Genomic DNA, 69,263 nt, shown 5'->3' on the forward strand with positions numbered 1-69,263 from the left:
GGAAGATATACATGAGAGTATGTGAACTAGCGAATCATCCTAATATCATTGGATTCTTACAAAGTTTTTGTAAGATATGGATGCGGCCAGAGGTGTATGAGATGCACATTAAGGTAACTCTCATTCAGTTCTAATCCCGTCCGCCATTTGGAACCAATATTTATGAAACAGTAACATTGTTGTTTAATTATATGCTAGGATTACCCCGAGGACACGGAGTTGATTAACAAATCGATACCAAATTTTTGTAAATTTGTATGTATCTTCGGTGGACTTATGCCGCAAACTAGACGAAGGAGGTGGATAAGATCTTCGGGTGATAGTACTTGGCCTGCGCAAGAACAGATGACCGGAGTTTCGTCGAGTCATGCTGCAGCACATCAAGCACCAACTTGTGTTAACTGGGATGACGACATGGATAACTTCATACCCCCCAAACCATGGCCTCCAACACATGATGTTCCTCCCCCTTTACATGAACCTAGAACCAGAAAAGAGACAAAGGGAAAGGCAAGAGGTTCGTCAAATCATGTTGCACCACCTGCAGTACAAACTTGTGTTAACTGTGATGACGACATGGATGACTTCATGCCCCCAAAGCATGGCCTCCAACATATGATGTTCCTCCCCCTGTACATGAACGTAGATCCAGAAAAGAGAGAAAGGGAAAGGTAAGAGGTTCGTTGAGCCATACTACATCACCTGCAGCACCACCATCTGTCAACCGGGATGACGACCTAGATGATTTCATGCCATGATCTATAACATATTATGTTCATCGGTTTAAGATGTATTCGCATTTAGTATTGTTAATGTTGTATTATGCTTGTATGTATGTCTCGTACCTAACTTGCATTCACTGAACATGTACATAATGTCGAGATTGAATCGTACTTAGTCGTAATGGAGCATCCAAGCATAAATATACCATCTATCGTATGTAATGGAAAATACGAGAGTGATCAGAGGCGAACGTTGATGTGTACAAATAAGCGGTCCACAGCTATCTCATTACAAATAAACATCAGAGATACAAACATCGGATATATCTAACCACCCCTAGGGTGTCGGACCCTCTTAGCCCTTTGCTGGGCACGGACATGGCCCTCGGAGTAGGTGTGATGATCCGGAGACCTCACCTGTCGCTCAGTACGCAAAGAGGGCTGCGGTGTCTGCTGCTGAGAGATCCCAAGTGGTGCTCCACCTAGCTGTGAATACCCCAAGACATCGGGGTCACCGTGCGCGCCAGGTGAGTCTGGAGTCAAGCTGCCGCGTTCGTCTAAGGTGACGCCCTCGTTATCTGGAACGAAGATACTCGAAACAAACCCTGCGTAACATATAAACGTAAACCAACATATATTGCGTGGTAAATTAGTGAGTGTATTGAGAGAGTGTTTTGTACCAGGTCAAAAGGAGGAAGAAGGTCCGTCGCCTGCATCGGGGTAGAATCCTACGCATAAAATACGAATCTTAGCGTACGCTCGTGTCTTTCGTCATGACATGTAGAAACCGAAATATGAAACATAAACTAACCTGTGTAGGCCGGTATCTGTGGCCCCGGTACCATCCCTGGATACAGTCCGCCAACTGGTGATGCCCCTCTAAACATTCCAGTATGGCCGAATGTAGTAGCTGTATCGTATCCTGTTTGTGATATTAGTAAATATGTAGCAACACTTGATCTAATTTTAAAGAGATATGTACATTACCTGCAGTTGTGTAGTACTGAGACGTCGGCCAGTGCACGGTCGCCGGACACGGGAACGACGACGAGGCCTGGGACGACCCGTGGCTGTCTTCATACTGCACACGGCTTTCCAAGTTGTGCAGTACTGAACGCAACTGGTCACGCTGCCTCGACCATGCCTCTGTCTGCTCAAACTAGGTCATTGGGGATCCGGCACGTACCCTCGTCAGGTAAGTCGAGCAGTCCGTCTCCATCATGTTGCAAAGGCGAAACTGCATCCATTGAGTAAAGGAACAGTTAGTAACACATGAATTATCTTATGAATATTAATATATATATATAGATATATGCAAATATGATCAAGAGACTCACCGCGCCAGCTAGTGCCTCCACGTGGTGCCGGGCATAGCCATCCTGAGGTCTCGCATGGTGTGGCTGCATCTGTGTGTGGTAAGTACCAGGTGAGGTAAGCCCTAAAGGAGCTGTCTGTGTGTGGCCCTGTTGGATGGACCAAGTGCTCGTCTGCCTGTTCCCATTAGTCCACCCACGGCTGCATCTTGGTGAGCCAATCATCAGAGCACGGCAAGCCACTCCTTGACAACCTACAAAAGTGGACCACGAAGAATCGTTAGATTCGACACGAATGTATGAGCCAAGTTCATTCATAATTACCTGTGGTCCTGGCGATTGACACGCTCCAACGCGGTGGGCACCGGAAACTCCTGGCGCTGCCCAAACTGTCTCCTGACTCTCCAGGGGCAATATGTCTCAACCGCAATGTCGTAAACCGGGACAGCTGTAGTAAGCCACAGGCTCGCATTCGCGGAGCAGTGCGAAGACAGGCCTGCTGGTGCACGGGTAGCCACAGCCTCTGGGCTGTAAGGCTCCCAAACAACGTCCTCGGGCGTCAGCATGTCGAGCTCCGAAACAAACTAAGGATATGCGCGTCTAACCTGCGCATGCGCCCTGGACCTCTGCAGTCTGAATAAGTAAAATTAAAAGTGCGCTAATACATCGTGTAACAATGAATAACAAAATTAGATTTGTTGCGAATGTACCTGACGCCAGATCCAGAGAGTTCCCATAGTGGGTCTGTCGTCCTCCTCGTCGTCGTACATGGCCTCGTGGAAAGGCTCGTGGCTAACGATGGGCCAACCAACGGCTAGCCTGTCGTACGACCAAAGTTGCAGCAGTAGTGGGCACCCCGCCAGGATAGCGTTCCCATGTGTCTTCCTGCAGCCGTCGCAGAGTCCACGGTAAGTGGCTGCAAGTATCGCCTCACCCCAGCTGTAGGGCGGTACGTCCTCATCCCCATCCGCAATCTCCTGTGCATACGAAAGGAGAATCCTATCGACCGAGTTGCCATGAGTGTTGTTGAACATGATGTAACCAAACAACCAAAGCAGGTACGCCTCCAGCAATCTGGTCACACTGTACTCGTCGTCATCCGCAGGCAACAGGGTAGGCTACATAAACAATTAAGATTAATGGTTTCAACTGACAATGCAATATATGAATTGTAACAATTAAACTTAAATATGCAATGAATACGTACTGTAAATTGTAGGAACCAGGTCTTCGAAGGACTTGCTGCTCGCGGGTGCGGGTTGATCAGACCTGCTTCTTCCACGCAGTCAACCAGGGCAAAACGGGCCTCCAGATCATCCTTCCACGAGGCCGCCACCACACGCGGACCTACAGCCTCCCCGACGATAGGGAGGCCGAGGAGGTAGGCCACGTCCTGCAGCGTAGGAGTCATCTCCCCACACGGGAGGTGGAACGTGTGTGTCTCCGGCCTCCATCTGTCAACGAGCGCCGTCAGGAGGGATCGATCGAGATGAACAAGCCCACCCTCGACAAGACAACCCAGAGTCAGTAGACCGGACTCACGTAACCTGCAATAAACAAAATTGTCGAAACAAAGGAACACCGACAAATACATAAGTGATAAACAATAATATTTCATTACATATCTGTCAACCCAATCGTGGTGTATAGAGATCGCCTCCCCAGGTGGACGATGACGTAGCACCTCTAGGGCTCGGTGCTCAACTGCTGCAAAGAAAGACCTGTGGCTCGAGTCGATAACTGGGTCTAGCAAGGAGTCCATCTCCATAACACATAGGTACATATATGTTCCATACAAACTGGACGCATGATATTTATACATTATAGATAGGTTCGATACAAACTGGACACACGATTACTACATATTACAGATAGGTTAGATACAAACTGGACGCACGATATTTATACATTACAAATATGTTCCATACAAACTGGACGCACGATTACTACATATTACAGATAGATTCGATACAAACTCCACGCACGATTAGTATATAGGTACAAACTGCACACTGGTGGATCATGACACCGAGTGCCTTCCACGAGCAATTCTCACCGATGGTCGTTTGAACGTAGGAGGTGCTCCATCTCTGGGATTTCCGGAAGGACCGACGTCAGCAGTGTCGTGAAGTGCATTCTGAGGACACTTCTTGTAGTTGTGACCCAATGCTCCACATTGGCTGCAAGGCTTTTGTGTCTTGCTTGCTTCGGACTCGTCCATACCATTCCGAATACGACGTGTCTGACGGCGGCCTTTGCCTTTCTTAGTGGCTGGATCAGGAATAAACATCTTATCCTCATTATCCTGAATGAAAGGTCCTACTATTCCAATCCAGTATATCTCATGTCCCCATGTGGATACAACTGCTTCCTTGCTGAAGTAAGATGAAACAAATACTCCTGGCTGTAACCCAGACTCTGCACATACCGCAATGAGATGCGAGCTTGGCAAATGCAATAACTTAGGCTTCATGCAGGAGCAGAAGGCTTTGCCATCTACTGTAATCAAACTCTCCTGTACCACCCTATCTCTACGGATACCACGATCAGTTCTATCCTTGCATAGAACCTCGAATCTATGCTCCATTGTACCTGTCGATATGACACGGTGCAGTTTGGCCTTTTCAATCTTCTGTTGCATATATTGTGTCACTCTTGTGCAAAACTGAATTTGGGGGTTGCTGACGTTTATGCTTGCAGCTATGTAACGCTCTCTGAAATACTTCATGCACCCATACATGATGAAATCAACAATTCCCACAAGAGGAAAGGCACGACAAGAACGCATAACCATATTGAAACACTCTGCATGGTTCGTTGTTTGAATACCATACCGTATTCCGTTGGTATCATAAAGTAATGACTATTTCTCCTTAGGTGCACCTCGAATCCAGTGTGAAAATGGCTTCTCAATTGAATTTCTAGCCTCTGCAGCCTGACTCGTGCTTGTTCCTGATGCCCTTACCTTCACTAAATCTGCAGTCAACTGATCAAGCATCTAAAATAATGCATTGAATTTTCTCTGTTGATTTTGGGTGCACAACCTCTTAAACATGTTCTTAAGATCCTTGTTCTTGAAGTGGTCATAGAAGTTTGCACCCATATGCCTAATGCACCACCTGTTTTGGACATCGGGCCACAATGGAGGCGTTGTCGCAGTTCCACATTGCAATTTCAGTATTAATTGTAGCAGACCTACATGCCTATCACTAATAAGGCACACATCTGGACGTGCAGCAACAACATGAACCTTCACTCGTTCAAGGAACCAATACCAATTATCTAAGTTCTCATTCTCAACAAATGCAAATGCGAGCGGAACTGCACCTAAGCAAAAGAAGGCTCGTTCCAGAATGCTTTGCCCCCTAGTCATGGCTGGTACGAGGTATGCGTCATAAAAGCTTCCAGGATTTCTAGCAGCAACCTGGGATAACATTTGAGGTAGGTTATTATATGATGCCTCGTATGTGCCGAACCGCATCTCGAACACCCTTTGTTTAGCCCGCCATGCCTTCAAATAACTAATGGTGTACAGGTAAGTCTGCTCAATGTGTCGAACAATCATTTTTGACTCATAATTTAGGTTGTCCATAATCAACCCATATATTTGCTTTGCAACAAAGCCACATGATATATTGCGATGCGAGGAAAGAACTTCTGACAGCAAACAAGTGTGCTATGTCACAATGGAACATTTCCAGTTCGTCTTCCATCATTCACACACTTCACCTCATATTCTTTACTGCCAGACTTTACGACTCTAAATTCTCGTTTCAATGATATTGCCCATAGTCTCACAGCATCTTTTACGGCTTCAATGTTTGGATATGTTGCATCTTGCACTACCTCATTCCCTCTGTACTCTCACTCCTGATTTCGTACGTCTTCTACGACATGATTGCCAAAATCATGCTCCTTCCACTCTTTTGGCAATGAGTACTGCTCGTCATCAGATGAGCCCTCATATTCTTCCATCTCCATTGCGGATTGGTCTTCTGCCTCCATCTCGTCCACAATGCTATGTATCCTCTCTCCCTCATCAGTAAGGCCCTGTGGTCCGATGTTTTGGTTCTCTATCTCTTCTGACTCATCTTTCTCAACATAGTTGGTCTCTCTTCGAATACTCGGAGTTGCTTGATCTGCACCATGTTGGATTTTATTTTGTGTCTTCTCCCGGGTTTGAACAAGAATGGTCAGAGGCCACCCACGCTCTAGAGCTAATTGCATGTACTTCTGCCAGTCATCAGCGCTGTGTATCATCATCAATTCCCATAAATCACTTTCTACCTCCCAATTAACAAGAGACTGGACGATCATCACATATGTCTCCGGATCAAATGAGTATGAAATGGGGGGTCAAGGGCTTATATAGGGGGACAGAGCCAGTCGCCCGAGGGGGGCGACAGGCCCCCAGTGTCGCTCGTGGGTGGGGCCCCCAGTCGCCCGAGGGAGGGGGCGACAGGCCCCCCTGTCGCCCGGGGCCCCCTTGCCCCACGTGCCCCCGGCCAGGGACCTCTTTGCAAATTAGAAGAAAAAAAATTACATTAAGGTCCTATCGCCTCTGGGGCGGGCGACCGGGGTATATTTTCGAAATTTTTTGAAACGAACATATATTTTTGAAATTTTGATTTTTTTTAAATATGAAAAAGAAAAAACCGCCGAGCAGGAGAGGTGTGGCTGTGCAGAAGTGGCGGCGGCGCAGGGATCGGGAGAGGGGTACCGGGGAGGAAAATCGCTCGCTTCTCCCGTGCGCGAGTTTTCCGATGCGTTGGCCATAATCGAGTTTCATGTTGTATTCGGGATTCCCAGGTAAGCGGCGGCACACATAATCAAAAAATAAACAAATCATTTGGATGGGATTCTTTCTTATTTCCATTAAGAATCAGTTTATAATCGGAAACAAAGCGACCTACCCACCGCCGGCGGCCGGAGTCGAGTGGCGTTGCATGCAGTGGTGGGCTGTGGGAGGTGGGAGGCCGCCGAGGTGGACCGGGCTGAAAGCTGGAGACAGCTAACGGTCCTGCTTCCTCGTTTCGGCCGGCCCATACAGAAAGAGCCTAGCGCGAGTTTGCGAAGTGGTGTCAGCACCTGCTTCATTTTTTTTCAGTTGTTCTTCCTGCTTTCGGGTGGTGTTGTGGTTTTGCTTGCTTCAGTCCTACTCCGTACCGTACTTACCTGATTAGCCAGACTGTATGCTAACTTGAACTATCATTTGTTCGTATTAACTCATTTCTTGCTGGACGTTCATGCATCTGACTGGCATGACACCATATAGATATATAGAGTTCATCCTTCGGTCCCTCGCAAAAAAAAAAAGTTCATCCTTCGGTGAAACTCAGTGGCGCTCGTGTGTATGTAGAGAACGAATATGCAACCGTACCGGTGGCGTTTAATCTCGCGCGAAATTTCACAGATTTACTTTGTTAAATCTCATGCATGGCACGGTGGGGAGGAAGGCCAATAAGAAGGGTATTTCAAATTTCTACATTTCATCCTAATGGTTGCAGAACATTTTTATGTTGGAAGAAAAAGATGAGAACGTTTTGGTTTCGCAAAATCTCAAAATTGCCTCGTCGGGCGTGCCCCAAGCCCCCAACGGCTCCTTCCGCTCTCTCTTCTCCCCAACCTGACATCCCAGCGAGCACCAAGCAAAGCAAACCGAGGCCAGGCCGCGGCCACACCCAAGCGAAGCCGCGGAGTGACAGCAGCGTCGCCCTCCCACCCTCCGAGTCTCCGACGGAAACCGCCCCCGGCTCCCGACCCGCGACTCCGCGAGGCAATGCCCCGCGCCGGCGCCACCCATGACGCACGGTCGCAGCCGGGCCCGACGGGTCCCCCGCCGCCCTCCCACCAGCACCAGGCGCTCTTCGCCGTCCGATCCGGCGACGTGGACACCGCCCGCGCGCTCCTAGCCCACGCCGAGGCGTCAGCCGCTTTTTTTTCGCGAACGTGACTGAGCACGTATTTCATTAAGAGGAAAACAATACGACCAATACAAACCTTAATAGACATATGTTATTAAGGTGGGTAACCCGTACAACAAGTAAACCAAGAAAAATGGGGAAGACACAGGCGACCCACAAACCTAGACACAATCACAGCTGAACCTGCTAAAAGATACTACAACGCCAAGGATGCAAAGGTCGATAACACGACAAAGGTGGCAAAGCATCCACCCGACCGAACAAGGCGGCAAAGCATCCGCCCAAAGCGATCAACAGCACGACGACGGCGGCAAAGCATCCGTCAGAGCAGAACGGCGGCAAAGCATCCGCCCGCGAACATAAACCGACGACCAAGGCAATCCGGATGATGCAGTCGAAACAAGCGAAGGCAGGCGCAGAAGCGGAAGCTCTCTGAAGAGAGCAGACGACCACCACCAGAAGAGTTTCCAAGACGACGCCTCCAACAAGAGAGCGACGCCACAGGCGCCGCCGTCGTCCGACCAAGAAGGTCAAGGTTTTCACCCGAAAAGCTCACCGAAGAGGAGGGAAGAGGGGCAAAAAATAACGCCTTCAAGAAGGTAAACGGCGCCCGTAAGCGTCGCCGTCATTGGTCCGCAAGCAGACCAAGACTTTCGCCTATGCCCCGTTCCCTCACCGGATCCAAAGGCCAAGGGACGCCACGGCGAGCCCGCCTGCCGGCACCCACCAAAGGACGGCCGCACGCAGCGCCCAAGCCCACGGGCGAGCCCACCACCGGAACCACCGCAGGACGAGCGCATCAGCCACGACCACACACCCACCACCGGCAAGCGCGGCAACACAGTCACGCACCCGAGGGCGCGACCGCCGGCCCGAACGCGCCCCCACCGCTGGCGAGCGCAGCAGCACGGCCAAGCACGCGCGGCCACCCGGCACAATCGCGCCCCCACCGCCGTAGAGCACAGCAGCCCCGCCGCGCCCCACGGCCACCCGCAGCCGCCAACAACGAGAAGCAGGGCAGGCCAGACGGGAGGACGGCGACCCCGGCCGGGAACGGCCAGATATGGCCACAAGGACCCCGGATCCGGCGAGGAGGAGGCCGGATCCGACCCCGGCGGCCGGCGGTGGGCAACCACATCAAGGTTTGGAGGTCGGGGGAAGGAAGGTGGGGGGAAGAAAGAAGGAGACGGGGTGGCGAGCAGAACCGGCTTCGGCTCAGCCGCAGGCCGCCGCCGCCGCCCGGACGGTCGCCGGCGGCGGCGGCCTAGAGGGGTGCAAGCGGCGGCGCGATGGGTGGCCCCCCCCCGAGTCGCCAGGAGAGCGGCGCGTGGGGGGGGGTGAAAATGTGTGTCGGGCACTTCCCTGGCCGCGCTTGCCGGGGAGGCCGCGACGTACGTGGCCGCGGAGGCCGAGCGCGAGGAGGTCGTGCACCTCGTCCTCTCCCTCTACGAGTTCAAGGCCGCTGACATCAGCGCGCGACTGGACCTCGACACCTTCCGCATCGTCTCCATGCGGGGCTGGGTAGGTGAGTACCCCCTCCGCGCCTCCGGGAGCTGCTCGAATCTTGTGAGTTAGTAGGAATCATATATGAGCACCATCCCACTGCTGCATTATCTGGCTGGGATGGAGCCTGGAGGGAGGTCCTGGCTCCTTAGGATCCACCCCTTAGGCTGGCCCTTTTGCTCGATTAAACTAACCTGACGCTCCATTTAGGCATTTTTTTTTGGTCCGGGGATTCGGCTGCCTGTATGGAGAAAATTCTTGTCCGAATCGAAATAGTCGGAACATTCGATCAGCTTCCGTGTGCCTGATTTAATTTTGTGGAAAACGTCTATTGGGCCCGCATCTATCTCGATCTTTGGGTCCAAATTTTCCAAACTAGGCTTAACTGCTTTGAGGATTTGAGATGTCACGTGAGTATGCAAACATGAATGCTTCATCTTGATATACATCTGTTTGCTTCAGGTACACCACCTTCCTTTGATGGAACAGATTATGCCACATGGAAGCAAATGATGAAGATTTACTTGAAAGCTATCCACCCCACCGTTTGGTGGATTGTTGAAACAGGTTATACCGTGAAGGATACTAGCAGCCTAACTACCAAAGAAGAACAAAATGAACACAAGAATGCTCTAGCTGCAAGTGCCATTCATAGTGCGTTGAGTCCAAATGAGCGCAACAAGATATATGGGCTTGATAGTGCCAAGCAGACGTGGGATACACTCCAATTGGCTCATGAGGGCACCCCACGTCTTCGAAAGTTAAAAATTGAGCTATTGATGGGAAAATTGGAGAGGTTCGTCATGGAGGAAGGTGAGACACCAAAGGAAATGTATAACCGGCTAATCCTCATCGTGAATGAGATCAAGGGGCTTGGAAGCAAGGAAACGACGGACAACTTTGTTGTTAGAAGAATGCTACGAGCCATCACTCCAATAAATCCCATATTGGCTACCAGTATTCGTCGGCAAGATGACTTTGCAAAGCTCACACCTTATGATGTGCTTGAAAGAATTCAGGACCTCAACAACCAAAGCTCAAGCTCAAAGAAGAAATGTGTCACTCCAAAAGGCAAGAAAAGAAGCTAAAGAAAGCTCTAGTGAGGAAGAAAGTGAAGATCAGCAAGAAGATGATGACATGGAACTCTTTAGCAAGAGATTAAACGAGATTTGCAAGAGGCTAGGGAAATCAAAGGAAAGGGACTCCAAAAGAACATGCTATGAGTGCGGTGAGATCGGCCATTTCATGTTCAATTGGCTCTGTTTGGTTCGGCGCCTGCATTCTAGAGTTCCTAGCACGCACGTTTCCTGAGAGAAGAATCTCGCATGCATGGAGTACTAAATGAAGTCTATTTGCAAAACCTCTTCAGGAATGGGTGTAACTTTTCGCGACGAATCTAACGATGGTAATTAATTGATGGTTAGCTACGTTGATGCTACAGTAACCATCCTCAAATCACACGATCAAAAGGCCTCATTAGAATCTTTAGGGTTCCTAGCGCGGGGTTCTGAAGTTGGTTTTGTAAACTGACTTTGTTTGACACCGTAATTAGCAGTCAAAGTGCGTTCTAGCCCATTCTAGGAAAAACCAAACAAGGCCATTGTCCAAACAAGAAGAACAAGGACAGTGATGAGAAAAAGAAGGAGAATCATAACAAGAAGAAGAACAAGAGCAAGAGTCATGAGAAGAGTCAAAAAGGTCCAAAGTCATATTGAATGGGGCTCAAATGACTCTAGCACCGACTCCGACGATGAAGATGTTCTCGCTCATCCTATGGCAAAAGGGCGCAAGGTATTATCCACTTCCGAATCTCGTAATGTAGATTAACATGGTAAGAGCGATAGCGATAGAGACGATGACATGCTAGATGATGTTAATGAAATAACCTCACCTAGCATGTGTGACTTGCTTGAGACGAAAGGAAAGAGGAGAGTCTCAAGAAGCAAGAAGACTTGCTCATCTTTGAAGAAAGAGAAATCTTGAACTTGATAAGATCCTAGGTAAAGAGAATGAAAAAATAATGAAACGTTGGTTAACAATCTTTGTTAGCCAAAACTTCAATTACTTTTTCTCATGGCAAATGGTCTCTAATAAGGTAGATAATGCTGTCATGATAAAATGTTAACTAAGATGCATAGGGCAGTACAGATAATTTTAGGATGAAATGTATACTGTTCAAAAATACATAGTATACCATCCAAGATTACAAAATGTCAATGATGCACTGATTTTTTTTATATATGATGAAATGTAGCTCATCTATTTTTTCTGTCTACCCTTAACCAAAGCATAACTTACAGATGCCTTGTTAACAGGTAGTAGGTTTCAGTCTGGGACACTTCGCACTCAGGTTTCAGGCTGGGACACTTCGAACTCAGGCACATGGGTCAGAGATAGTTGACCCAAACACTGGTCCATTGTAGCCAACCAGCTTCATTTGGGTTTTGGGTCGACCCAGTCCAGTATGGTCTTTGGTTTCAGTGTTTTGGGTCGCCCAGAGAAAACCAGCAAGCGTTGTTTCGTCAGTGACTGCCACGACGCCGCCTTCTGGCTCTTCGATTCTGGGCTGCTTGTCGCTGCACATCATCGCGCTCAACCTCATCACACCAGGGTGGCTGCAACGCGACGCGCTCAATGTCTTCAGGGCAAAGTCCAGACAGAATAATGGAAGAGTTACTTTTGGCTGATGTTTGGATCCTCAATGTGCGCATTATTTAGAGATGTTGCTATTTTATTTTTTTAGCTGCCTGTATGAGTATGATGCATCAAGACAGGGGCGGATCTAAGGGGGATGAGGGGGCTCCAGCCCCCCTACTGCCCAAAACTCCATGGAGTCCCCCACAGCCCCCGCTAAAATTTTGGAGACCATTGATGAAGGAAGGGAGGGAGTAAAGAAGAAGAAGGGTCACCAGCCCTCTGTCTTCCATTCCTGACTTCGCCACTACATCAAGAGCAGTAGGGTCGTTATTTCTGTTAGGCCCTCCTTTCAACTATGCAACCAATTTATGTATTCTCTCACACCTTTGAACAGTTTGCCCCCTTGTGAGGTGCTGCTGCTTCACCACAAAAAAAAACAGCCTTCAACGAACACATGTGCACATGAGGGCTCGCTAGCGTTATCTTTTGCAAAGCTGGGTGGAGCTCGAAGCGCGTCGGGCGTCCGTCCAAAAGGGCTCCTCTCGCCGAGTGGTCCTCTCGCTTTCCCTTCCCACACGGAGAAAAAGGATTAGGAAGCAAGCAGGGCAGGAAGGATTAGTAAGCAAGGATTAGGAGAAAAAGGATTAGGAAGCAAGTGGGGCACCCAGCAAAGCAAAGCGAACCCGAGTCCACACCACCACCTCCAGTCCACCGCACCAATCAATCAAGCAGTGGAGCCACAGCGAGCGGCGGCGACGCCCGTGCCGGAGCCCGGAGCCCAGGCCCGATGGATCTCCCGCCGCTCTCCCACCAGGCGCTCTTCGCGGCGGTCCGATCCGGCGCCGCGGCCGCCGTCCGCGCCCTCCTGGCCGACGCCGAGGCCTCGGGCACCTCCCTGGCGGCGCTCGCCGCGGCGCAGACGGACGCCGGGGAGACCGCGCTGTACGTGGCCGCGGAGGCCGGGAGCGAGGAGCTCGTCCGCATCCTCCTCCCGCTCTACGACCTCGAGGACGCCTCCGTCCGCTCCCGCCTCGACCTCGACGCCTTCCACGTCGCCGCCAAGCAGGGGCACACGGGTGAGATAGCCCCCCTGTCCCCGTCCGGTCCTTATGGGTAGTTCCAGGAGCCGATCGATGTTTCGGGTCTAGTTAATTGAGTGAGAATTACTATAGGTCTGCGCGATCCATCTGCCTTATATGGACTGGACTGTTAAGGCCTTCTTTTAGTGCCTTCAGGGAAAGGCTTAACACTTGGCTTCATTAAGTTGATCCAGGCTCGTATTTGAGCGACCTGCTGCTTAGAAGTTCAAGCTATGGTAGTGATTGGTCGGCCTGTATGTGGAATTTTTCAGGTTTCGTAGTTGTAGCAGGTAAAAAAGGGAAATTAGATACTAATGCGGACGATCCCTAATCCCTATTCTTCTGATGGTTCTATCAATTCTGGGTGTTTCAAGTTGATTGATTGTCAGCTACTACTTCAAATTCAATCCTGCTAAGCTGCTAGTCTTTAGCACTTAAACGTGAAACTATATGATCTTTGCTCATAGCAAAAGGACTGATAATGGAGTTGGAGTACAATATTGTTGTCATGATTAAATGTTAAGTAAGCTGCATATGGTGGTACAGATGATTTTAAGATGAAATATATACTTTCCAAATCTTCCTAGTATATTTTATCCATCCAGAATTATAGAAGTCAATGACAAATTGGAACTTTCGTATATGATGGCCATATTCATATTAAATGTAGCCACTCTATTTCTTCCCTATCCTTAACCAAAGCATAACTTATAGATGACTTGAAAAATGGAAACAGGGGTTGTGAAAGAGTTCTTGGGGCGGTGGCCGGAGCTTTGTTCTGTGTGCAACTCTTCCAACACCAGCCCCCTTTACTCGGCTGCTGTCAAGGACCACCTGGATGTTGTAAATGCTATACTGGACACCGATGATAGCTGCATAAGGATTGTTCGGAAAAACGGGAAGACGGCACTGCATACTGCTGCAAGAATTGGATACCATCGCATTGTCAAAGCACTTATAGAGAGAGATCCAGGTATTGTTCCAATAAGGGATAGGAAGGGACAAACTGCACTTCACATGGCTGTGAAAGGTAAAAATACAGTTGTCGTGGAAGAGTTACTCATGGCTGATGCTTCAATCCTCAATGTGCGTGACAAGAAGGGAAATACAGCTTTGCACATAGCTACACGAAAATGGAGGCCTCAGGTATGGTTCTTCTCTAGGGTCATATAGAAATAGTTTATTATTTTATTTTAAGTTGACTACAGCATGCATCGAGAGCTATAACACTGTTATTTCTGTTAGTTGTCTTTTTTCAGTATGTATCCCAAGCAGCAAAATTTTCTCAACGTAAAAAACATGTCACATGTTAGCCATTTGTGGTTTCTTAGTGGAAGAGAGCATCTAAGGGAAGTTTGAAACATAATTCTAAGAACACAAAATCATCTTATATTGAGAACTTTAAAGACATTAGTTGCTGCTGGCTTGTCTGCCAGTAGTATTACTAAGTCATTGCAAAGGTGCAAGAATATATCTGGATGTTAATATCATGATATCACTATAGTGGAAGTGTGGTCGACTTCTCAGTGCAATATTCTTGCAGTCCAGCTGCACTCCAGATAGGCCTAAATGAAGCACAACTGATGAAGGAAGACTGAAATATGATAAAAAAAAACTTGCAGAATGATGGGCTGCTTTTCATTTTATGGAGTATTTAAGTTTTAATTATGTATGGCATCTAGACTAGATAAGCTAATATTCAGCACGACAAACAGAAGTCGATGCGAAGTTGAGGATCACGTTGTACGGATATAAGTTCTCGCTAGACTAGTGTTACTGATGGGAATGGTTCATACTTGTTTCCAAGCATGCCTTACGTTGATTTTACAAGGTCATCTTGCCTTACTCGCCACTATTATTTCCAGATGGTACAACTTCTGCTTAGCTATGAGTCACTTGAAGTCAATGCTATCAATTGCCAAAATGAAACAGCTATGGATTTGGCTGACAAAGTTCCATATGGCGAGTCTAAAACAGAAATAATAGAGTGGCTGACAGAGGCTGGTGCAAAGAATGCCAGAAATGTGGGAAAATTTGATGAGGCATCAGAACTAAGGAGAACTGTGAGTGATATCAAGCACAATGTTCAGGCGCAGCTTAGCGAGAACGCAAAGACCAACAAACGAGTGACAGGGATTCGCAAAGAATTGCAGAAACTACACCGAGAAGCTATTCAGAACACCATCAACTCAGTTACCATGGTAGCAACCCTGATTGCCTCCATTGCATTCGTTGCAATATTCAATCTGCCAGGTCAATACTTCCAGGATGTGAATAATGGGGGAGACATCGGTGAGGCGCATATAGCCAAACTCAATGGTTTCCGTGTCTTCTGTCTTCTGAATGCCACCGCTCTTTTCATTTCCCTTGCGGTGGTCGTCGTGCAGATCACCTTGGTCGCCTGGGAAACTGGTGCCCAAAAGCAAGTCATCAAGATTGTAAATAAGCTCATGTGGGCCGCATGCCTTAGCACCGGCGCGGCTTTCATCTCACTCGCCTATGTTGTAGTTGGCCCGCAACATGCCTGGATGGCCTTCACTGCATCAGCCATCGGAGGGCCAATCATGATCGGAACCCTCCTGTTCCTAGCCTATCTGCTGTTGCGCCCACGATTCAAGTTTGGCGAAGACAGACAGCGGCGCATCAAGAGGGCTAGCGGCAGCAAATCCTTCTCCTGGTCACTCCATGATGGTTTTTCAGATCTCGAAGCCTTCTCTGATCATGAGAAGAAAATCTATGCCCTGTAGGGAGGATTAACAGTAACTACTCTTGTTGTAGCTGCGTGTAACATTAAGAAGAGGCAATTGTGAGAATACAGATGCTCCATGTATATATATTTGCTGTAGCTGTTTTAGGTTTGTGGTCAGGCGCCACAGTTAGACCTTTCTCCCGAGAGACATGGCCTGTCTACTCGGGGACTTCTTGCTGATGTACAGTACCTGAGAATGTACTGAGCATGCCTGAGAATCTGAGATGAATTCTGAAATTGTTGCCCCTTTGTTACATGCCCATAAAATGTGCTCAACTTTTTTTTTGTTTTCAATCAAAAATAGAATATAGGTGCATTCTGTATTGACTGTCTTCAAAATCGGACTTTATCCATCATTTTTTGCGCAAAATATGTAACTTATAGCTACAAACCCAGTGTCAAATGAAAGCAAATTGAAACATAAAATCTAGTGTGATTTTTACAAATTAAAATTACTGGAACAATTATTACTCAAAATGGACGAAGCTTGACTTCCCTGATGCTACTGCTTAGATGCCTCTAAAAACAATAATAAAGGGGGAATAGAGAGAAAAGAGTCTGCTGCTCTAGAGACTAGAGAGTATTGATGATAACTCGGGACCCGTGGGTTCACTGGTGCTCTCTTGAGCCAAACAGCAACCAGATATGGCCGCTAACCTCCTGCACCCTTATCCTCCGGGGCTGCCTCCCTCTCGCGCCGATTCCAATCCCGCCTCCCACCAACCCACTCGCCTCAGATGGGGCCTCGGCCGCCGGCGGCGGCGACGCCACATACTCCGGTGCGTCACCGCCGCCGCCTCTACGGCCACCTTGCAGCGAGAACTCCTCGTGCTGCCCAGTCCAAGAACGGAGCAGAGCCCTTTCCCGGCGAACCCGCGTAACCTGTTCGACAGAATGTCGGATAGGAGCGTCGCGACGGTTCCGGGCGCGGCTAACCTGCTTGACGAAAGGACCAGGAGGAAGGGCAAGGGCCCAGAAGAGCGGAATCGCAGCGGAGCGCCCAAGGGCGGCGAGAAGAGCAGAAGCGGGGCGGTCGTGGCTCTGACTCATGCCGGCAGGCACGAGGAGGTCGTCGAGCACTTCCGCAGGATGCGGAGGGAGGGGGTTCCCGGGAGCAGGTTCGTGCTCCCGAGCGTGTTCAGAGCTTGCGCCAGCTTATGGGACAGCAGGATGCTCCGAGCCGTGCACGGCCTGGTCATCAAGTGCTCGTTGTGCCAGCATGTCGTCGTGGGTACGGCATTGGTCGACGCGTACATTGATTTTGGACTCCTGGATGACGCGAAGAAGGTGTTCGATGAGATAAGGGAGCCCAATGTGGTCTCTTGGAGTGTGATCATTGGTGGATATTCCCGTTCTTCTCAGTGGTACGAAGCCTGGGTTGCATTCTCGGCCATGCAGCATTCTGGCGTCCTTCCCAATGTTTCTGCTCTTGTAATGGCAATTCAGGCATCCGGTGCATTGCGCTGTCTGGTCCGCGGAAAGCAGATGCACGCTATGGCAGTTGTACTTGGGTTTGGAATGAATGCCACCGTATGGAACTGCCTCATTGACATGTATGGAAAGTGTGGCAGCATGGAGAGCTGCAGGATGGTATTTGACACAATGATCAGCAGGGATCAAGTGAGTTGGAATACAATCATCTCAAGCTATGTTCATCTTGGACTTTGTGAAGAGGCGCTAGACATGATTGTTAAAATGCAAGAGTCTGGTTTCACTATTGATCGTTTCACCCTTGGCAGTGGAGTTGCAGCATGTGCCCACTTGGGTGACACATATAGTGGCCGTTCATTCCATGGTTATTTGATTAGAAGAGCATTGGATACTGATGTCATCCGTGGCACTGCACTTGTTGACATGTATGGTAAAAGCAGCAATATGGAACATGCTCGCTTGGTATTTGACAGGATGGATGAGAGGAATTATGTATCATGGGATGCGCTCTTGTCTGGATATGTCGAAAATGGGCTGGTTGATTCAGCACTTGATACTTTCAGAAAAATGGAGTCCGCAAATATAAAGCCTAACCAACATACTTTTGCGAACCTTCTGAGGCTCTGTGGTGATAGAAGGTATAAAGAATATGGAAGGCAAATCCATGGCCATGCCATTAAGGTCATAAAACAGATGAATGTTGTACTGGAAACTGAACTTATCGACATGTATGCAAAATGTGGCTGCATTGAAGTCTCCCAGTTACTGTTTCTCAGGATGAATGAGAGGAACTTGATATCATGGAACACATTGCTTTCAGGTTATGTGGGTGATAGGCAATCAGTGGCAACAATAAACATTTACCGTCAAATGGAGCTTGCCTGTGTTAGGCCTGACCATTACACTTTGGCGGGGCTTTTAAACCTGTGCCGGTTCCAAGGGCTTCTGCACTATGGAAGGCAAATACATGCTCGTCTAATCAAGACAGGCTCTGAAATGAATGTTGTATTGCAAACTTTGCTTGTTCATATGTATTTCAAGTGCAGACGATGGCGGGATGCTCACAATGTTTGCACTTTGATCAGAGAGAGGAATTCCCATGTGCATGAAGCATTTTTCAAGGTCTATGGAGACGACTACTTGATCTAAGAACAATAGAATCGCTCAGTTTGCATCAAAGTTACAATAAGCGAGAATGCTGTTGTCACTGTGGATACACATCTTAGATGCAGATATTGTTGACTAAACAGGATTGGTAGTAGTGTTCTTTCTCACTAACTTCAGTGACTTGTATGTTGTATTGTAATTGTTCTAACTTCTAACTTCAGAAAAGAGAAGTACATTTTCCATGAATATTGCTTGTAAAGTTCTGTGATCATACTGGTTTGCTGACATTCTGTAAGCACCTGTATCTATATCCTTTTAGACGTGAGCATCTGTGTTCCTTTTAGATGAGTAGATCATTGCTTAATAGTACTTCAACTTTAAATTTTTATCTCAAACCAAATGTTCTGGTGCCATCTGGCGCTGCTATCTCATTTGTATATCCCTGAATGATATCCAAGCAAGATTTACATGTGATTCCGCAGTCAGAATTTTCATGTTGTAGCAGATTCAAGGAATTTCGTAATTGGGATGATATCCGTGCTGAAGTTCAAGAAATGGAATTTAATTGAAGAAAGTGCTCTTTTGGTCGACGTTGCTCGATGGAGATGAATGACTCCAAGATTTTGTGTTTGTATATTCAGCTTGTTCTCCGAATTCATCACGTAGGGCAGAATCAGGGGCGGAGCCAGCAGGGGGGCTCAAGCCCCCTACCCCCAAGAACTCCATTGGAGGAAGGCAAAGAGGAAGGAGGAGAGAAGGGAAAGTAAGAAGAGGGAAGGTGTTGGGGCTGGCTCCGGCACTGGGTGCAGCCCAGCGTGGAGCTGCACCCCCATGAGGTGCGACAGCAGCACCGCGTTTCAGGCCAGCAGGAGGGCCCTCCACCTACCGTCGTCCGTCAATGCCCGGTGCTTGATCTTTCGGTGGATCTCCAGCAGCACCAGGCTAGCGAGCACAACAGCGCCAAGGAAGGCTACGGCTGCCAAGTCAGCAGGCTCATCCGCGAACTTTCCTACCATCTGCGCGCGCGTGTGTGCGCGCTGTGCCGAGTGGTGTGTGCGCATGTGCGTGCACCGGTGCCGAGTGGTGTGTCGCTATAAATACTACACCATGGGAGGGAGAAAATTTCTTTGCGACGGTGCCGCACCACGCCCGTGTGCAACACCACCCGAGACCTAAGCTAAAATACCAACACAGTAGTGGAGCACCACTCCCAGGGTTGCCGTGAAGAAAAATGCTCCCACCATAGCTATCATACACTGCCAGAATGGCTGCGAGAAGGCGATCCCCAGGAGGTGCAGCCCAGCGTGGAGCTGCACCCCCAGGAGGTGCGACAGTAGCACCGCGTTACAGGCCAACAGGAGGGCCCTCCGCCTATCGTCGTCCGTCGATGCCCGGCGCTTGGTCCTCCGGCGGATCTCCAGCAGCACCAGGCTAGCAAGCGCAGCAACGCCAAGGAAGACTTCGGCTGCCAAGTCGGCAGGCTCATCCCCGCACTTTCCTACCATCTGTGCACGCGTGTGTGTGCACTGTGCCGAGTGGTGTGTGCACACTGGTGCCGAGTGGTGTGTCGCTATAAATACTACTCCATGGGAGATGTAGGCAGAATCTCTAGCTAGAATTGTTTCCTCATTTGGGGTTGATAGGTGGTATTTATTTCCCTCGCAAGCAAACTAAGCAAACTGTCACTTGTGCACGAACGCCTCATCTCTTGGCCTCTCGAACACTTCCGTGTTAGAGGCACTGACCCCCGCTTCTTTGAGATGGTGCATGCAGGGGCGGAGCCAGCGTGGGGGTAGGGGGGCTCAAGCCCCCCTACCCCCAAGAACTCAATTAGAAGCAAAGAGGAAGGAGGAGGTGAGGGAAAAGAGAAAAGGGAGGAAGAAAGGAGCCCCCTAAGTGCTGGGGCTGGCTCCGCCACTGGGCAGAATAGAAATATAGAATCATGCGAAGGACCTTTTAGATGGACCGTGAGTTCCAGCCAAAACACAATATCGGCGGAGCAAGAAAATCAGGCAACTTCAACCAAATAAATTTGTAAATATTGAATATATTACCAAAACATATGAAAAAAGCATCACAACTCGAAAGATATTTACAGGTGATATTAGCAAAGCCCACTGTAAGTTAGGTTTCATTCATTTACACTTTACCGCCACATCCTAAAAGGAAAGCACACATCATTGTCACTTAAAATAACAGCTCTTAAATCAGCATACAACCAGATCAGAAACACTAAGACGTCGAGAAGCTTGGCTTGCTTGCTTTATGAGTTGGATGTTGATGCACACAGGCTCTGTGGTGCGGAAGTTATGTCAGCATAATTCCGTTATGTGCTGTCACTGCCTTTGAGAATATTGTACTTGCAAAGTGGACAGGTAGCATGCATTCGAAGCCATTTGGTAATACATGTCCAATGGAAGTGATGGTTGCAGGGGAGAGCAGATAACTCTGCTCCATCTTCGTAAGATGAGAGGCAGATACAACATTCCTGAAAGAACAAAGAGCCTGTCAGAAATGCTGTGGCAAACGTTGGAAGGAAGAAAGATACTATTATTGAAATGGAAGCATTATTTGATCTCTTTCTATTCCATCAACCAAAGAACTGGTGAGAAAAAGACAAAGTACTGTGGAAATTTCGAATTGACATGTCAGTGCATATATATGGACACAGCGGAAGCAACTGGAAATTTGCAGTGCAATTGATGCCCGAAGTGCCAACATAAACATTATGCACTTTTTTGTAGAAATTTTAGTGTGTGCCTTAATAGACATAGGAAAATCATAACATAGTGTAGAAGAACATCATATGAAAAAAAGGTAGGTCATTAAAAGAACTTAGATATAGCATGGAACAAAATCCTTACAGCATCCTCACGAAGAAGTATACGCTCACTTGTTGATGTACTGCTATTATTCAGGATAGGGATCATCAATCCCTCATCTGCCCCTTTTTCTGCGTTCTCACTTGGATCAGAATATCTATACCTGGGAAGAACAGCAATATCTGCATCTGATGCACCTTCCTACAAATTCAGGAGGAAACGAAGTAAGCACTGTGTGGTAACAAATGGACGTGGTACAGAAGCAACTTCTTTTTCTTGAGCTCATGATTCATTGTTTTACCTGGCCAGCCAGAGCATAGAGAATAGCAATAACACAAGGCAAGCAGCAACATAATGCAATCCCAATGAAGCAGGCCACGACAACGCAGAACACAGCAAAAAACACATCAAAGGCTAGAAACACAACAGTTAACCTGCAAGATCAATAGCAAAGCAGTTAATTCTGTCAGGATATAGGAATGACAAGCAGAATAGCTCAGACCTTAATTATGGACTATATAGATGCAAGCATCAAGTAGGAAAAACATTTAAATGGAAAAATAACAGCTTAAGTGTACGTCAAACAGCTTCGAGCCCTTCCATAAGATATACCATGCGTATTCCAAATTGACTAAATTCCAGAATGGCATTCTCATTCAAACCTTGAAAAGTATATATATCTTGTAATTCCATAATGCAGTACAGTAAATAAGATGCTGGCATACCAATACAGCCGTGGAGCGCCGAGCTCGAGCACCTCCCCGCCTGACACTATCCAGTAGAACCCAATGACCCACCACAGAAACGATATCATCGTGTTCATAGATTCGCAACGACTTGTATAGCTGCAGAAGTAAGCCAAATAATGAAGGGGAGTTAGAAAGTCAACACATACACTTAAGCAAGCACGATTTAGAGCTAAAGTGGATTGCACAAACCCTAATCCCAATACCAGCACATCACGAACATGATAGAAGCTGAGGTTTAAATCGTGCCTCACCTGCTCCTCTCTTCCGTCCCTTCGTCATCTTCGCCGTCGGCGTCCGAGCTGTCCGACCCCGCGCCCGCGGACTCGATGTCGGAGGCTGAGCCACGCGCGGTGGGGTGCCCGCGGCGGGTGTCAGAGCAGACGAGCGCGACGTGCACCAGGCACTGCGCGGCGTACCCGACGAGCCACAGGCGGAGCGGCCTGACGGGGCTCTCCTGGGCGGAGGACGCGAGCACGGCTGCCGCGGCGGCGGCGAAGGCGACGTTCCAGGCGATGTCGAGCGCGACGACGGGGCGGGAGTGCGCCCAGTCCGCGCGCCTCTGCTGCAGCTGCAGCACCGCCGTCTCGCGCACCAGCATCGAGGGCCCGCGGCGCCCCGCCGCGCGCCCGATGAGCGCCGCGAGGCGGCTCGGCCTCGCGGCGGGGGGCGAAGGGGAGGCCGGGCTGCCGGAGCTGGCTCCAGCGCGGGGATTGGTCGGCGGGGACGGGGCACGGAGCAGCGGCTGCTCCGGCGACGGCGACGGCGACGAGGCGGGCGCCTCCATTTTGGTGGGTAGCCACTCCTCTCTCGGTCTCTCTCTCGGCCGCTCTTAGCGCTGTCGGCTCCACTCCGCACCACGAGTCTCTCTCTCGCTTCTGTACGCTTCCAAGCGGTTCGCTTATGCTTGTTTTGGGCCGGGTTCAATCATCCGAACGGTGGGCTGGGCCCTTTCGCAGCTCGGGCTGTAGGCAGTCAGCCCAAAATCACTGTCCATGTCTCGAGACGCGTCGCGTTTGTCCATTCAGATCAATCTGTCCTCGTTAACATGATCTGATGATCAGAATTCAGAGCGACATATTAACTGCAGCATTCAATTGCTCTTCTGGGAAACTTGCCAGCCATCAGTTTTGCAGCCTCGTCGAAAAGATTATAGGGTGTGTTTAGTTGGTGAAAAAATTTAGGTTTAGGCACTGTAGTATATTTTGTTGTTATTTAATAAATAATGTTCAATTATGAATTAATTAAACTTAAAAGAGTCTGTTCGTGCTAATCAGTTAGATTGTGTAATTAGTTATTTTTTTAACTACATTTAATGTTCCATACATGTGTTCAAAGATTCGATGTGACAGGTAATGTGATAAAATTTTGTAACTAAACAGGGTCTTGGTTGTGCAAAGACTTTGAACGACGCAACGCAACTTTGAATTTGATGTGACACGTACGTTTACATTGATCTCTGCTGATGCTGTTGTTCATCATCGAACCTTAGAACTATACTCCATATATGAGTAGTATATACTAGATTATCTGTAAGCACTATCATTCAGGCATTACAAACGAACTCCACTAACAACGCGGCAACACGGGGCAATTTACCGAAGGACGAGTTCATCGGTCGAGAGAATGGATCACGGATGAGCGAGACTTGCGCTAATGACGATCTATACCTTCTCCACCTCCCGGAAGCTCCGCCGGCCGCCTCGCCAGCGCCCTGCTCCTCCGCTAGCCCCGGCTGCGGCGGCGGAGCCGTCTGCGGTGCCGTCCCCGCCGCATATGGAGACGGCGTGCCTCCCCAGGAGGTCGGCCAGGAACCCTCCCCTCTTGGGCGCGGGGCTCAGCTTGGCCCGCTTCCGGCGGTGCCGCCCGCCCGCGCCGGTGTCGGCGCCGCTCTGCTCCCGCGCCAGCAGCCGCTCCACCTCCCGCGTGACCCACTCCACCTCCTGCACGTCCAGCAGCGTCGTCCCGCTCCCCGCCTTGGCGCCCTTCTCCGCCTTCCCCGGCCGCGGCGGAGTAGGCGCGGTCACGGAACACGGCGCCGCCGCCGCCGCCGCCGCCGCCGCCTCTGCCTTCGCGGGAGGAGGATCCATGGACGCTTGCATTGATGAGGGGTAGAGAGAGAGAGAGAGTCAGTGAGAGGAGATGAGAGATTTTACGGGAAGGGAGGAAGTCAGGCCGGCGGAAGCGAGTCGGGCCTGCGTGCTTAAAATAGAGGGCCGGGACGCCGAGGCTGACAGCGTGGGGCCGGAGGCATTGATGCTTCAGGAGTGGAACGCCACGCGTGGTCAACTCCCCTCCGAGTACTATGTGTTGTGGCCCCGGGAATGGCAGGGCTCCTTCGTGGCAAAACACCAGCAGACCGTGCGACAAGGAATGAAGGAAGGCTACATCCATGTTGTGAGTTCAAATTCGAAGTGCAAGTGGTACACAAGTTTTTTTTTTTGAGGGATCAACGGAGGGGGAGAGAGTCCCCCACCTGGTATTTATATTTTTTCATGGTGGCCCTGGAATGACCAGATGTAGTACAATGTTTTGTTTAAGTTACATTGCCAAAGAAAAAAGATTACACCAATGGTCACCAAGACTTTGATCAGTACATGGAAGGCGACAGCTCCATGCTTTCGCTTCACGCTTGCACTCCTGCAGTGTTTGGCGCAAAGACATCGTCTCCTGGCGGAACGTAATGCCGTTTCTGCGTTTCCACAAGCTCCAACAGCAAACTAGGATAAAGGTGTCGTAGTGCATTTTACCAATGTGTATCGGCCGGGGGAGATCACGGATGTTCTTGGCCTCCATATCAGCAGGTATGTCGAATCCCAGAGCACGCCAGAAGGAGGCTGCGAAGTCGCAGAAGAAGAGCAGGTGAACAACCGTTTCTGGGCATCGACCACACAGCTCACAGGTGTCATCCGGCAGGATCTTCCGACGAGCCAGGTTGGCTTTGCACTGAATCCGTTCATGGACCAAGAGCCAGGCAAAGAATTGCACCCGGGGTGGGGCACAGCTGCCCCAGAAATGATTCACAGGTGAGCCTGAAGATGCGCCCACTCCTTTGAGCAATGCATAAAGATCGGCAGTGTGTAGTTTCCCATCCGCATCAGCAAACGGAGAGTGCCTTGTGTCCCTAGCATCAGAGAGAGCAACCTCTGACAATATATTTTCAAGGACCGCGAGCTCCTCAGCGGCTTCAGCAGTTAACCGAGAGACGAGCTGGTTTCGCAGACCATCGCTGAGAGTTGCAGCAACCGACTTATCCCCCCGTTTGCAGTGGCTGTGTAGAGCCGGGAATCGGTCAGATAAACACTCATCATTCAGCCAGACATCTTGCCAAAACGAGGTGGCCTGTCCATCTCCCACCGTCACAGTTGTGATGGCTTGGTATAGGGGCAGGAGGCTACGACGGGATTCCCAGTGAGGGCCTTGCAGATCACCGGAGAGGGTGGCCAAACAGGTGTGCTGCCGAACCCAGGCCGCCCATGACGACTGTTCCCCAACGTGCATCCTGTGCAGAAGCTTCAGAAGCAAGCAAATATTTTGAACTGCAAGGTCTCTGATCCCAAGTCCACCGTTTGAACGGCACTGTCGCACACGATCCCAGGCAATCAGGCAGTTGGCACCAGTTGATTCTCCATCCCCCGTCCAGAGGAAGCCTCGCCGGCGCTTGTCAATCTTGGCAATCACCCCAGGTGGTAGCGCAACTGACATCATAATATATGACAGATGCCCATCAAGCACAGCATTGATCAACACAGTCCTGCCCATCGGATTGAGGAAGGAAGCCTGCCAGCTCGCCAGGTAACGATCAGTCTTGCAGATGTACGGGGTCAAAAGCAGTGAGTTTGAGCTTCTCACACGAGAGAGGCAGCCCGAGGTATGTTTGTGGGAAACCTTCCTGCCGGCACCCAAGAGTAGCAATACACAGTGGTAATGCTCGCGCATCCATATGCAGGGGCACCGCAGTGCTCTTGTGATAATTGATCAGGAGCCCGGTTGCAGCAGAGAACTGATCCAAAAGGCGCTTCAGGTGTTGCACGTCCTCGACTTCCCCACGCAACAGAAGAAGGGTGTCGTCGGCATACTGGAGGACGGAGCACGTCGCCGAATGGTCAAGCGGGTGGCGGACGGAGGCGTCCTGCTTGATGAGAGCTTGCAGAACATCGGCCACAAGCAAGAACAGGTACGACGACATCGGGTCCCCCTGACGCAGCCCACGTTTGCAAGTGATCCATGCCCAGGACAACCATTGACAAGCACAGCAGTGCGTGAGGTCTCAAGGAGCATACAGACCCAGGAACACCATTGGACAGGAAAACCTCGTGCCGTCAGAACCTTCATTAGACAGTCCCAGTTGACGGTATCAAACGCTTTGGCAAAGTCCAGCTTGACGACCAGAGTAGGAACCTTTCTCTTGTGACATTGTTGAAGCATTTCAGCTGCATATACGAAATTCTCAGCAATTGTCCTGCCTTTGAGGAAACCGGTTTGGTCCTTGTCAATGAGCCTTGGGATTTCTTTCTGCAGACGAGTGGTGAGCAACTTGGCCGCGATCTTCACACTACAATTTTGGAGGCATATCGGCCTGAAGGCATCAACAGAGACAGCACCAGGCTTCTTGGGGAGGAGAACCATGTATGATCGATTAATCCTGTCGAGCTGAACAGACCCAGTGTGGAACGAGTGCAGGAAACGCATGACATCAGCTTTGATGGAGTCCCAGGTCGCAGCATAGAAACTTGGTCCAAAACCATCCGGACCCGGAGCGCTGCATTTGTTCATGGACCGAACCGCCGCATGTGCCTCATCAGCAGAGAAATCGGCCGACTGGGCAGCACTAGCGAGCCTCCGCCCACTGTAGAGGGCCCCAAGATCGAAGGCGAAGGAGCTCGAGCCGGGCTCGCCCAGGATCGCCTTATAGTGTGAGGTGAGTGCAGCCACCTTGCCGTCGTGAGAGTTGACGCGCACACCGTCCACCTCGACAACCTTGATCATGTTCCGGCGCAAACGCAGTGTGGCGTGCGCGTGAAAGAATTGGGTGTTGGAGTCACCTTCTTTGATCGCCCGCTGCTTGCCTCGCTGCTTCCAGTATGCCGCGCGTTCTTTGACAGCCTGAGCAAGGCTGTCACGACAGCGCGCTCGGACCTCCAGCTCCTGAGGAGACAAAACACGAGATTCCTCCAGGTAGTCGAACAGCATAATAATGAACTTGCAATTTGGGATGAGTGTAGGGGGCGCCCTTGTACGCCGAGCCCAAACCTTAGCCGCTGCTCGAGTCGCCTTGAGGCAACCAGACAGGCGTCCGGTGGCGTCCGCGTGGGGAGGAGCATCATGCCATGCGGGGAGCACCGAGGGTAGGAAGGATGGGTTGTGTAACCAAGCATTTTCAAAGCGAAAGGTTTGTGTTTTGGGGATGTCTGTGGCGATAGTGACGAGGAGCGGAGTGTGGTCGGAGGTGGAGCGGGTCAGTGAGGTCAGCGTGGAGTTTGGGAAAGAGGAACATTGTTCAGGGTTGACAAAAACACGGTCTAGGCGGGCTAGGGTTGGGTTCTGGCGTTTGTTACTCCAAGTGTACAACCGATCGAGCAGAGGGAGCTCCACAACTCCTAGCTTTTCAAGGGTGTCATTAAACAGTGTGCACAGAAGGTGGTTTACATTGCCAGAGTTCTTATCCGAGGCGCTACGGATTAAGTTAAAATCACCGGCAAGGATCCACGGCCCATGGATTTGTGGCCGCAGCTCGTCCAGGTCTTCCAGGAAGACTTTGGAGTCACGATGATCGGAGGGGGCATAAACATTTGTGTTTGTGAACTGGTGCTCAGTGACAGTGGAGGCAAGCGTGGTGGTAAGGGTGTGCCGCCTACTGATATAGCTAACCAGTGAAAAGGTACTAGAGTTCCAAGCAGTTAGGATCCCGCCGCGAGTACCAGCAGCGCTAACAAAATGAATCGTGTTTGCAAAGTGTGGTGGTAGGAAGTTGTGGGCTTGGAACTGACTGATGTGGTGAAGTTTGGTTTCTTGTAAACAAATTACGGATGGGTTAGCTGAAACGAGAGCATCCTTAACCACAGCACATTTTTCCGGGTCGCCCAACCCACGCACATTCCACGACACGATACAAAAGTTTTTAGATGAACTACTCATTAGCAACAACACAAACACCAATACTCACCAAGATCACTAGGGGATCAGGGGGAGCAACCAGCAAGTTCAACAAAAGCGTAGAACAGACCGCCCCACCACGGGGAGCAAAAACAAGTTCGACACAAAAACACCACAGCGAAACAAACTTAGGAAATCGAAAGCGACTCGTCTGCCAAGGAACCGGCGGCCACAATCCAGCAGACGGACAGAGCACAGGCGCGCCGGGAGATAGCTGGAGAACACTGATCATGCGGTCTGTTCAGGCACCGCGGGCTTCTTCCCAATCCCTGCAGCAGCAACCATGCGGCGAAGGTCTGCAGGCGCAATGGGCAGCTTGGAGCGGGTGAGCAGACTCTTCTTGCCTACAGCCTTCTTCAGTTGGGAGGAGCAGGGCAGCAGTGCATTTGGCTGGAACTCGGCACGACGTTGTTTAAGGGATCGACCAAACCGTGGGCTGTTCATGGGCGTTGAACGTGCAGACAGGTAAACCACGGGGGGTGATTAGGTTACTCGCCAAGTGATTTGACTTGGGCGCATGTTGCGAGTAGTATAAGCACCACTACTGTCACTGAAGCTTTCCATCTTCGTCGGTAACAAGTGGGGTGGTGATTATTAAAACCGAACCTGGCGAGCAAAGACATTGCGCTTCTCATTTTGGACCAACAGAAACCGTACTTACGCCCTGTTTAGTTCCCAAAAAAATTTGCACAGTACTCGTCACATATATGGAGCATTAAATGCAGATAAAAAATAACTAATTACATAGTCTAACTAATTAACACAAGCTGAATCTTTTAAGTCTAATTAGTCTATAATTAGATATTAATTGTCAAGTAACAACGAAATATATTTAAGTACCAAAATCCAAATATTTTCACCAACTAAACACACCATGATAGATGATGATGCACGGGTACACTGTCCTCCAACAAGTGTGAAGCTGATAATAATATAAGTTACCATAATATAATTAAAAAAAATGGGGGAGCAATGAAACGTGTACGCGAGAGGCATTGTCCGCGTACACGGCGTGCAGGTTAGTTTACAGCAGGCCGCGGCACGGACGGTGACAAAACGTCGTAGAGAGGCAGAGAGCACAGCTGCAACGCTAACCTGCGATATTTAACAAATTTCGCGCGGCCGGCCGTGTGGTCCACGAATAACCAATAGAATATCAATCCGTATCATCCCTATATGATGAGAGTAACTCTAGTGGAGTGACTAAATTTAAATGACTAAATCTCATTTTAGTCACCTATTTTCCAAATTTAGTCACTCAAAATGTAGACTCTATTCCAGCAGCACCGACTAAATAGACTAAATAGAAAAAAATAGTGAGCACTAATTTTGGTAGTCTAAGTAGAGAGTGACCAAATTGAGAGGGTGAGAGAGGAAATTTAGTCACCCCCTCATTTTAGTCACCAAAGTAGAGGCCCTGCTGGAGATTGAAATTTGAGCAAAATAACTAAAATGTGAATTTAGTCATTCAAATAGAGACTCTGCTGAAGTTGCAATTATTATCGCGATTATCTACGCCATCTCCTAAGTCGGACCTAGAAGCGGTAGATGATCTTAAAATTTATTTTAGATAATCTAAGAACCGAATTTTAGGAAGATCAGATTCTAATTTTATAGAATTTTAAGCTAAAAATATATGGGATCAAATTAAATTGTGAAGAGACCTCTAAAAACATGATCAATTACCCAACCCTAGTCCCAGCAAATAAATTAAAATTAGCCCACCACCAACCCCAGCTCTTTTTCACACTAATACTTGTTCGACGACATGGCAACAGTACCAGCATGTATACAGAATGAAGAATTGAGCCATTCAGGACCCAGAAACTCTCGCGATGGAGAGCCTACACAGAGTAGGAGATGCTACTCGGAGCGAGGTCTAGCCTAGACCTGCAAGGCTGTAGGCCCGCAGCCGCGTTTAGATCTCGTTTGATTTTTTAAGTAATTTTTACATCGAATATTTGGACGTCAATTCTAATATTTGAATATCAATTTAATATAAAAATAAACACATAAGTTGTAATTAGGATTCTAAACGAATCTATTAAGTATAATAATACACGATTAGCAGATGTTTATTGTAGCAATTAGTGGTCAAATTATGAACTACTTAGACCATATTTGGGACCGCTCGCACCAGACGCACGATGCTTAAACGCCAACACGCCAGACGCGCGATGCTTAAACGCCAACACGGCTCCGACGTCGCTTACCGCGATTTTCTCCTGCGCAGTTGAAACCTCCGCTTTTTGCACCGGGGGCGTTCAGCAAACGCGCGTTTGTCGCGTGGCGTTTGGTGGGTTTAATTCGCTTTTTCGCGAATAAGCTGCGCCAACGCGGTTCCAAACACGTCCTTAGGTTTAATAGATTAATCTCATGATTAAGTCATGACTTATGAAATCAGATTTGTAATAAATTTATATTTAGTATTTCTAATTGTGTTTAAACATACGATGTGACGGAATTTATCACTAAAACTTAAAAAACCAAACCTGACCCTTTACTCCTATTTAAACATAGGATGTGACGGAACTTTATGACTGAAACTTAAGAAATCAAACCTATCCGCCAAAGACCCGCGAATAGGTCAGGTAGAGTATCATCAGATAGCATCATGAGAAACTGAAAGTCTGAAAATGGTCGTTTGTTGCAGCGCAGGCCGCAGGTTATCAAAAGCAGCACATCATACACGCCTACAGCTGGCCGTGGACGTACTGATCGATTTTGCAGTTCGCAATTCGTCGCAATATTCGTTGAATACTTTTGTTTAACAAAAAAAATTATGCTGTTGCGATCACAGATGGTCAACAGAAGAATCGACGACTGCCCACTTGCCGAGGGTGCTGCTGGATTCCGGGCTGTCTGCCTGTGGGGGCATCAATTTCACCCGTGCAAAATTCAAAATTGCAAAACAATCACGTTGAATAAAAATCTTATATGCATGGAATATTAAATCTAGATAAAATAGAAAACCAATTGTATAGTTTGTTTGTAAATTACGAGACGAATCTAATGAACATAATTAGACCATGATTAGACATTAAATTGCTACAATAACATGCACTAATGTCAGATTAATTAGCTTCATTAGATTTGTCTCGCGATTTACGGACGGAATCTACAATTAATTTTGTGTTTAGTCTATATTTAGTATTTTAAATGTGAAAAGATTTTTTTGAAAAAGTTTACGGAATGCATCTAAACGAGGACAGAGTACCCGTACAAGCTGAGAGCTGGGAGCCGACGAGTGCGGCGTCGGTCGGCGTGTAACCTCGGGCTTTATTTTTCTCCACAGACCACAGGGCTACTATCAGTTGCATCAAGGTATTTGTTTGGTTGTGGCTGGTAGCTGGTGCTGATTTGTTATGATAGAAAAATAATGTTAGTTGACTGGTGGCTGATGCTAATTTGGTATGAGAGAAAAATACTGCTGGTTGATTGACTGACAAGCCAAACGAACGAAGTGAAGTTTCAGGTTTTATCGTCACCTTTGCTGCAAATTCTATCATAGTCTAATTTGGTATGAAAGAAAAACACAGTTGGTTGATTGGCTGACAAGCCAAACGAACACACTGAAGTTTCAGATTTTATCGTCACCTCTGCTGCAAATTCTATCACAGTCTCGTTCGCGTCTAACTTGGTACAGTTGTATTTGCTTCTTTTTTTGTCCTTCAAAATTTTCATAATAGGTCAAGATTGTTTCACAAGCATCTCGCTGAAAAAAAATGCTCGCGTGCGGCCCAATGGGAGCCCAAAGATCCAAGGCAGCTCATCGGAAAGTTCATCTTGAACTAGTGTGAACAAGGCCCAGCTCATTCTGGTGAGGGAAAAGAAAAAGCTACGCACATCGGCACATGTGGCCCAAACACCGTCTCCCAATATTTTCTCGTGACCAGGTCAAAAGGGGAGAAATGTTCAAGATGAACTTGTTTTGCCAGACCTGAACCTGAGAGCGATTCAGACTCCAGACTCAGACTCAGACTCAGACTGTCACTAGTAAGCGCGCGGTAACTGCAAATGGATCGGAGGGCGCTGGGCGCAGTTCTACTTGTACATACCGGGTAATGGTAATGGTTGAGGCTTCCAACTTTAAGAACAGCTCGAGGTGTTGTTCTTGTCAAAGGAGTCAGGCTTCAAGCGTGCCAGACAAGGGACCCATTTAATAGGTCAAAACAGCACTAATATTTAAACACTGGACGACGCTCCAACTCAATGGGCAACCCCACACCCCCGAAAGCAACGTCCCATCGATCCGATCGATGGCGATAGCTGACGCCACTCTAGCAGCGGCGAAGGCTATAGCAGCTGACAGCCTGAGAGGGCACCGCTTTCCCGTTACGTGCCCCGTACTGGCCAGCCGGACTGCCGAGATGCCATTACGGCAGGTCTCCATCCTAATAAACCCCGGCCCCGATCGAGATGACATCGATTCGTGACTGATTAGCGGCGACCTCCACAGGTTGCGTGCAGCCGCGTACGCGCGCATGGCCCCGCCTCCGGCCGTCGGCAGCGCGGCCGGGGTCGGTAGCCTTGATCGCGAAGCTTTGGGGAGAGTTGGCGCCTTGGCGCGCGGTTGGGGTTCAGCTAGCCCCGCGATGGTGACTTGGCCTGTAATGCTCCGGCAAGCTCCGGAGGCCGGCACGCTTGCTTGCTTGAGGACAGGCGGGCGCGGCACGCTTCGGCCGTCGGCCACGGTGCACCGCCACGGGATCGGTCACCGGCCGGAGGCATCACCGCATCAGCCAGCTATCTTGGCCCTTGGCCGGACGCCGCAGCAGAACGGTGTCCGGGCCTTGAAGCTACGTCTTGGCCTTGGATCGATCATCGATCTCATGCGCGCATGCCCATCTGCTGCGCTGTGCCGACGGTGCCGCGTGCGCCATTGGCCGGCCGGTCGCGCCTGGCGGTTGGGCGGTTGGCGCCGATGCATCCACCCGCCCCGTCGCACCTTCGCTGTCCTTCTGGTGTCCGCCTCTCTCGGTGCGTGGTGCGCCTCACCAACCCGGCGAACCCTACCGGCGGGCGGCGTCCACACTGTCCATTGGCCAGACCAGCTGCTCGCTCGCAGCAGCAGCAGCTAGCATCGGATTCCTTGGCGACGGCCCGGGCTCAGGGGCTCTGGGGCTCGTCAGCTCATCCCATGCGCGGACGGCTGTTGCCAAGGGCCACCTTTCCCGGAAAGCGATGGCGGTGGCCTGCGCTGCGCCTGGAGTCTGAAGCCTCAAAACTCCCAGCCTCCCAGGCCCAGCGCGCGCATGCATGGCTGTCCCTGTAAACCACCCCTGTTGCTGCATGAACAAGCTTGGAATCCTAAACGGGAAAGCAGCGAGGCGGAGGCAAGCTGGAGGCGCGTGCAGCTGGGGTGAAAGTTAAAGGTCGTCAGGCCTGTATGTGTGACCTGCTGGCTCAGCCCATTCATTTCACTGACAGGACTTGACTCTTGACCGCCGACATTTACATTCCGACAGGCCGTGCGTGCTCTGCTGCATTACGGCCGTAATTACCGTGGTGAACTGGTGATCCTAGCTAGTACTGGTATTGGTGCTCGCGGGAACAACCGTACAGTACTTGCGCAACTGCATGCATGTGATGTTGAGAGAGAGAGAGAGAGAGAGTCAGAAAACTCTCCGGTTACGTTTTTTTCCAGGCTCTCTTGGTAATTTTTGTTGGTTTTTAGTACTGTGCTGTTGCTGCTGTGTGTTTGTGTTTAGACTGTTAACAGAAGGTCACGGTGCAAGCATAAGTTCACATGATTTTTAGCTGCTAATGGCCTGAGCGAAGTGGGGCGGTGGGGCTCCTTTTCCACCACATATGGCGGTTGCCCCCGTGATCCCGGTGCTTTTTGCTTGCTTTGCCCCCGTTTGGAGGCATGCATCTTTCACAATCTCACAGACGCAATCCAACCCTCACGAAACACTTCATGCATGCTATGATGGTCGAAGCACATGCCCAACTGCATACATCCACCTCCAAATGGCCTTGAATCACAAGCATGCCACGTGTGATGCGTCCATCATCTTGCTTTCCTCCGTTTTTTTTGGTACATTATCCTGTGTCGTCATTGATCTCTTTTCAGTCTGTGGTCCCCCCACGTACAGGTATTGAATTAGAGTTGGAAGAATGTGATTTGTGCTGTCACTGCTACTCCCTGATGACTGATTTGTGATGCTAACGACTGTCTCTCTTTGGCTTGGAACTTTTATTTGGTGCATCTGTGTGTAGGTACTCCAACACTGATGGGACCGCGCAATCTAAGCAGGCGATCTAATGACGATGGGGAAAAGCTAGCTTGTACACCAACCACCGAATTCATTATTCCGTCGATTATGTTGCGTTGCACGGTGGACGGCGATTTAATTGGCAAATGCTGTCCCATTATTCTATCTTCCCCATCTAATCATTGACCAGTACGACACGTGCCAACGATATAATTTGTGTGCTAGGATACCTACGGACCATATATCCTTCAGTGAAGTAAAAAAAAACAGACAGACATGCATGGGGTTTCAAATAGGCTAATCTCGCTTGCATTCCATCAGTACAGACACTCGTCACTGGCACTACTACAGAATAGGCTTTTATTCCAGGCCATTTGTCCCGGCTGTGGGCCGGTGGTCCTAGCCTGCCGGGCGAGCGACAGGCAACACCTGCTGGCCGCAGCCAGCCGCCGGCACGTTGCGTGCGGAAGCAAGGAACGCAATCACGCATGCGAGCCTGCACTGCACCAGTGCACCGGCGCATGCATGTGGCCGCACCGGCCGCGACAGCGAGGCGGCGGCGACCCGCCGAGGGGGGGCGCGGCGGGGCGCGCCGCGCCGTCCTCCCCCCGCTCCTCGCTGGAAGGTCGCGGCCGGCAGAGGGAGACAGCAAGTCAAGATCGCATCACGCGGGGCCAGTTCGGCACAGCGCGGCGGGCGCGGGCTGTACCACCTCTCCCGTACAGGGCTAGCGTGCGCGCCACATGCGTCCGCGGAGCGGCGGCGACGCGTGAAGAGCCCCGGGCGCGGAGGGCCACGGGCTGCGTACTTGGGTGACCACCGGAGACCGGAGCGCGCGCTGCGTGCGGCCCCGGCCCCCGGCCAGGCGGGCGGCGGCCACGGCGACGGGGGTGGTCCGGCCGTGCGCGAATACCGCGATCCGCGAGGGAGCCGACGGCTGGGAGCGCTCCGTGAGAGCACGGCTTATGGCGGCGACGGCCGGCTGGGATGCATGCCATAATTGTCGTGGGTCCCGCTGGCTCACCAATTAAAGCGTATGGAGACCCAATCATAGCGCACGGAGGAGCTCTCAGCCAGTTTGAGCGGGCATGTAGCAAGACGCCCACTTCATTTTCTTTTTGTCCACATAGACTCTTCACCACCCATAATACTGCTAGGAGAGTCCGAGGACCGTCATGCGCCGCGGATCCACCACTTGCAATGCTGCTGGATCGGAACCGAACTGGAGATACTGACGGACTGACACTGATCGATGGAACGCCACTTTTGCTCACGTGCTCGTGATGGCCATGGCCTACCTTTTCGTTCTCGGGCAGCGGATGCTGCCAGATCGCTCTGCTCGACACCCAGCAGAGTCCCCGGCCGGCTCTGAAGACCGCACTCGAGTCATGGGCGCACGCCGACGCCGCTGGTCAGCCTGTGAGCCTGCCTGCTGCTGCTGCCGAGCATCCAATGATCATGATCCATCGGTGTCCTGTACCTCGCAGCTTCACGCGGCTGGATCATGCGTCATGTTAATAAACTAGGCCTAAAGCCCGCACGAATAGTATTAAAAATTTAAAAATTTACATATTGTTATATTCTTACTTAAATATTATACTATTTTTTACTATATATCATCCTGTTCATTATCGTAAATTATGTGTTATTGTTGGTTAAAACAATTCAAATATGATCTACCTATAATAACAATTTGATTTGTTGAGCTTTAATAATATTAAGCATAAAATTATTCTTATTTTCGTTTTAATTTGATTGATGGTTGTTAGCTTTAGTTTTCATTAAAAGGATATGTTTGTAACTGAACATAGCTAAATGATATTTTACATTTAATTTTTCATAATGGCATTGTCGGGTAATTTTTAATTAAGTATAGGGGTATTTTAGGCTAATTTTATTGTAATGACAGTGGTGGGTAATTTTTATTTTTCTGTTTTTCTCCGATTAACGTGAGAATTTCTAGATTTTGAGAGCGAATGTGGAGGCTCCGTTTGTTGGCCAAATAATAAGATAATAGAAGATAATAATCATGTAAAAAGGAGATCAAGTGCAGGAGCTCATCATCGTACACGCATTACTCCCCCTGATTATGCGCATCATTCTCGCATCGACACATCACACGGCACATTGAATTTCTTCCGCAAGCAGCCACCCTGGGGTGCCATCATTGCGAGCGCGAGCGTACATCTCCTACTCTACTTGGATCGCTGCCACTCCAAGTTTGACCTAGCCACTACCATGTCCCGTCTCGTACGTGTCTTCCGGAGCACGCACGCACACAGGCTGAGCGCGCGCGGACAGCGACACGGGCATGGAAGCGTGCATCGCGGTGCACACCAGGACGACCACGCTTCCGCTGCACACAAGCCCCAGCGCCATGCTCCGCTCCTCTGGATGATGGAACCAAACGCTCCCCCCCGGCGACAGCAACCACATGCGTTGCTCCCCCGCGCCGGCGCAGCACTCGATCGGCGTCTCCAAGAGGACGGCACCCAACTCCACGGCAAGCCGGCAAGAGGACAAGGTCCGGTATCGTTGGAAATGGCGTCTCCTTTCCGTATAAGAAAGATGCTGCTCCGTTTCTGGAAAAAAAAAGGGGTTGCGAGTCCGATATCATGCAGCGCTGGTGAAGTGAGTGCAAAGATTTTAGCCCGACGTGATGTGCGAGAGGAACCACACGGGGGGACGCCATTGACGCCGGTAGCACGAGCATCGCATCGATGGAGTGCCACCACGGCAGCATCGTGTCGATGGATGTGATGATCCGAGAGAGTGCGACGACCGCCAAATAGTGCAGCCACTCAATATAGAGGTTAGCCATCAAAACGAAGTGACTTCTATAAAAACCGGGCGAACCCTTTTTCTTTCGAGAAAAAACGAAGTGACTCGAGAAGCTCATCCGTCCGTACGGAGGCTCTGGGAGTACGGCACAAAATATAGCCAAGAATGAACCAAAAGATTTTAGATTTGAGGATTAGACGTCATGAATTAGGGTCATGTTTTCTTATTGCATATAATTTTTCTAACTGCAGCTCCAGTTAGGGAGAGTTCAGATCCGATTTTTTCAGATTTGGTTCAAATCCGAAGTGAATCAAAAGATCTAGCGAAATGGGCACACCGCTACGTGTACGAGGAATTTACTGCCCATCAATCACCTCCATGATTACCTTACCTGGCCGTACGTAATTCCGACGTAAACTAATCACTCCCGGAGCCCGGCGCTTTAAATAATCCGGAGACGCCTCCCTCCCCTTTCTCTCTTCCCGGTTTTTAAACACACTGTTGTGGGAGCAAGACAAAGGGAGAGCTAGTGGATGTGGAGCAGCGCGCTCACCGCCCAGGAAGCAAGCGAAGCAAAGCACCCGCCCCGACACCGCGGCTAGGGTTTCCGCGGTCGGGCATTGCGGAGGCCGCAAGCCACGCCCTCCCCCCGCGCGGCGGACGGCGGGGGTGACCCCCACGAGCGGCGTCGGCTGCCGATTTGGATGGTGGGTTGCGGGGCCGGGGCTCAGATCTGAGATGGCCGACGGCGGGGGCGAGGAGGGGAATGCTTCGGCCCACAAGGGCTCCGCGCGCCGCCGGGGGGCGGTGCAGGCGGGCCTCGACGCGGACGAGCTCCTCACGCTCATGCACGGCTCGGATCCCGTCAAGGTCGAGCTCACCCGGCTGGAGAATGAAGTGAGGGGTGAGCTGATTCGCGACCCTTGCTGCGTAGATTCGACTTCCGGTGATCTTTTCGCGGCGTTTTGAGTGTCCTATTGCGCAATGTTTGGTGTTTTATGCGGTTGCAGATAAGGATAGAGAGCTGGGTGAGGCGCACGCGGAGATAAAGGCGCTGCGGCTGTCGGAGAGGGCGCGAGAGAAGGCCGTCGAGGAGGTAACTTCTCAATGTTCTTCATGCTTGTGTAAAACCGTTGTCTGTAGGCTCATCTCACTGTTTTTGGGGTTTGGAGTTGTGTCGGCGCGCGAAATATTTAGTGCTAAATTTGGTGGAAGCCCTTCGAGGGACCAGAGGCCTTAGACTAGTGATTTTAGCCGGAATTTGAGGGCTAGCTATGTGAACTTGTTTTTTTGTTTCTGTTAGTATTTTTTCAGCTGGATCGATGGATTCTAATGAATATTTAAAATTATTTTCTGGATGGCATGATTTTCTTAGTTGAGAATATGTGTTTTCTGTTTGTTCAAAATTAGTAGGCTTTGCTTTTTTTTGTGGGCACCTAACAAATTCGTATCTCTTTCGCCCGGGCGAAACCTGAGTAACTCCACACCAGCATGTTTCTTCTCTTATGGTTTTATTTTATTTTTTTCCTGCAACGATCTAGAATGTCTACAGTTGCTGATTAAAGAAGAATATGACTAAGTATACATAGAGTGAATATATTCAGGCTCCTTAATTCTGAAACTTATTTGTAGCTTTTGTGTTTTGATTCTCATCTCTTCCATGCATGGAGTACCTTTTTTCGTTTGGCTAAAGACAGAGCCTTAAATCACCTTTAAAGCAGTGTGCCTATAGTGTTCTCAATTCAGACCCTGTCTGTGATGTGTGATCTGTTTGTTTCTTAAACATATGGTTACAGTTTAAATATTTCATTATTTTCTTGAGCCTGCCCAATTCAAATCAGAGTTTGAATCACGAGGAACCATCTGCAGAATGATCATAGTTTTGCATTTGACATGATGTCGCTATTTTGTCCTTTGAACCTTTGGGCTGTTGTCCTTGTACAGTTTTCTCTATTTTCAATATATCTTACCACAGTGGGGGTCTCCCCTGTTGTATAGATTTCAAAAAAAAGTTTTGCATTTGAAATGATGTCGCTATTTTTTCGCCTGGAAATACTAAGCTTACTCATCCATTTACTTTTAGCTTTTCCTTCATGTTGCCGTAAGATGAGATATCTTGTTTGCGGTCATCTACGATTCATCTTAATATAAGTTACTCGCGTTTTCTTCTCCCATTCGAACTCAAGATGCCATTTGTTTTCTGAGAAAGTGAGTATTATATCTGGCTTTAGACTTTTAGAGCATGCTTTGCTTATTGGCAAGTCCAAGTAGCTCCTGAAATGCAAGTGACTGAAGCTCTTATTTAGGATCAGTTAATAAAATCAATCTATCAATTAATGTTTTGTCCCATTTGGGTGCTAAGGTAAAGGTCTTCATATCTTTAGTATTTATTCTGGCTCATTTTCTTTTTGTATTTGAATATGTCTCAAAGTAAGAATTTCACCGGCAGAGGCAATTTTTGTCAGATGAAAGCTATCTTTATCCATGTTGAACTGGTGTGATGCAATGCGCTGGCCATGGAAAGTTCAATTTAGTTTGTATCTTTGCATGGCATTAGTGAAAATCAGGACCAGCATGATGTCAACGAAGTTACCTCGCACTTATTTTCATGATGGGAACTGGACCTGTGCTCTTTGATATATTAAACATATGAGAAATCAAGGGAAAGAAGGAAATGTTTCTTTTTATTTTGTTAATAATGCTTCTTTGTCTGTTGATATGGCTAATAATATGTTTGTATTGTGATGACAGCTCACTGCTGAACTAGAGAAAGTGGATGAAAAACTCAAGTTGACAGAGTCTCTCCTTGAAGCCAAAGTATATATCCTATGAATCCCTTTTGTTGTTTGTGCCCCCTCTATTGAGTATTAACTGTGCTCTGATAAACTTTCATGTTCCAGAACTTAGAACTTAAGAAAACAAATGATGATAAAAAAGCTGCGCTGGCAGCTCAGTTTGCAGCTGAAGCAACGCTACGAAGAGTACATGCAGCCCAGAAAGATGATGATATGCCACCTATTGAAGCCATTCTTGCACCACTTGAAGCAGAGCTAAAGCTTTCTAGGCAAGAGGTAATGTGTAAACCTACCTCTTACCTGTCTTTGTATCTGTGGTGAAGTTGTCATGCTTTTCTCATACTTCTTTATCAATTGATTTCCTCTCTTGGTTGGATAGATCCAATGTATCTCCTTTTAATATAGATGGTATGTGTATTTGCTATAGTTGACAAAAGAATACCTGGTTTCTTTCAGATTGCAAAGCTCCAGGATGACAATAGAGCTTTAGACCGTTTGACGAAGCAAAAGGAGGCAGCATTGCTAGAAGCAGAAAGGACTGTACAAATTGCAATGGCCAAAGCTGCTTTGGTTGATGACATGCAAAACAAGAACCAAGAGTTGATGAAGCAAATTGAAATTTGCCAGGTACACGGTATACTGTATCGTAAAAGGTCCTTACACTAAAATAAATGGGTCAATTAAACTATTTTGTTGGTTATCTTACTGTATTGCAGGAAGAAAATAAGATCTTGGACAGGTTGCTCCGCCAAAAAGTTGCAGAAGTAGAAAAGCTTAGTCAAACTGTGAGGGAGCTGGAAGAGGCTGTTCTACAAGGTGGTGCAGCTGCCAATGCTGTTAGAGAATACCAACGGAAAGTTCAAGAAATGAATGTAATCTACTATCCTTCATATTTTCTAATTTCTGCAATTTATCATTAATTCTTTACACAAACGTGACCTTTAGTATTTTCTGATTATGAAAAACTTAGGAAGAGAAGAAAATTCTGGGCCGGGAGCTTGCTCGGGCTAAAGTTACCGCAAACAGGGTCGCTGTTGTAGTTGCAAATGAGTGGAAAGATGCTAATGACAAAGTAATGCCTGTTAAACAGTGGCTCGAAGAGCGAAGGTTCATGCAGGTAGGATGCTTAAGCTGTCTCATAAGTTATATAGCATATTTCTTGTTATCGATGCAAAGTAAAATTTATGACCTTAAATATCTTACAGCAAAAATTCTGCAGGGTGAGATGCAGCAGCTTCGTGACAAACTTGCTATTTCAGAGAGAACAGCCCGATCTGAAGCTCAGCTAAAGGTGAATTGTTGCAATGTTCATTTTGAGCTAAACTTCTAAGCACAGGTCTCATTAATTTTTAACTAATCATTAATATTCATCTGAATTCAGGAAAAGTATCAGTTGCGCCTAAAGGTTTTAGAAGATGGATTGAGGGGTCCACCAAGTAGTTCTAGTCGGCCTCCTACAGAAGGAAAGACTATAAGTAATGGACCTCCCCGGCGGCTTTCTCTAGGTGGTGCTGATAGTATGTCCAAAGCTTCTCCAAACGGTGTGTTAATGAGGAGGTCTCCATCTTTCAATTCAAGATCCTCTCTCACAACCAGCAGTAGTTTGGTCCTGAAGCATGCAAAAGGAAGTTCAAGGTCATTCGATGGTGGTACCAGGTCGTTAGACCGGGGGAAGGTTCTTGGGAACGGACCTCATTCACTTAATAGATCTACAGATGCTGTTAAAGATTGTGAAACGACTGATAATTGGAAGGCTGATGCGGAAGAAAAAAGCAACGAAACCACAAATAGTGATTCAAGTGATATGGTCTCTGGCGTACTCTATGACATGCTGCAAAAAGAGGTAGTTTCTTTGAGAAAGGCATGCCATGAGAAAGACCAAAGTCTAAAGGACAAGGATGATGCAATAGAGGTATGATGCTCTACTACTATCTTGAAAGATGCTGCTTTCTAGTACTACTTCCATTCTCTTGTAATTGTTGTCCTAGGATGTATGCATTCAACATTTTACAACTTTGATAACTGATACATGAAAACGTTTCTAGATGCCCAATGTGCAAGTCAGAATGGGCATAGTACTTGTTATTATATTTGAGGGAACAACATTTGTTGTATTATGGCTTATCTTATCGCCTATTGTTTGCAGATGTTAGCAAAGAAAGTAGATACATTAAATAAAGCAATGGAAGTGGAGGCTAAAAAGATGAGGCGGGAGATAGCTGCTATGGAGAAGGAATTTGCTGCGGTGCGCCTTGAGAAGGAACAAGAAAGCAAAGCTAAACGACTTGGTAATTTGAAAGGACCTGGAAGTTCTTCTCAGACAATTTCTGGAAGGTATGCCCTTTAAATTTATATGTGAACTTGATCTGTTGGAATGCTCAAACATGTATGCATTGGAAGATTTGTTAGAATCTAAGGATGCCATGTATTTCTAGAAGGCATGCCCTTTGAATTTATATGTGAACTTGATCTGTTGGAATGCTCAAACATGTATGACACAGATATTGGAAGATTTGTTAGAATCTAAGGATGCCATGTACTTCTATTCCAGGGCTTCATGTGTTGAGCTATTATCCTTTCAATTACTGCCTTGCTTAATCAATAATTCTCCCTGGGTAGACTGACTCTCATCATGTTCATTGACTTATTCATGGTTGTTGGTCTGGGAGTTGTCTATCGCTGGCACGATTTAGCTTAGCTTGCTTACATCATTGTAGATTGCAAACAATGAGTTACTTCTTTCACATAATGCTAAACTAGTCCTAACACTAAACTAATTTTTTTTAATATATGCATTTGGCTAAAGAATATTACTACTGGCAGCTCAAATTATGTGCTACATACAAATACCAATGTATTTTGGGCAGGCATTTGTAGAGAATTATCTCAATATTACATATTCATTTGTTCACACCTTCCTGAATCACTTTGGATTTTTTTTTATGCCGCAGAACTGCACCACGGGGTGGATTGGCGCGCAACCTCCAATAGCATACCACTAACATCAGGCAGGCACGGAATTCATTGATAGGCTTCATTTCCCATTACGGAATTCATTGATAGGCTTCATTTCCCATTGTATTTCTTCCCCTGTTCTTATTTCTTTTGTGATGAAATAGCACAGATGACCCTGCGATACCTAGATTCGGGAAAAGAGTAGGTTTGCATCTGACACGACTTGCATTTATGTAGTGAAGGTAATCCTTCGGTGGGTGAGGTTTAAAAACCTTGTGGCGCGCTCTCATTTTGTCGAGGCAGTGCTGCTGTGGTTGTATAGGTTGGACGATCCTGTGTCTCTTCTTCTATATGTAGTTGACGTAGTGTGTTTGGTTTTGCATGTTCGGGTTGTGAATATCACTGTATTCTGCTATGGCCTCGTTTCTGATCTGTTTGTTCGCCCTTGGTTGGGCAGGACTTGGTTCTTGGAAACCGTTTGTACCTTGTACGTCGAGCTGAATCAAAATGGAGTGTTTTGTCATTTGATGAACTCTTATGTCACAAGTCACGTGCTATGGGCCTGTGACCCCCTTTTTTCCATGTGAAATGCACGGCAGGTGTCCAAACTATTCCAAGGTCTATAAACTTTTCTTCGAATAATAGATTATTCAACTTTTTTAAATGATCTTCAGTACGTATGAATTGCAAATTGCAAATTTGTAAAAGGTATTAACATTGTGAATTCCTACGAAAGGGCCTAGCTTAGTGGTTAGCAGGTCTATCGTTGGCTGCTCATAGGAACAAATTAAAAACGGATTTGAATTAAATAAAAACTTATATAAAATTAGGTAGAGACCTTCCAGTTAAAAAACATTGTGAATACCTAGATTGAGGTCTTTTTGATAAAAAAGTATCATCTGTTCTTTTATTACGCAAAATGGGGCATTTATTTATCTTCACGAGTCTTGGCAACATCTTTTTGTTAGGTAATCATACAGTATGTTTTTTTTATCAAACAATCATACAGTATGTTTCAGTAGATTTCCATAGATTCTAGGATGAGAGCAGGAGAAACGTGTGTTAACGTGTTCGTGCAGAGCTCCCTTCAACATGGTGGTTTTTCGGTTTCATCGTCAAAGCTTCAGCAGTCGGATCTTTCCTCGGGCCATCAGATCTGTCGTGTTCTTTATGCCTAGAAAAACTTTACTTGAGAATAGTGATGCCACGAACACGAATGGAAATAACAAAAATACGTAGATAACTTTTTCGAAAAAAAAAATTGCAAGATAATTTCCTAGTGATCGGAACGCGGAACTCAATTGTAGAAACAAAACTCAGCCAACTCAATTGTAGAAACAAAACTCAGCCCAATACATGACCGTGCAGGCCCGGCCCATTGAACGGTGCCCGCGTTAATCCGATCATCTCTCGGGCTTCCACGCCCCGCCGCCGCAGCGCATCCAGGCCGCTCCAACTCAACCCCTTGGCTGCCGAGCGCCCCTCGACGCCGGCCGAATCGTCTCCGTCCGTCGCGAGCCCGCGCCTCCTCCCCTTCGCACAGGCTCCACCTCTCACTTGGCTGCCGTTCCATCTGCCGCGGCCTGCCTGCCAGGCGCCACCGCCATTTCGCCCGCCCGTTCTCCACCCTCCACTCTCTAGAGGCTGTGCAGCCCGACCCTGACGACGCACTGAAGCGCGACGCGCCGACGCCCGAGCGGGTGGCGTGGCAGCGTCTTGCCTCGGCCTCCCCACACCCCGACGTTTCCTGCGCAGGGTTGGCGACGGCCAGTGGCGGGCTCAAAGGGTAGTCCGGGTAGCCCAGGATTACCCTTGATTTCGACCCAACATTTTTTCAATGCTTAGATATTTTGGTCCAGATTGATAAACAGCCCAACAGCCCAAGTAAGTCCCTCACTCATCCCTCAGCCCACGCACGCGCCGCCATACTCCGCTCTTCCGTCTCCAGGCCTGGCGACCCGCCGCACCTCTGGCCGCCGACCGTCGTCCGTCGGCGCCAGCCACCGCCGCTTGCGAGGCTGTGCCTCCACCCCACGCCGCGTGGTCTCCCTCCCTCGACCCTCGACTCCTTCGTCTCGCCGCGCGTCGCCCCCTGCTTGGGCGCTGGCTGGGCGCACCGCTCGTCCGGTCCCGCCGCCCGTCGGGGCCCCACGGCATCACGCGGTCGCGCCCCTCCACTGCTGCACGCTAGCCTGCAGCCGCCTCCCTCCAATTGGTCATCAGTATCAGTTGCGGCCTTACTCGGCTGCCTTAAAACGTAGGGGTGGGGAGAAACCCTTGGATGAGGAAATTGAGGACGAGGATGAGGAGGTGGTGGTGGATAAGGAGCTCAAGCTAATGAAGAGGAGATGGATTTTCTGGACCGCGAAGCAGACTTTCATGGAGTACCTCCATGTCACAAGGGGGCTGCCTTTTGCCAATGCTGAGCATATAAGCAAGCATTCACCTGCTTTTGTGAGCAAGCTGCTTGACCAGGTGAAGGATGCTATCAAGGACCCTGTGGAGGGGGGTGAGGAGGTGGTGTTCAGATCGAAGGTGAAGAAGACTGAGGTGAGGGATGAGAGGGTCACTAAGGCGTTGGTGCGGTGGTTCCGCTACCACCCTGTCAATGAGTTTGAGCCGTTCTTCGAGAGCATGGGCCTCAAACCAGGCGAGTATGATTCCTTGCTGCCTCGGGATCTCATGTTTCTTGCCGATGATGAGGCATTGCTGAAGAACTACCATTTTCTTTGCAATTATGGGTTTATGCGCATTAAGATAGGGAGGATATACAAGGCTGCTGTGGATGTCTTCAATTCTGGTGACAATGTTCTTCCATCTAAGCTGAGTACTCTTGAGGAGCTAGGGTTCAGTAAAACAACTGTGATATAAACTTGTGACCTCTTGTCCTGTCATATTGGCACGTGACCTAAATGCTGAATTCAAGATCATGCAGTGGCTAGATGATGGTGGCATTAAGAGGGACTGGATTGGTCAATTCTTGTCTGTACAGAAGTCATATAATTGGAAAAAGATGGTTGGCATTCCTCATTTTTTTACTGATTTGGGATTTGATAAGGAGGGTATTGGTAAATTGATCAGGCAAAACCCAGATTTCTTGTTGGATGGTTCTGGAAAGGTACTGTTTAGAACAGTTTCAATCATGCTGAAAGCAGGGTCTGGAAAAAAAGATCTATTTTATCTTTTCCTAGACTTTCCAGATGTAACAGCTAGGAACTTCGCAAGGAACGTACAGAGTGTTATACTGTTGTTAGCTGAGATTGGTATAAGTGATGAGGATATTAAGCAGTTTGTAGTTACAAATGCATCAATCCTTGGTTCTGCTCAAGTGAAGGCAGCCAACAGCATTCTTACAAATCTCAGTGTGGGAAAGAGGCATTTGTGGAGGATAATAAAGGAGGATCCACGGCAATTGATGAAATACACTTTTGGGACAAAACTCAGCTGCTTGCCACCTGACAGTAGTACTGACAAATCATTGGAGGAGAAGGTAAAATTTTTGAAAGGCATAGGATTTGTGGAAGGCTCTGAGGATATGAAGAAGGCACTCAAATCTTTCCGTGGTAAGGGTGATGAACTACAAGATCGGTTTGACTTTTTGGTTAGGACTGGACTTTCCCAAACGGATGTAGTGAACATGATCAAGGTAGCTCCACATGTTTTGAATCAGAAGATACATGTCCTTGAGTCCAAGATATCTTTCCTTGTAAATGAGATAGCTTATCTAGTTGCGTTCCCCTCATACTTGCCATTCACTGTAGAGAGAACCAAAGTTAGGTTTTTAATGTACAATTGGCTGCAAGAAAAGGGATTAGTTGCTCCCAATTTTGCTCTAGCCACTTTCTTAGCTTGTTCGGAGAAAGATTTTATGAGGTATTATGTACGAAAACACGAAATGGGTCCAGAGGTCTTTGAGAAGTTCAAGAGGGAGGTGGCTGAAACCAAAAACACGCATTGTACTTGAGATGATTAGTATGATGTCCTTTGTTAATTGGAATTTTAAATCAGTTCCACGAATTTTGGCAGTTTTTTTTCTTTTGCTTTAATTTTTGTCTGTGCCTACAGGTTTGCTTTGTAATTGCTTTGTGCAGACGATGATCAATGGACCTGAACAATTGATTTTACTCTCATCAGCTAGCATCGGGCAATCATCTATTGTGTGCCTGGAGCTGCCACAACTGTGTGATCTCCTAAGCATTGGCGACTACTTTTTTCACTACAAAGAGTACAATCTTTACTTTGATTGTCAGAATGGGTATTTATGTTCTTGTGGTACTGGCATTGTTCCACTTGTGAAATCCCCTAATAACATAGATGTCCCCTTTGAGATACTCTTCGAAATCAATAATTTGGTTCAGCTTGGGACACTCAGTGGGCCAACGCTTGACAACTTATTCTGTCTGGTTAGCCCAAAATTCGTACCTATTGATGATTGATTGATCATATAGAGCATTAGAGCGTGCACTTGATAACTCGGGAGTCTCGAAGAGGATGACATCCATTTCTTTCGTGCACCACGCCATTTCTTTCGATAAAAAGGGTGTTTTCTCGTAAAAGGGATTGCTAGAATGTTAGTCATCACAGTACAGCTGGCGCAGTGAGTACAAGACAAGATGTGCTAGAGGAACCACACGGGAGGGATGTTATTGACGCGTGTAGCACAAGCATCGCATGGACCGAGTGCCACCACGCGCGACCGTGTCTCACTGCCAATGGATGCCATGATCCGATAGACCCACACGACCACCATCAAAACAGGACGTAGGTTCAGTAATATGTCACGATGATATTTTTGATGACATTAGAATGTCACTGAATCTCAATCCACCAACATGAAGTGATTTGATAAACGCATAAGTACAGAGGCTTAATGACAATAAATACCACACAAAATAGCCAAGAGTAAACCAAAATATTAGCTTTGAGGATTAGACGCCAGAAATTAAGGGCATGTTTCCTTGTTACACATAATTTTTTCCAGCTGTAACTGCAAGTAGGGAGTTCAATTCTGAATCTGTCAGATTTGGTTCAAATTCGAACTGAATTCAAAAGAACTAGAGGAATAGGCACGCCCACCTGTACATGAATAACTGACTGCTCCATCATCGCCTGTACAGTTTGTTTTGTAGGATAGATTTCACGAAAATAACTGATCGCTTGCGGACTGTTGACGACGACGCTCTCGGGCGCCGTTTACCTTTTTGAAGGCGTCATTCTTCCGCCCTTTTCCTCCCTCTCCAGTGAGACTTCCGGGTGAAAACCTAGACCATGTAGTCGAACAACGACGGCGCCTGTGGCGTCGTTTCCTTCCTGGAGGCGTTGTTTTGGAAGCTCTGCTAGTGGCGGTCATCTGCTCTCCTCGGAGAGTTCCTGCTTCTACGCCTGCCTTCGCTTCATCTCATCTGCATCGTCCGGGTCACGTTTGGTCGTCGGATTCTCTTCGCTGGCGGATGCTTTGCCGCCGTTCCTGTTTAGCGGATGCTTTGCCGCTGTCGTCGCTCCGGGTGGATGCTTTGCCGCCGTGGTTAGTTGTCCGGGTGGATGCTTTGCCATCTTTGTTAGGTCGTCGACCTTTGCTGTCTGGACGTTGTTGTTTGTGCTTACAGGTTTAGTTACAGGGTTGTGGGTCGGGGTGTGGGTTGTGCTCCTTGTCGTCTCCGTGTTGCTGTGCTGCTTTTCGTGTTGTCGTTCTGTTATTTAGTCTGTGTGTGCGTTTTTTCAGTGTTTTTTATTTTTAGTCCTTTTGTGCTTTGTTTGACCGCATTAAAATTGTATTTGTAATTATTTTTTTAATAAAAAATATGTTCAAGCACGATCGCGAAAAAAAGTGGCAGTAGGATCGATCCGGATCGGGATCCTACAGCTTGATTGATCGGGAGACACCTTCGTCCCCCCTTTCTCTCTCCCCGTTTTTTTTTAAACACACTGTTGTGAGAGCAAGAGCAAGGAAGAGACGCGCTCACCGGCCAGCAGCAACAAAGCAACCCACCCCGAGTCCCCGACTCCGCGGCTAGGGGATTCCGCGTCGGTCGGGCATTGCGGAGGCAGAGCAAGCCACGCTCTCCCCCCGCGCGGCGGACGGCGGGGGTGACCCCCACGAGCGGCGGCGGCTGATTTGGATGGTGGGTTACGGCGCCGGAGCTCAGATCTGAGATGGCCGACGGCGGGTGCGAGGAGGGGAATGCTTCGGCGCACAAGGGCTCCGCGCGCCGCCGGGGGCCGGTGCAGGCGGGCCTGGATGCGGACGAGCTCCTCACGCTCATGTACGGCTCGGATCCCGTCAAGGTCGAGCTCACCCGGCTGGAGAATGAAGTGAGGGGTGAGCTGATTCGCGACCCTTGTTGCGTAGATTCGATTTTCGGTGGTTTTCTCAGCCTTTTGAGGATCTTATTGGGCAATGCTTGGTGTTTTTATGGGGTTGCAGACAAGGATAGGGAGCTGGGTGAGGCGCACGCGGAGATAAAGGCGCTGCGGCTGTCGGAGAGGGCGCGAGAGAAGGCCGTCGAGGAGGTATCTTCTCAATGTTCTTCATGCTTGTGTAAAACTGTTGTCTGTATGCTCATCTCGCTGTGTTTGGGGCTTGGAGTTGTGTCGGCGCGCGAGATATTTAGTGCTAAATATGGTAGAGGTCCTTTGAGGATCCTGAGACTAAGGCGGTTTTAGCCGGAATTTGAGGGCACGCTATCTGAACTTGTTTTTGTTTCTGGTAGTATTTTTCAGCTGGATTGATGGATTCTAACGAATAATTAAACTTAATTTGTGGATGGCATGATTTTCTCAGCTGTGCATTTAGATAAAGGTAAACGTCTTTATTATTTCTCCTCTTGTTTTGCATTTGAATGCATCTCAATGTAATGATTTCACCGGCTAAGGCAATTTTTGTCAAATGAAAGCTACCTTTGTCCATGTTAAACTGGTGTGATGCAAAGCTCTGGCCAGGGACATTTCAATTTAGTTATGTATCTTTGCATGACATTAATGAATATCAGGACTAATAAGTAATATGATGTTCATGAAGTTACCTCGCCCTTGTTTTCATGATGGTAATTGGGCAGTGCTTTTTTGATATATTAAATAGATGAGAAAACAAGGGAAAGAAGGAAATGCTTCTTTGTATTTTGTTGACGATGCTTCGTCTTCTGTTAATATGACCAATATATGTTTGTACTGTGATGACAGCTCACTGCTGAACTAGAGAAAGTGGATGAAAAACTCAAGTTGACAGAGTCTCTCCTTGAAGCCAAAGTATATATATCCTGTGAATCCCTTTTGTTGTTGTGCCCCCTCTATTGATTGCTCTCTGATAAACTGACATTTTCCAGAACTTAGAACTTAAGAAAACAAATGATGAGAAAAAAGCTGCTATGGCTGCTCAGTTTGCAGCCGAAGCAACGCTACGAAGAGTACATGCAGCCCAGAAAGATGATGATATGCCACCTATTGAAGCCATTCTTGCACCACTTGAAGCAGAGCTAAAGCTTTCTAGGCAAGAGGTAATGCTGTACAACGTACCTCTTACCTGTTTTTGTATCTGTGATGACGTTGTCATGCTTTTCTCAAACATCTGTATCTATTGATTTCCTCTCTTGGTTGCATAGATCAGATGTATCCCCTTTTAATCTAGATGATATGCAGTTGCTATAATTGACAAAAGAATACCTGGTCGTTTTCAGATTGCAAAGCTCCAGGATGACAATAGAGCTTTAGACCGTTTAACGAAGCAAAAGGAGGCAGCATTGCTAGAAGCAGAAAGGACTGTACAGATTGCCATGGCAAAAGCTGCTATGGTTGATGACATGCAAAACAAGAACCAAGAGTTGATGAAACAAATTGAAATTTGCCAGGTACACGGAGTATACTGTATCTTAAAAGGTCCTTACAATAAAATAACAGGTCAATTAAACTATTTTGTTGGTTATCTTACTGTTTTGTAGGAAGAAAATAAGATCTTGGACAGGTTGCACCGCCAAAAAGTTGCAGAAGTAGAAAAGCTTAGTCAAACTGTGAGAGAGCTGGAAGAGGCTGTTCTACAAGGTGGTGCAGCTGCCAATGCTGTTAGAGAATACCAACGGAAAGTTCAAGAAATGAATGTAATCTATTATCCTTCATCTGTTCTAATTTCTGCAACTTATCATTAATTCTTTACACATAAGTGACCTGTAGTATTTTCTGATCATGACAAACTTAGGAAGAAAAGAAAGTTCTGGACCGGGAGCTTGCTCGCGCTAAAGTTACCGCAAACAGGGTTGCTGTTGTAGTTGCAAATGAGTGGAAAGATGCTAATGGCAAAGTAATGCCTGTTAAACAGTGGCTCGAAGAGCGAAGGTTCATGCAGGTAGGATGCTTAAGCTGATTCATATAGCACATATGTGGTTATCATTGCAAAGTAATTTTTTTGAATACTGAACTTAAATGTCTTGCAACAAAATCTGCTTCTGCAGGGTGAGATGCAGCAGCTTCGTGACAAGCTTGCTATTGCAGAGAGAACAGCCCGATCTGAAGCTCAGCTAAAGGTAAATAGTTGCAATGTTCATTTTGAGCTAAATTTCTAAGCTTGGGTGTCATTAATTTTCCACCGATCACTAAAATTCATCTGAACTCAGGAAAAGTATCAGTTGCGCTTAAAAGTTTTAGAAGATGGACTGAGGGGTCCACCAAGTGGTTCTAGTCGTCCTCCTACAGAAGGAAAGAGTATGAGTAATGGACCTCCCCGACGGCTTTCACTAAGTGGTGCTGATAGTATGTCCAAAGCTTCTCCAAATGGTGTGTTAATGAGGAGGTCTCCATCTTTAAATTCAAGATCCTCTCTCACAACCAGCAGTAGTTTGGTCCTGAAGCATGCAAAAGGTACTTCAAGGTCATTCGATGGTTGTACCAGGTCGTTAGACCGAGGAAAAGTTCTTGAGAACGGGACTCATTCACTCAATAGTTCTACGGATGCTGTTAAAGATTGTGAAACTGCGGATAATTGGAAGGCTGATGCGGAAGAAAAAGGCAATGAAACTACAAACAATGGTTCAAGTGATATGGTCTCTGGCGTACTCTATGACATGCTGCAAAAAGAGGTAGTTTCTTTGAGAAAGGCATGCCATGAGAAAGACCAAAGTCTAAAGGACAAGGATGATGCAATAGAGGTATAGTGCTATACTACTATCTTGAAAGATGCTGCTTTATTATCAGTAAATAGTACTACTTCCAATCTCTTGTAATTCTTGTCCTAGGATGTATGCATTCAACATTTACAACGTTGATGACTAATACATATAAAAATTTCTAGATGCCCAAAAGAACTAGTGTAAATCAGAATGGTCGTAGTACATATTATTGTATTTTAGGGAACGACATCTGGTTTACTTATCACCTATTGTTTGTAGATGTTAGCAAAGAAAGTAGATACGTTAAATAAAGCAATGGAAGTGGAGTCTAAAAAGATGAGGCGGGAGATGGCTGCTATGGAGAAGGAATTTGCTGCTGTGCGTCTTGAGAAGGAACAAGAAAGTAAAGCTAAACGACTAGGTAATTTGAAAGGACCTGGAACTTCGCAGACAGTTTCTGGAAGGTATGCCACACTTGATCTTTTGAAATGCTCAAACTTGTATGCCACAGATAGTGGAATTTTTGTTAGAATCTAAGGATGCCCTATACTTCTATTCTAGGGTTTCAATGCTAAACTGTTAACCTTTTCATTATTCCCGTGTTTAATCTATAATTTTATATGGGTAGGCTGACTCTCATTGTGTGTGTTGACTGATTCATCGTTGTTGGTCGGGGAGTTGTCTTATGCTGGCATGACTTAGCTTAGCTTGCTTACGTGTTTGTAAATTGTAAACAATGAGTTACTTCTTTCAGGTAACGCTGATAGTTGTTTCTTTCAGGTAATCCTTCGCTGGGTGAGGTTTAACCTTGTGGCGTGCTCTCATTTTGTCGAGGCAGTGCTGCTGTGGTTGTATAGTTGGACGATCCTGTGCCTTTTCTATACGCAGTTGAGCTAGTGTGTTTGGTTTCGCATGTCCGGGTTGTGAATATCATTGTATTCTGCTATGGCCTCGTTTCTGATCTTTTTGTTTGCCCTTGGTTGGGCCGGGGACTTGGTTCTTGGACACCGTTTGTACCTTGCACTACATCTTGTTCCACGTCGAGTTGAATCAGATGGAGTGTTTTGTCATTTGATGAGACCTTATATCACATGTCACGTGATGTGACTTTTTTTTCAAGTGAAATGTACCGCAAGTGCCTAAACTATTCCTGCATTCTCATCTCGTTAACTCTTAAAGTGATCTCAGCTTTTAAAAGTGAGCTTCAGTATGTATTTTGCAAATTTGTAAAGGTTACAAGGCAAATACAGCAATTGTTTTAATTATTTATGAGGAGAGGTATTTTTGGTAAAAAAATACCATCTGTTCTTTTCTTACGCAAACGGGAGTAGACCCTTCTAAAAAAATTTACTTGGGAATAGTGGTGTCACGAATGGAAATAACAAAATTATGTAGATAACTTTTTGGTAAAAAATGTAAAACAATTTCTTATAGTGATCGGAACTCAATTAAATAAGGAAACAAACTCAGCCCAATCTGTGACCTGAGAAAATTGCAATTGTAGGACTCCAAACAACGCGTTTTGTAATTTTACCATTCCAAATATTGTCATCGTCAAATTAGAACTTAAAACATGTGTCTTTTGATTATGCTGTCATTTGGAGTATTTTTTCTCTTTTCTTTTTCTTTACAAGTATTTGGCAGGGTGGAATGATTTTTTTGCTCTTCTTCTTTCTGTTCCACACCACTTCAGTTCGTTTGTTCGCAATCGCTGAACTCCTGGTAGTTTCTCGTGATTAAGCCTTCGCTTAAACAAAAGCCAAAGGGTCGGACGAGGGCTTCGCTGTCCTCCAAGATCGTGGAGGATCCTGTAGTAGCATAGGTTTACCCTAGAGTCATGAACGTGCGCGCGTGCTGCCCTTGATCCAAAAAAAAAAAAATGCAAAAGCGAAACACGAACGCGATCCGGTAAAACGAGCGCACACGACTTCCTGCCGCTGGTTGGCATCGGCCACGAGGAAGCGCCTGCCTCGCCCAGGGGCACGCTCGGCTAGGTGCCAAGCCCGATGGCAAAAGGAGCTACCTCGTCGGACTCCTCGGGCGCGGGAGGGTCCAGCAGCGCGCCGCAAGCGGTGGCGGGGGCCGGTGTTTCGTCGAGCGGGGTCTTGTCCATGGCGCCGGCGCCGGCGCGAGGCGGAAACTATTGGGAGTTCAGTGATCGGGAGTGCAATAGAAAAGAGGAAGAGCAAAAAGATTATTTCATTCTGCCAAATATCTGAAAAGAAAATACCTCATGACAGTATAATCATAAGACACATATTTGGAGCTCCAATTTTACGATAATAATATTTAAAATGGTAAAATTGCGAAGCGTGTTAGTTAGAATCCTATAATTACAATTTTCACCCTCGACCGTGCCCGCGCTAATCCATTCATTCATATCCGTGGACTTCCGATAGAATCAGCTGCTTCGACGACTTGCCGCCGCCGCCGCGCAATCCAGGTAGGTCACCCCAACTCAACCCCTCCGCCGCGCCTCGCCTCGCCTTGCAGCAGCCTCCGGTCTCGGCTGCGCCCACGCCCCACGTCCCCCGCGGCCACCGCAAAGTGCCGCTCCATGTCGTGCAGCGCGCGCCCTGGGCATCCACCAGCGCCGCCATGTCCTCCAGCGGGCCGCGCTCCACCTCCGATCCGTCGTCGCATCTCCCGTGTCCCCGGCCTCCACTGTCCGACCGCTCGTTGACCCCGGCATCATGTCATCGTTGCCGCGAGCGGCGGAGCCTTGCCTGACGCTTGAGATGAATGCATCAAGGGCACATTGCGAAGATACTCCGCACTAGCATGTCATTTGCTGCCATTGGGCTATGGCCTATGGACGATAAAAGCGTGCTTTTGGTGGACTGCATTCTTCTCATTGTTTTACTACTAAAAAAAATTCTTCTCATTGTTTCCTTTTGGGATATACGGAGTACACGAGATTTTCTACTGTTTAGTTGCTTGATCTCGAGAGTTCCGAAAGTACTATAGGCTCCCAATCCCTCCCATCCAAACCCCACTCCCTTCTTCGATTTTACACACCCACACCGACGACACCGTCCCTGTCAGATCAACACCACACGCAACGTCTCGAGATTCCCATTGATGGAACAAAATCGACGGCGCCAAACCTCCGGCTGTTTCGTATTCCTCCCAGAGTCATGGGGCCCACCATCCCGTCACCGCTTCGTGCACATACATTCATTCGTTGATCGACTCCACCCCAAGTCTCTCCGGCTCTCCCTCTTCGCAGTCCGGCGACAAGCATTCACCGGCGAGCAGCGAACTGAAGGTGCGATATCTTGCTCCGGCTCCCCCACTCCCCGCCTCCGGCTCGCCGGCAGCGCGCGGTCGCAGAACCTTGCCGCTTCCTCTTCGTGGTGCGTTTGATCGTTGCCTTCAGCGGGCGCCGCCAACTTTATAGGCTGCTGTGCTCTCTTGCTGTCAGTGGTTCTGTTGCGGAGTTGCAGGCCTTCCCCGAGCGAAGGGTTTCTCGTTTTTGTGTTGGGTTGTACTAGTTGCCTGGTTCGGTGGTGTTTGGTTTAAGATGTCCTTGTTTTTATTACTTGTTTTGTTCAAATAAAATCTGACGGGACTAGTATGTGTTTTCAGAAGACTATGCCCGCCTTATACCTACCTCGAGCAATATGCCCTTCCTGATGACTTATTGATTTTGTTGTAGTTGTCAACAGGGTTCTCCTTTTCGTTTTTGCACCGAATCCCGCCATCCGGCGGAAACGGAATTTCGGGCGAAATTTCGCTAAATTCCGGTAATTTCGACCGAAAAGCGATTTTGAATTCGAAAAACGAAATTTCGTTGCATTCCGACTGAAATTTCGGTTTTGTTGACCGAAATTTCGGTGATTTTGACCGAAATTTTGGTTTTGTCACCGTAAAATGATGCAAATTAACAGAAAATGATGTGTATATATGGAAAAATTGAAAATTTTGGCAAAATTTCCCCTGATTATGTGTATATTGACAGTTTATAATGCATAACATATATATAACTCCACAAAATAATGACAAATACACCATTTAACACATAACTCATGTCCAAAGTCCACACATACAACGTAATACATCCAAAGTCCATTAGAATTATTACACATAACTCATGTCCAAAGTCCACACATAGAACACAATACATCCAAAGTCCATTAGAATTGTTACAATCCAAAGATACAACAGAGGCAAAGGCATAGTCCACAATAATCCATGTAGTTTATTCTCTGCATTTAAATATTTATGTGAAATAAATTGAATAAGTAGAGGAAGCAAAACGTATAGATAAGTTCTGTTGATAGGATAAGTACCTGCATTCTTCAGTCCTCAAATCTCTCTCCCGGTGGTCCCTCATACGGCTCGTCTGTTGGTGGCAAATACACGTACGTAGGTGGGCATAGGCCCCGTCCACGAATCACACATGATCGTGACTCCACATTCATCCCACTCGTTCTTCCACTTCTCTATCTCTTTCTTTATCTCCTTCACATTCTCATCCAAATATTTTCCATCTATCTCCCTCCCTGATGGTATTTTGATTCCAACACCTGCGGTCATAGAAGAGAAAGCATTAAAATCACAATGAAGGATATGTAATGTAACTGAAAATAGATATTGTTACCTTGTTTCTGGGTCTCTATGATCGCAGCCTTAAAGTATGGGTCATCGACTTTCCGGCCGGGAATACCGACAGCATGGCACGCCTTCGCCCATGCCCTCCCTAGAAGCTCTTTTGATGTCCTCCCCTTACAGTCTATGGGCCGGTATCAATCCTTTGCTGCCGTGGACCACTGCTCAACCCTAGATGGTAGTCCCTAACCCTCTCGGGGACTTTTGACTGGCTCCTTCTGAACATCGAAGGCAGCGGTCCACCACTGCCTCCAACACCACCACTGCCTCCTACACCACCACTCCCTCGATCAGGACGACTACTACATCCCGATCCGCCACCCCTATCATATCGTGGCCCAGCTTGCTGCATAAATTCATACTCTTGGCGGGACTGGTGTAAGGCCGCTTGTAGTTCTGCATCCTCGTCGAGCCCCTGGCCTCCCTCCTTCTCTAGGTCAATGTGCGGCCCCCTTGCAGCTTGGTCCCTCAGCAGTTTTTCTCGGGCCCTTGCTTTAGCTCTAGCCTTGTTCCTGTCCAACTGCTCACTAAAAAAGGCCTTAACTTCGGCTGGAACCGAAGGGCAGTCCTTCACATCTTTCCCCCTATGTGCCAAATGCTCTTTGAACCTTGTTGCTCCTCCCCCACTCTTCTCCTCCCTGCAATACTTGCATTTGAAACCACCCCTGATCTTTTGGCCATGCTCCCACACTAGGTCTGGCATTGTCCTACAATTACAGAAAAATAGCAAGGTGTAAGTTCATGAATAACACATGAAGTAGCAACTCATGTTCTTTTTGATGAATACCTACTAACAACCCATGAATATCACATAAACTAACAATTCATTAAAACTACCAATTCATACATATCAACTAACATGAAAAAATTCATACATATCAACTAACTGATTTTTTCTATGCTTTCTATGTCACATGGTCTCTAGAATCTCAAATCAACTAACTTAGATCGACATCAACAAGCATCAACATAAAAAAAACCTTCTCATACCTTAGTTCCCGGAGCCGAGGCGAAATCCGGTCAGTTTCACCAGTTTTCCGCCGGTAATAGACCGAAATCCGCCCGAATTACGGCGCCCTTCCGGCAGCGCATCCAGGGAACGGGATCCTCCCCATCCCGCCCGGATTTCGCCGCCTTTCCGCCGAGATTTCGGTGTGGGGAGGCGAAAATCGCCGGCGGCGGCGGAGGGGACCAGAGAGGAGACCGTGGAGGGGAAAAAAGATGCTCGGGCGACCCTGAGGGGTGACGACTGACGAGCAGATAAGGTTTACCATGTTAACGGGTCCACTCATCGTTAACGGGTCCGAACTCATTTAGTGATTTTAACCAACCAAATCAACTTATATTTGAACGATTTCAAGTGCTACTCGCTCAAAAAAGCACCTAGTTTTTTATCATATTTTTTTACAATTTTTTTTTGAATTTTTGAATTTCGAAACGAAATTCACCGAAAAATAGCGAAATTTCTCTTCCCGGTAACTAGCGGAAACGAAATTTTTACCGGAATTTCGCCGAAATTTCGCCGAAAATGTGAACCTTGGTTGTCACATGCATCATGGGCGGCAGGACTATTCAGGTGTCAGGATTTGCTCTAACTGACAGTGCTGAGTATGTCAAAGATTTCCTGGAACGAATTTCTGGCCCTGGAACGATCCTTGCTCTCAAGCTCAGGCGTCCAAAGAACATCTCTGCAGCATCAAAGGCGTTTGCTATAGTTCAGTTCGAGACACAGGAAAGTGCTTCGTTGGTAGAAAATGCGGCTCAAAGAAATGCACTCAAGAGGGGAATCTTTTTTCTGAAAGTCAGACCTGCGGAGCGTGACATTATTCCAAGGCCAAGAGTTCCAATGTTTTGTTTGGAGGATACAGACCTGCATTTTGGGTGTTTGGTTAAGGAAAATGTACTGTCTGTTCTTTGGAAAGCAAAGGGAGTTGCAGTCAAGTTTGGATTTGATATGAAAACGATTGGTTTTTACCTGTCCTATAATTTTAAAAACTATAAACTTGAAATATCTTACGAGAGTATATGGGAGATGCAGCTTCACCGTCCACCTGCTCATAGGTCGCGGACAAAGTTCCTTTTGATTCAGGTAGGTTTCAGTACAACTAACCATCTTATACACTTTAGTTTGTCTCTCTTAATATAAAGATACGCAGCTCTCTTGCGTGTTCAAGAAAAATACACTTTAGTTTGGTCCTTTTTTTTGAACTGTAGCTTGGTCCTTGTTATGTGTTACCTTTTATCATTCTAAACGTGCATAATAGTTTTTGAGTTATTTTGTACATCCTCCTATTTTCCTTGTCTTTATGCTTATGAATTCTACGCGTATCCTATCTTTTCATGTGTACTGCCATTTTATACTTCCATGCAAGACTGTATTATGGAAGTGTTTCATATTTTTTGAGTTTTGGTGGAACGAAAATGATATGAACTAGGTTTAACTGATTTCAAGTTTTGTTTTTAAACTGTTAACCTACCAACTGGTGATTCACCATAGTATTCCATAACCAATTCTTTAATTACTTATGATTGTTTCTGTTTAATGAAATTTTCAAACTTCTGACCGAATTTACATAGACTTAGAAGTTTTATCATGTTTCAGGTTCAGGCGGTTCCTAAAATTTATGAATCCCTCCCACTCTCTTTTGGTCTTATGTCTGTGGATCCTTCCTTCAGTTCCTTGAACTATTTTAGGGACGACACAGATGATCAATGGGACAAAACAATTGATTTTACTCCATCAGCTAGCATCGGGCAATCGTCTATTCTGTGTCTGGAGCTGCCGCAACTGTGTGATCTCCCAAACATTGGTGACTACTTTTTTTACTACAAAGAGTACAATCTTGACTTTGAATGTCAGAACGGGTGTTCATATTCTTGTGGCACTGGCATTGTTCCAATTGTGAAATCCCCTAATAACATAGATGTCCCCTTTGAGATACTCTTCCAAATTAATCATTTGGTTCAGCTTGGAACCCTCAGTGGGCCAACGCTTGATAACAATTTCTTCCGTCTGGTTAGCCCAAAATTTGTACCTGCTGATCATATAAAGCGTGCAACTCGCTTGGGACAAAAGGCTTTGTTGTTGTTGTTGTTGTTGATCATATAAAGCGTGCACTTTATAGCATGCGTGGTTTGAAAAGTACCTGCTTGAATCCAACAGATTGGTTATCAGCTGAATACTCAAAAATCTACAAATTATGCAACACATTGCAAATATCACCTCAGATATCTCCAGACGATGGATTGGTTTATGTCCACAGGGTACAAGTTACCCCGGCTAAAGTTTACTTCTATGGACCAGAGATAAATGTCTCCGATCGTGTCGTGAGGCATTTCTCTGCTGACATAGATAACTTCCTTCGGGTTTCTTTTGTTGATGAGGACTTTGAGAAGCTCCATTCAGCTGATTTGTCATCTCGCTCTTCTTCAAAAAATAATGATGCTAGGAGAACTTCTCTGTACAATAGAGTTCTGTCAGTCCTTTCCAATGGCATTAGTATTGGCGACAAGCGCTTTGAGTTTCTTGCCTTTTCTTCAAGCCAGCTCCGAGATAACTCTACATGGATGTTTGCCTCTCATCAGGGATTAACTGCAAGTGACATCAGGAAGTGGATGGGAGACTTCCGGAATATCAGAAATGTGGCAAAGTATGCTGCAAGACTTGGTCAATCTTTTAGTTCCTCAACAGAAACCTTAAAAGTATACAAGTATGAGGTGGAAGAAATTCCAGATATAACAAATGGCACGGAGTACATATTCTCTGATGGAGTAGGAAAGATTTCAGCTGATTTCTCAATGGAAGTGGCTATGAAGTGCAAACTGAAATGCTCTGCTCCATCTGTTTTTCAAATAAGGTATGGTGGTTACAAAGGTATTGTTGCTGTTGACCCAAGATCAAACTGGAAGCTTTCTTTGAGGAAAAGCATGTTAAAGTTCCAGTCTGAAAACATTACTCTGGATGTCCTTGCATGCAGCAAATATCAGCCGTATTTCCTGAATCGACAATTGATTACTCTTCTTTCAACACTTGGAGTTGGTGATAGTGTCTTTGAATTAAAGCAAGAGGAAGCCGTGAGGCTGTTGAACAGTGTGGTAACTGAGCCACAGGCTGCTATTAAAGCAATTAAACTTATACCCATGGGAGAAGTAACCAATGTGGTTAAAGAATTGTTGTTGTGTGGCTACAAGCCTGATCACGAACCATATCTTTCCATGCTGCTACAAACTTTTAGAGCATTCAAGCTGCAAGAACTGAAAACAAAGTCAAGGATATTCATCCCACAAGGACGGGCAATGATGGGATGCTTGGATGAAACCTGCACACTGAAGTATGGCCAGGTATTTATTCAAGCTTCTTATGGTGCAGATGACAATCGCAAATTTGTTGTAACAGGAAAAGTAGCTGTTGCCAAAAATCCTTGCCTCCACCCCGGTGATGTACGGGTTCTCCATGCTGTCAATGTTCCTGATCTGCACCACATGTTTGACTGTGTTGTCTTTCCACAGCAAGGACCAAGGCAAGTATTTTAACATATACTATCATGTTTTCTAGTAATTTTCAACAAGCTCTTTTCTTGGTACATGTTAATTCTTGGTTACATATGTTTGTACCTGTAGGAGAGAATAATGGCTTGTATTCCTCCAAACCCTAGAAGGGTGGGATATATAGATCCTATACATGGGCCTCTAGATGGGCCTCTATACATGGGCTCAAAATACTCCAACAGTACCAATAGGAATATTTTGAATGAAACCTCATGCCAAGTTGAAGTTTTAGATTGCCATTAGACCCTTTCAATGAAGTAACACTTCATTTTGAAATTTTAAAACCTAACCCTGCTCCCATTTTAGATGAAGAACCTTTTTACTAGTCAAGTGTGGTTACTACTTTTTGACATATCTTGTTCATTTTTTTAATTCTTTTGTGGATGTTGTATTCTTATCTTTTGTCTCAGTTTTCAAATTTGTGGTTCATGCATGCAGACAGCATCCTAATGAGTGTTCAGGGAGTGATCTTGATGGGGACATATATTTAGTTTCTTGGGATCAATCTCTGATCCCTATTCGTATGGTGGCGCCTACGGACTATACTCCAGCACCAACTGATACACTAGATCATGATGTTAAAATTGAGGTATTATAAGTTTCTTAGAAAAACATCTTCCTTGCCATTCATACTAGAAGCTCATTTACTGACATCACTGGCTCACTGCTATCATTTATTTGTGCTTCGGACTCTGTGCTGCTTTTTCATGGCCCTGGTTCTCCTACTTTTGTATGCCAGTATTGCATCCTTCTTGCATTTGAGGGTAGTGTAAGGAGCATAGAATCCCTCTCATGTACTCTATATACTACCCTCTTGGGGCAATTATTTAATATAAGTGCTTATTAAAAAAAATTATGACTTGTTTATTTGCTGGTCGAAATAGAGAAATTGCATTGCAATCTGTATGTCACTTTTTTAAAAACATTTAAATAAGATTGTCGGGTACCATAATTAGGGGCACCCTAATCAGGGGACCCAATCGCCCTTAAAACGCAAAACACATATTAAGCAAACGGACCCACGAAGGCCAACATTCTTCCAATCCGAAGGAAAGGAAATGACTCAAAGAAGCCTAATCCATAGCCCAAGTACACAGTGCGGCCCATCCGCACCCCCCTCGAACCCACAGAGCAATCTCTGCCTCGCTCGAGGTCTCCCAGCCGAGGCCCTCGACAGCTCCCCGCACCTCCGCTTCGCTCGAGGGTAGCGAACCTACCCTCGGGGAAGCACGCCAGCTCCGCCTCGCTCGAGGGTAACGAGCCTACCCTCGGGAAAGCGGATCAACTCTGTCTCGCTTGAGGCCACCCCTCGACGGAAAGGACAAACGGCCCATCCACTCACCCGCCCGCCGTACGTAGGCATTAAATGCCAACAACTCCGCTGTAGCACCCGGGTCAGACGGCGTCAGGCCGCCACTCCGCACAGCAACAACGCCCGGAGTCCCATCCGCCAACTCCGGTCACTGCTCCACCATCCCCGGCACTGTAGCAACACTGTGGGAACCTGCGACGCACTGTGCGGTCGTGCTCGGCGTTGCTCCCTCTACTGTGCTGCCTGCTCCTCGTACTTTCTCTGCTACAGAACCCTCGACCGGCATGGGCGCGACCCTCGAACGCGGCCCGGGCCTTGACCAGAGCAAGACCCCCGCCTGCCGAACCCTCGATGCTCTGCCACGTCAACACGGAGGACGGAACCCTCAACAGGGAACACCACGACGCCCACAGGAACCACAAGGATGCCGGTGCGATCTCCGCGAGATCAGGACGTCGCCCAGGACAACCGCCACGCCCGGCGCCATGCTCTTCAGTGCCCCACAGTGTACTTTTTACAGTAGTCACCCACTGCGCACCCCCGATTCGGGGAGAAGACGACGCCTTTAGATCTCCCCGTACATGTACTCCGCCCCTCTTTGTGTCTATAAAAGGGGGAGGCGGGCACCATTTTCTCCACGATATCATCATTCACACACACGTAACTCGCAGAACACACACACTCGCTCTCTTGAGCCCCGATATTGGCACTTGCCTCAATCACCTCCTCTAGCAGAGACTTGGGAGCTTCCCTCTCTCTCGCCTCGCTTGTACCTCATACTACAGGCACCCCCAGTGCAAGATAGTACAGTGCACTCGCACACCCTTGCTGGATGTACGGCCCCACGGCCAAAACCAGGATAAACCCGTGCGTTTCTGTATTACCTCTTGCATCAACCATCCAGGGTGAGGGATCACGCAGCATTTTACTAGTTGGTGCCGGACCGCCGGGCCAGGACACCGACAAAGATCCTTCATTGCTATCTGTTGATCTTACTCAGCTACTCTTCTACTCCCTGTTCTCTTCAATTCTGAGTAGCTTGATTCAGACTTCTCAGATATTAGTAGAGAGAAGTCAGGGACCTGTTGCGGCACTTTTGACACGGTTCCTCCATAATTTAAAACTATTCTTATTGATTTATAAAGTTAGTCTACAGATTTCCCATTGGTTGGATATATAAATAGCTTGTCATTTTTTATTTATGTTTGGTGTCATAGAGACTACAGTGTTCTGCTTGATTGTATTCCTCAAAATGCACCATGTAGCCTGCTTCGAGTTCCATGGTTTCAATGAGTTTTCACGTGAAGAAGGTGCTCAATTTCTAATTATCCTAAGTTTTTACATGGTTCATAATCTCTCTAATTAGCCTTCCCTTTTTTTGTGTGTGAAAACAATTCTTATCCAGTAGATATATGAATTAGCAATCATCACTTTCCCATTAGAATTAAATTACCTTCTCCACCTTCCTGTGTTTTAGAACTTTACTTGCTGAAGTGATATTGCAGTTCCATGCATTACATAGAATTACCTTCAAGTTCGAACATATCTAATATGATGCTTGGTAATCAATGTTATTATATCATGCAGGAAGTAGAAGAGTACTTCACAAATTACATAGTTAATGAGAGTCTGGGAATCATTGCCCATGCTCATGTGGTCTTTGCAGATAAAGAACCTCTTAAGGCTGAAAGTGAGCCATGTAAAGAACTGGCCAAGCTCTTCTCAGTAGCTGTTGATTTCCCAAAGACAGGAGTGCCAGCTCAGATTCCACATGAGCTACATGTCAGAGAGTATCCTGATTTCATGGAGAAGCTTGACAAAGCCACCTATGTTTCCAAGCGTGTAATCGGGAAGCTCTACAGGGAAATAAAGAAGCGCACACCTCACATAAAGTACTTCACAAGGGATGTGGCAAGGCGGTCTTATGATTCCGATTTGATTGTCGATGGCTATGAAGATTACATTACCGAGGCTGCAGAATTCAAGCAAGACTATGATTTCAAGTTGGGTAATCTTATGGACCACTATGGCATAAAAAGTGAAGCTGAGATAATCAGTGGATGTGTTCTAAAGATGGCAAGAAATTTCACCAAGAGTAGCGATGCTGATGCAATCAGAATGGCAGTGAGATCTTTGAGGAAAGAAGCCATGTCATGGTTCAGCGAGATGGGCATGGACGAGAATGGAATTGGTCAAGACGACTTAGATGCTAAGGCCCCTGCTTGGTATCATGTTACTTATCATCCACATTACTGGGGCTGCTACAATAAAGGATATGACGGGGACCGGCCACATCTTATTAGCTTTCCATGGTGTGTATATGACAGACTTATATGCATCAAGCAGAGGAGAAATTTGAAAAGGAAGATGGTCCTGAAATGAATTAAATGTCGTGGGCTTTTGGGTACCCACAGCCGGGTGGCGGAACACACCCGCCTATTCCCTCGAGGGGAAGTACTCGGGAAGTGCAAAGCGATTAGGCCGATCTAGCTTGGGGGCAAGAGCGCAAGAACACACGGATTTAGAGTGGTTCGGGCCGCCGGAGCGTAATACCCTACATCCATTGTGTGATGTATTGCTTTTAGTATGAATGAGTCTATCCTCTGTCCAGCCGGGCTTCTATTGGACTTGAGTCCTTCTCTAACGGGCGTCTCCCTTTTATAGAGCAAGGAGGACGTGTACACAGACGTTGGACCCCGACAGGTGGGCCCAATAAGGATGTATACTATACTGAATAGACACTAATGGTGCTACAGTGATGGAGAATCCCTTGCCGGATACGCTTCATCGTCCTGTAGACTCTCTGACCGAGGGGGGTCTTCTCCTGTACCATCGGCGAGGCGCCCGTTGAGGTAGTGTAGGTTGCGGCGTAGACTGTTGGGTCTACCGCGTAGGCGTTATGATACTCCGTTGCCGAGTCGTCGTGTCTATCTGGCGTAGCAGACTGACGCGCGTGGTGTGAGTGGCGCCAGCGGCTGGACTGTGCACCTTGGTAACGCGCGACCAACAGTACAACCTGGCAAAAGTCTCCTCGGGCTCTGCTGTGGTAGAGCGCACTTAACGTCTCCCACATTGAATGCGGTAGGTGGGCAAGTCTTTCCGAGAAAGCTTGGCAGCCGCGCGCGTACCTGCGCCTGCGGACACGTGGCGTTTCCGGACCCCCCCAGGCGGGGTGTATGTTCCCTCTCCGCTGAGAGGTCCAGATAGTATTTGGGGGCCCGGGACTCCGCAGGAGGTCCGGGGCCTCCAGCTGTTTTGGCTGAGGGCTACCACCTCCGGGACGCGTGGCGTCACCGGACCTTCCCCAAGCGGGGAGCGGGTCCGGGGCCGTTTCTCGGGAGAGTATGGCTCCGGACCATAGGGGTCCGGCTGCTCAGCCGTCAGGGCGTAGTTAAGGATAACTACGCGAGCCTCTTGCCTAGACACAGCAAGAAGGGGTACCCCAGTCCTTGGGTTCCGACAGAAGTACCGACCTAACTCCAATTGGAGCAAAAATGTGAATACAGTCAAGAAGATGAAATTGGAATTAGACAATCCCCTGAAACAAATGGATGAAACCTTGGAATTCTGTTGTGCAACAGATTCTCTCTTGTAGATATCTTAAATCCTTAATGATGAGCTGTTGCTTGTGGTACATGAATGATCTGATCGATGAATACAAGCGACTAGCTGACATCAGGCGTGTATGTCCTGGAAATTTCAGATGCTCTCTTTTCACTCCATGCGTGTAGCATGGTTTTCATTGGAACTTTGCTGTTCCTCGTGTTTCACTGAATGGTGTATGGAAGGTTTTAATGTTGGATTTCTATTACATGTTCATCAAGCGTTCCAGATCCAGTGTGTGCTCAACAATAATTGTTTTCGTAGGCACCGAATTCGCCTATAGCCTTCATTTCCTATTGTATTTATTCCCTGTTTTCATTCAACCTGCTCCTGTTTCTGGATGCTTTGCAAAAAAGCCCTCCTATTTTATTAAAATCCCAACCCAGTCCAATATGCTCAACCCGCATAGTAACCATGTGCACATATTTTACAGATAAACCCTCATTCTAAACTTTATTTCCACATGAAGAAGAGAAAAATCGATGGTTCTGTATTTTTTTTACAGAAACCACCCCGAGGCGATTTTCCAAACACCCCCTCCCACCACCCAACTGGCCAACCCGGCAACCCCCTCCTCCCAGTCCGAACCATAACCCTCCTCCTCCCCGCCTCCATCTCTCTCCCTCCCTGCCGCCACATCCCCTCCCCTTGTTGCGGGCTGAGGCGACGATAGGCCAGGAGACGGGCGATCCCGGTGGCAAGCTCCTACACAGCTCCAACAGTGGCACGGGGGGCGCGGTGGCAGGGCTAGGGCTCGCCCGCCGGCGCACGTGCGGAGGCGGCTGCCGGCACTCTGGCGCGGGGGAGCGATGCGCAGCTCCAGCTCTGGCGCGAGGTAGCAGGAGAGGGAGGGAGAGGCTGCTGCAGTTGGGGAGCTGGCGCGCGGGGCGGACCAGATCTTGTCGTCCTCAACCTGAGGCCGCAACGCAATTCCAGATCCGGCTGGTGCGCATGTTGACAGCCTCCCCGAGGTCCCAGAGGTGGCGGCCGCAGACCTCGGCGTCACGCCAGCCCTTGGCGGCGAGGCAGATGCGCGGGTAATCACCGTGCGCGCGTGCTCCGCACCTCCTCTCCCTGCCAATGTCTCGTCGTCTCGTCGGAACAGTACGGATTGGGCCGTGTCATCCGTCGGGATAGGGAGCACGCAAGTCCTCTTCCCTTCGTCTACGCTTGCTACCGGCACCAAGATAAGTGCCCCGTACTCCCTTGTCTATCTCTCCTCACTCCCATTCCCGTTCCAAACCCTAGGTCTGTGGTTTCTCTCTGGACTGGTCCCTCAAATTGTTCTTTATTCCAAACCTTACCCTGCAGATCAGTGAGCTCTTACCCTTTGCTTCTATTTTTGAGCTCTGTGTCTGCTTTTCTTTTGCCTGATCTCCAAAATTTTGCTGTGCTGGTGGAGCTGCTGCATCTGGCGAGCGATGGTGTCCGTGAGACATGATGTGAGATCAGGAAGGGGCGTAGATACATACAGGTACTTCTATTTTCTATTCTCCTTTCTTTACTGATGAAATTCCTATGCTTTTCTGATTAGAGGCATCCTATATTTGACCTTGTCAACTACATCATTTTGACTCCCGATTTTATTTTTCCTTATGCCTGCAGTGAGGAGTGTGAATCAGAGCAACAAGATTAAAGCTTTTCCAGGAGGGTTCCTGCCTTCTTACTTCGATCTTTCCCTGAATCAAGCCCTTTCCTTTACCTTTCTCTAAGGGAGTTGCTCTGTTTATTCAGGTGGTGTGAGCTTCTCTACCTGTATGTATAGGTGCATCCTTTAATTTTCCTCTACTTATTCAGGTATATGTGTCATAGCAGAGGGGGTATCTTTTCCTTACTTTTTTTGGATTAGGGATTGTTCTGGTGCATAAATGTGCTTGTTTGATAATTCCATGTTGTTTGGCTTGGAGTGTTTGCTAGCTGCTTACCACTTGCACTACTGTGTTTTTACAAATCCTACTGCAACAGTCATTGGTGTTCTTGTTCTGGTCTATGATTGATATTGATTGTGATTTCTAGGCATTGTATGTCTGGTACTCCGAGTGGGAGGATTGCATAGTGTCATGAAAGGAGAGGAAAAAAGGCATTTTGTGATGGCACATGGTCTGAACTAATACCTAGCATATTTTTATCGTTGTAAATGACTACCCAGCCAATAACTAATGGGCCTTGTTGCTGGAAATTTGGGGAAAAGCACGGTTTCTTTAAATGACCGATTTTTGCTACCAGCACTAGAGCTTTTGTGTTGCTGGCCAGCCAAACCCTTCTGAACAGCCCATAGGTTCTTACAATCAAGCCTGAGCGAAATTTATATATCTTTCTTTGAAATTCTTATATAATCTGAAGATCACTCCAAAGAAAGGTGCTAAGCTGTCTTTATCTCCTACCAGAGGAGGTTATAGAGCATCTCGATGCTCCAGCCACACATACTCAAGGCACGCCTGTCACCAGGGACACCACATGACAAAGATGACACCATTTTTAGCAAAGGTAAAGCTTAATCTACACTCACGACAGTTCTAACTAAAGTTAAATGCTCAGCTTTACCATGAAATAGCCACATACTTTTTCATTAAACATGGTGTAATGGTCTGTTTTTTCACTGGTTTCCTGAATGCCTGAATCATGGTGTAATGATTCTTACAAATACCAAGCAAAGTGAATTATGTAATGATTAATATTTTCGTATTCAACTTTCCCTCTTTTTCCATAGCTCTAGTTTTCAGAGCCACATGTAGAGAGCTAACATTTTAGGAGCCATATGTGTTAGTGCATATTTTTTAACTGGTCGTCAAAATCCCCACTATAATCAGATTGATGTGCACCATGGTCTATTCTTTTAGTTTCAGAAGCTCCTATAGATCTCAATCTTCTTTACCTAATGTGTGGTTTAGTCCCCGGTCTTAAGAACTTTCCATTCACTTTGTGATTTTTCTGCATAAACAAGGGAACATGTTTTTAATGAAACATGCCAATGTCGCCAGATCCGGAGTAAAGTGGGCGGCTCACGTAAGAGCGGCGGCGCAGCATGTGGAACTAGCAGGCTCTGCGAGCGACGACGAGTTCGAGTGAAACTGCAGTGACTCTCCTTCAGATCCTGTAAGAACCTAACAGCCATCCTGAAATCGACATTATGTTTCATTCCTTGCCACCTGCTTT

General features: G+C 47.5%; 6 protein-coding genes and 1 pseudogene across 8 annotated transcripts; 6 read left to right on the plus strand and 1 right to left on the minus strand.

Moving 5' to 3' along the window:
* Nucleotides 1–12,724: 12,724 nt before the first annotated feature.
* LOC120657162 (ankyrin repeat-containing protein At2g01680-like) lies at nucleotides 12,725–16,181 on the plus strand. The gene is made up of 3 exons (XM_039935424.1): nucleotides 12,725–13,175; nucleotides 13,915–14,324; nucleotides 15,044–16,181. The coding sequence occupies exons 1-3, from the start codon at nucleotides 12,887–12,889 to the stop codon at nucleotides 15,923–15,925; spliced, it is 1,581 nt and encodes a 526-aa protein (XP_039791358.1). The 5' UTR covers nucleotides 12,725–12,886; the 3' UTR covers nucleotides 15,926–16,181.
* Nucleotides 16,182–16,495: 314 nt separating this feature from the next.
* Nucleotides 16,496–18,851, plus strand: LOC120657161 (pentatricopeptide repeat-containing protein At1g15510, chloroplastic-like). Its single transcript, XM_039935422.1, has one exon. The coding sequence runs from the start codon at nucleotides 16,573–16,575 to the stop codon at nucleotides 18,505–18,507; it is 1,935 nt and encodes a 644-aa protein (XP_039791356.1). The 5' UTR covers nucleotides 16,496–16,572; the 3' UTR covers nucleotides 18,508–18,851.
* A 1,675-nt stretch (nucleotides 18,852–20,526) lies between these two features.
* Nucleotides 20,527–22,902, minus strand: LOC120657163 (E3 ubiquitin protein ligase RIE1-like). Its single transcript, XM_039935425.1, has 5 exons — nucleotides 22,288–22,902; nucleotides 22,013–22,132; nucleotides 21,589–21,721; nucleotides 21,330–21,488; nucleotides 20,527–20,953 (listed from the first exon to the last, which is right to left on the minus strand). Exons 1-5 carry the CDS (start codon nucleotides 22,818–22,820, stop codon nucleotides 20,792–20,794), a joined length of 1,107 nt encoding a protein of 368 aa, XP_039791359.1. The 5' UTR covers nucleotides 22,821–22,902; the 3' UTR covers nucleotides 20,527–20,791.
* A 14,767-nt stretch (nucleotides 22,903–37,669) lies between these two features.
* Nucleotides 37,670–43,470, plus strand: LOC120657164 (microtubule-associated protein 70-2). Of its 2 annotated transcripts, XM_039935427.1 has the most exons (12): nucleotides 37,927–38,092; nucleotides 38,199–38,284; nucleotides 39,940–40,005; nucleotides 40,089–40,259; nucleotides 40,440–40,610; nucleotides 40,700–40,855; nucleotides 40,954–41,100; nucleotides 41,203–41,274; nucleotides 41,365–41,895; nucleotides 42,130–42,317; nucleotides 42,935–43,014; nucleotides 43,047–43,470. In XM_039935427.1, the coding sequence occupies exons 1-11, from the start codon at nucleotides 37,927–37,929 to the stop codon at nucleotides 42,972–42,974; spliced, it is 1,794 nt and encodes a 597-aa protein (XP_039791361.1). In that variant the 3' UTR covers nucleotides 42,975–43,014; nucleotides 43,047–43,470. The 2 variants fall into 2 exon arrangements, with proteins under 2 accessions (XP_039791360.1, XP_039791361.1); XM_039935426.1 differs by having other exon boundaries at nucleotides 37,670–38,092; nucleotides 42,935–43,412.
* A 1,370-nt stretch (nucleotides 43,471–44,840) lies between these two features.
* LOC120657166 lies at nucleotides 44,841–47,062 on the plus strand (annotated as a pseudogene).
* Nucleotides 47,063–48,811: 1,749 nt separating this feature from the next.
* LOC120657165 (microtubule-associated protein 70-2-like) lies at nucleotides 48,812–53,188 on the plus strand. The gene is made up of 11 exons (XM_039935428.1): nucleotides 48,812–49,257; nucleotides 49,363–49,448; nucleotides 50,118–50,183; nucleotides 50,261–50,431; nucleotides 50,612–50,782; nucleotides 50,873–51,028; nucleotides 51,127–51,273; nucleotides 51,380–51,451; nucleotides 51,542–52,072; nucleotides 52,313–52,497; nucleotides 52,814–53,188. Exons 1-11 carry the CDS (start codon nucleotides 49,092–49,094, stop codon nucleotides 52,815–52,817), a joined length of 1,755 nt encoding a protein of 584 aa, XP_039791362.1. The 5' UTR covers nucleotides 48,812–49,091; the 3' UTR covers nucleotides 52,818–53,188.
* Nucleotides 53,189–57,831: 4,643 nt separating this feature from the next.
* Nucleotides 57,832–64,975, plus strand: LOC120657167 (probable RNA-dependent RNA polymerase 1). Of its 2 annotated transcripts, none has more exons than XM_039935430.1 (5): nucleotides 57,832–58,733; nucleotides 59,247–59,731; nucleotides 59,770–61,168; nucleotides 61,635–61,781; nucleotides 64,092–64,975. In XM_039935430.1, exons 1-5 carry the CDS (start codon nucleotides 58,200–58,202, stop codon nucleotides 64,884–64,886), a joined length of 3,360 nt encoding a protein of 1,119 aa, XP_039791364.1. In that variant the 5' UTR covers nucleotides 57,832–58,199; the 3' UTR covers nucleotides 64,887–64,975. The 2 variants fall into 2 exon arrangements, with proteins under 2 accessions (XP_039791364.1, XP_039791363.1); XM_039935429.1 differs by having other exon boundaries at nucleotides 59,247–59,679; nucleotides 59,739–61,168.
* Nucleotides 64,976–69,263: the final 4,288 nt, after the last annotated feature.

Source organism: Panicum virgatum, chromosome 1N (genome assembly GCF_016808335.1).
Source record: "Panicum virgatum strain AP13 chromosome 1N, P.virgatum_v5, whole genome shotgun sequence".
Taxonomy (NCBI): Eukaryota; Viridiplantae; Streptophyta; class Magnoliopsida; order Poales; family Poaceae; genus Panicum; species Panicum virgatum.

Coding starts and splice junctions, on each gene's coding strand:
- LOC120657163 (XM_039935425.1), bottom strand. CDS start 22,820: ATGGAGGCGCCCGCCTCGTCGCCGTCGCCGTCGCCGGAGCAGCCGCTG. Junction 22,133..22,287: donor GGGACGGAAGAGAGGAGCAG/GTGAGGCACGAT, acceptor TTACTTCTGCAG/CTATACAAGTCGTTGCGAAT. Junction 21,722..22,012: donor GGCGCTCCACGGCTGTATTG/GTATGCCAGCAT, acceptor TTGATCTTGCAG/GTTAACTGTTGTGTTTCTAG.
- LOC120657164 (XM_039935426.1), top strand. CDS start 37,927: ATGGCCGACGGCGGGGGCGAGGAGGGGAATGCTTCGGCCCACAAGGGC. Junction 40,260..40,439: donor TAAAGCTTTCTAGGCAAGAG/GTAATGTGTAAA, acceptor GGTTTCTTTCAG/ATTGCAAAGCTCCAGGATGA. Junction 41,101..41,202: donor AAGAGCGAAGGTTCATGCAG/GTAGGATGCTTA, acceptor AAAATTCTGCAG/GGTGAGATGCAGCAGCTTCG.
- LOC120657161 (XM_039935422.1), top strand. CDS start 16,573: ATGGCCGCTAACCTCCTGCACCCTTATCCTCCGGGGCTGCCTCCCTCT.
- LOC120657167 (XM_039935430.1), top strand. CDS start 58,200: ATGGGCGGCAGGACTATTCAGGTGTCAGGATTTGCTCTAACTGACAGT. Junction 59,732..59,769: donor GGACAAAAGGCTTTGTTGTT/GTTGTTGTTGTT, acceptor TGCACTTTATAG/CATGCGTGGTTTGAAAAGTA. Junction 61,782..64,091: donor ATCATGATGTTAAAATTGAG/GTATTATAAGTT, acceptor TATATCATGCAG/GAAGTAGAAGAGTACTTCAC.
- LOC120657162 (XM_039935424.1), top strand. CDS start 12,887: ATGGATCTCCCGCCGCTCTCCCACCAGGCGCTCTTCGCGGCGGTCCGA. Junction 13,176..13,914: donor CGCCAAGCAGGGGCACACGG/GTGAGATAGCCC, acceptor AAATGGAAACAG/GGGTTGTGAAAGAGTTCTTG. Junction 14,325..15,043: donor CACGAAAATGGAGGCCTCAG/GTATGGTTCTTC, acceptor TATTATTTCCAG/ATGGTACAACTTCTGCTTAG.
- LOC120657165 (XM_039935428.1), top strand. CDS start 49,092: ATGGCCGACGGCGGGTGCGAGGAGGGGAATGCTTCGGCGCACAAGGGC. Junction 50,432..50,611: donor TAAAGCTTTCTAGGCAAGAG/GTAATGCTGTAC, acceptor GGTCGTTTTCAG/ATTGCAAAGCTCCAGGATGA. Junction 52,073..52,312: donor ACAAGGATGATGCAATAGAG/GTATAGTGCTAT, acceptor TATTGTTTGTAG/ATGTTAGCAAAGAAAGTAGA.